Source organism: Salvia splendens, chromosome 13 (genome assembly GCF_004379255.2).
Source record: "Salvia splendens isolate huo1 chromosome 13, SspV2, whole genome shotgun sequence".
NCBI classification, from domain to species: domain Eukaryota; kingdom Viridiplantae; phylum Streptophyta; class Magnoliopsida; order Lamiales; family Lamiaceae; genus Salvia; species Salvia splendens.
Genome location: NC_056044.1, coordinates 27,036,868 through 27,108,213, shown reverse-complemented (window position 1 = coordinate 27,108,213; position 71,346 = coordinate 27,036,868). Strand labels below are relative to the sequence as shown.

Sequence of the window (71,346 nt, the reverse complement as noted above, 5' to 3'; positions counted from 1 at the left end):
ATAGTATGATTATTCATCTAGGATTAAGTTGTAAATTCAATCTCATGAAACAATATAATACATGTTTAATCACAAGATATAATCTTAAAATACATATTTAATCAAGAGATATAATTTTGCAAACCGAATAGCCCCTTCAAATATTAGTTTGCTCCAGCTCTAGAAATCATTCATTATCAGGGTGACAAAAATCTTGTAAGAGTACTTGTCCTATTTGGAACATCTCAAAATGTGTGTACTTCAAAGAGGAACTCTTGTTGAGATTTTGGGGGATGTTTACTTTGAGTTATAGGTAGGTTGATCTGTTGATGAAACATAAGATTGAGTATTTCGAGGATAAGATTGTCAAACAAGCGGAAAATTAGTCAATCTATCAAAGTAAAATGGTTGATTAATGGGGATTATTTTTATCTGTCCACCGTAACAAACACCCCTTAGTCGATCGGTTTTGTCCAATTTTGAGCATATCTTAAGAGAGAGAGAGATCAAGGTTTGTTTAAATTCTATCATGTACTGTACTTTTTATTGTTTATATATTTATGTATTTTGGGGATGTTTTAATTTACAGTTCCAATTGGAAGATGCAATAGAGAAGGAAGACTTCCAGGAAGCTGCTAAGTTGAAAATAGCTATAGTAGAAGCAACATCAAAGGATAACATTACTGAAATAATGTCGCAGCTGAAGGTAAAGATAATGGTTGATGTGATTTCTCATTTCTCATACTAGTAATATTTCAAATAATAATTTTATCTGTTTTCCTTTAGAGTGCAATCGATGAAGAACGCTACCATGATGCTTCAAGATTATGCCGAAACACAGGAAGTGGGCTGGTAATTTGTTACTTGTTAGCAATCATGTTCATCAGTTTTGATCATTAGAAGTTGTTTTCTTGTTTAAATTATGACAATGCCATAATTCTTATGGTTTTCGACAGGTTGGTTGGTGGGTTGGATATTCAAAAGACTTGGATGATCCTTTTGGAAGAATAGTTCGGATAACTCCAGGGATGGGAAGATTTGTCGGCAAAACTTATAGTCCGAGGTAGTAATCACTGAATTAAAATGAGAAAATTGTTTATTGGTTCATAAACTTCATCGTGGCTCTTGCTCAAAGTCTCTACATCTGGTTATTATTGCAGACAGTTGGTCACATCGTCTCCTGGAACTCCACTGTTTGAAATATTCGTGGTTAAAGATGATGACGGAGGATATAGCATGCAGGTAGTGTGAATTTTATAGAGTTCTGCATTGTTGGCTTATTCGTAAAACCACTCATTTTCTTTTTCTTGTTTAAAATCTCATCTTAATTAATCCTGTAGAATTTTAAATCTAGAGATTGAAGACATGAATGTCCTTCTCATATGCAGGTTGCATTTCTAAAACAAACTAAAGGAAATTCGGCAAATTCCAATTCTTTGTCCGACAAATCTGCCAAGGGGCCGTCAGCAGGTGAAGCCGAGAATACAGCCGTGGTTGATGTCAAGCTGGAAGAGAGCGAAGCAGAAAAAGGCGAAGGGAAGAGCATTGATTTGGAAGGGGCTGCTGAAGAGGGAATAAAGGGTGTCATCAATTTTCTCAAGGAAAAAATACCCGAACTGAAGGTTAAAGTAATGAGGGTCGATGTTACTGAGGACATAACTGAGGATACTCTGAAGCAGTTTATTGAAGAAGACAGTGAGAGCAGAACCGGCAAGGATGTAGAAGAGGATGCTACCGAAATAGATAGTAATCAGCTGGATCGGGTTGCTGCCCAAGGAGATAGAGACACAATGGATGATGAAAACTTAGACACAAAGCTTTACATTGGTGGGGTTTTACACAACAATGAACATAGTCCTAGCAAGGATGAGTGCATTCGTGTCCCTGCTGATATTAAAGATATGGAGAGGGATTCCTTTATGCTGCATATTCCTAAGATATATCACGATAATGAACCGGAAGAAAACGCTGCATCTAAAGTTAAGGTGGGTGCAATAGCTGCCCAAAGTGTTTCCGATCTTATGCCTTCTGAAATTGCCAAGGCTTTCTGGAGTTCAGAAAAGGTCTCCCCTAAGGTATTAGCATTAGGAAATTTAGCAATCTTTCCTAAATTACACAGTAACATGGAGTAACTTTCTAGAAATATTTACTCATGACTACCAACAGATTTCCAAAGATGTACGTGAAATAGTAAAGCTTGCCGTCGGCCAGGCCCAGAAACGGAATAAACTGTCCGAGTACACAGATTTTAGTCGGATTACTGTTCCCAGTGGTGATTTAGATCCATTTGAGGGTGAGTCTACCTAGGTTCTGCCCCCAATCTTTTGTATGTCGATTTGGTTACATGCCATTAATTGTTGTTCGTACAGGTTTATACGTTGGTGCTTTTGGACCTTATGGCACCGAGGTGGTGCAGTTAAGGCGCAAATATGGTAACTGGAATACGAGTGATCACAAGCAATCTTCTGATGTCGAGTTCTTTGAGTATGTCGAGGCAGTCAAGCTGACAGGGGATCTGAACGTTCCTGCTGGCCAGGTATGTGGTCTAGGCTCGTTCAACTTTACATTCTTTACACGTTGAACTCCTAACTGAGTAATCTTGTCAATCCACTCGTGCAGGTAACATTTCGTGCTAAAATAGGGAAGGTTAATCGCAATGCCAACCGAGGAATGTACCCACATGAACTAGGAGTGGTAAAGACTCTCTTCCCCTCTCTCTCTCTCTTTGAAACCCAATCCTAAGTTAACTAGACTGATCATGTGGGTTTCTTCCAGCTTGCAAGTTACAGAGGCCAAGGAAGGATCGCAGAATTTGGATTCAGGAATCCCAAGTGGGTCGAAGGCGAGCTTCTTCAGCTGAACGGCAAGGTAAGATCCACCCCCACCAAGCTCTCACCAAACAAAAATCTGATCTTGTTAAATTTTGGTTTTTGCAACGCAGGGTTTGGTGCCATATGTGAAAGGTGCAGATCTCGGCTTCCTCTACGTTGTCCCGGAGCAAAGTTTCCTCGTGCTGTTCAATCGCCTGAAGTTGCCGGAGTGAGGGAGTGAGTGTTTTTTATAGTATTTGTGTTATTATGACAACAATTTTGACACTATATGAGTATACATGTTTGAAATAAAACTAAATACATCTTGTACTTTTTTATATTTGGAGGATCTGTTGAGAAAACGTGGGCTATGTTTGCATGCATGCCAGCCACTAAAAACATCATAGTGAAAGGATGACATGTTTGGCAACTTTTCCATGCACATAAAGTAGTAGTAGTAGTAGTAATAAAATACACACTGCTTTTGCATCGATGAAAATGGCAAAGACTTGTTGAAGGTTGACGTCAGTGAACTGACAGATTCAGAATATAATTTTGACGATATAAATTTTTTAAAAGTCTAAAGTATAATGTTTTCATCTACCAAAATTATTTATACACAAGAGGGTGGTGGAAAAATTAGGCCCTCCTAACGATGTGCGGGCAACTGATGCAGCTGAGATTCTAGTTAAATTTAAAGTGGACTAAGCTGTTTAGGGACTGAGATTCAATGACCAGTAATAAAGATGGGATTTTTTTAGGAAAAGGGCAAGGATTTGCATGACATCCAAATAGAGATTATTTGAAAGAAAGAAAATTACTACTCCACTATATGTATATATATATATATAGGGATGTATTCATTTCCTTTTTGCATCTTTTATTTTTTGTTCTTTTTAACGATAACCCTATATATTGCTTACTACAGAGTGTAAGATAAACTACTACTTTCCACGTGTTTTTTAATAAGTTTTCCACTTTTTTGCTTTTCGGAAAAGGGTTATCGTTATACACATTTGTCCATTATTAGTAAATTTATTACTACTAAGGAAACAATTATTGTTTTTCCTTTTTGCTGATGTAACGTGAATATTTTTTAAAATATTACTAACTAAATAATGTTAATAGTACTCCCATACTTCTGTACTCTCTCGTCTCTAGCTGAGAATTATTAGGAAATAAAACGAAACAATAGACTACATAATATGTCCATATTTATTTTGACGATCAAATAATGTTAAAGAGTTAATAAAAAAATTAGTGAGAATATAATAGTACATGACCAAAAAAATTGTGTTTTAAGCAAAACAAAACCCCTATATATTAGTAATATATACATATATATAGCTGGGCTAGAAAAAGGAGTATATTTGTCTGATCAAAATAACATAAAATCCCATGCTAACACATTAAAATAATGCTATCAATTTAAGTAATATTGCATCATTTTTCTCTATTGGAAATATATAGATGATACTATTAAAATAAAACAAAAATGTGTGAGAGTAAAATATAGTGGCAATCAGTGTCATATAAAAAACGTTCTTAGTGTGGCTGAAAGTTTGTAAAAGCAGAGTTAAACATGAAGACTGCTTTCTGTGATATCTCAAAAGACAGGATTTCAGCACCACAATATAAAGTTAAAGTTAGGTTTAATTACTTTTTCATTTCTTTTCCAATTGTAATTTTAGAAAATTATAAATGCTCCATTATTACTTAATCAAGAAGACATACATTATTCATTACTATTACACACCTGTCACGATTATATGGTGGTTAGATTCCTCTTCTGTTTTATTTTACTACTACTAAGAGCATCTCCGGGGCGGACAGCGTCTGTGCCAGCGGCGCGACACAGCCCCGTCTGTCGTTGTACTCGCGCCAACGGCACGGCCCTGCTCGATAATAAGAGCACGTTCGTGCCGCTGGGCATGGCGACGTAGCAACGTGCGATTGGTCAACGGCAATGCCGTTGTAATTTCTTTTTTTTTTAAATCGAAAATAATACCAAAAATTAAAAAAAATATATTTTCGGATTCTCAAAAAATATAGCCGTTTATTACCGTTTTTTTGAAAATTTTTTGAACATTTTTTGAATTTTTTTAATCCCAAAATCATCTATAAATACACACATTCATCATCCATTTTCTCATACAACACATTCATCATCCATCTTCCTCTCTTACTCAAACCCTCTCTAAAGATTCAAAAATGGATTTCACCGATATCATGGCTGAAGCGGAGCGCGAATAACAAGAATACTATGAAAAATATCGTGCCGCCTATGAACAATATCATTAGAAGTGGAAAAATTGTCCGAATGCTTGGAGGGGGCAATACTTAAGCGGCCACAAAGGCGGCGGCCCAACGCTTATCCTTGAAGCGGTCGCCGACTACCGCCTATGGATTTGGCATGCATATTTCGGTGTTGTCGGATCCAACAACGACTTGAACGTGATCTATTCTTCACCACTCTTCAATGATGTTTTGAATGGTGTGGCACCGGTGGTTGACTTCATTGTCAACGGAAATCCATACCACATGGGTTACTATCTCGCCGATGGTATCTACCCAAGGTGGCCGACTTTCGTGAAGAGGCTCAGCAATCCGCAAGACACGAGACGGGTTCTTTTTGCGAAACGTCAAGAGTCTGCTTGGAAAGACGTCGAAAGAGATTTTGGGGTCCTTCAAGGCCGATTCAACATTGTGAAGGCCCCGTCTCGGCTGTGGTATTCTAAGAATATTTGCGACATCATGTACACGTGTATTATCTTGCACAATATGATTATAGCTGACGAAGGACCGATGACGACTAACTTTTACGACGAGGATGAAACCGGAAGCTCAATCGCAAGGTCTCCCCCACGCCGAGGTGTGCATACGATGGTGCGAGAGAGGATCGAAATAAGACACACAATGCGCGATATCAAAGCCCACATTGAGCTACAAGAAAACCTAATCAAACACATTTGGGCGAAATTCGGCGTAGTGGGTTTTTAAAATTTTATGAATTTAATTATGTAATTTTTAATTTTTAGGATTTGAATTATGTAATTTTTAATTTTTTTTAGTAATTTGTAATAGTATTCCGGGTATTTTTAATGCATTCTAATATTGTGGAAATATTTTTATTTAAATTGAATATTAGAATGGTGGGACCCTTGAGCATGTTCTTGCGGAATAGTGCGAGTGTTTTATTTTACTACTAAACTAGTAGTAGGATATTTGGAGTTATGCAATAATTTATAAAAAGTTATATTTGGCATGACTATAATCCAAAGTTTGGATCTAAAGACGTTTGACATTTGAGCTCCATCGTTCACCCTATATCTTAGTCTAATTTAAATTTCAATAATCAAATTAGAACAATATCATCAAAATTTGATTTGAAATAAAATTTGGAAATAAATGGACTCAACAACTTGTCAATAATCATACATCGTCTCAAATCAATTTTGATATGATTATCATCGTTTTTTTAAAGAACGACGCCACAAACGTGATAGATGAACGGTCTGATAAGTCGTGGATGGATTGAATGATATCACAAATAAATGTGGAAATATTTTAAAGGAAACCTTAATTGATAGAAAGAAAAAAATATCAAAGTTAATTCATACTATTAGTCAACAAATTTCCATCTATTTATTCTAATTAACTAAGAAAATAAATATAAAACAAAATAAAATAAGGGAGTTTCGAAAAATCTAATTTGTGTCCCTAATTGAGAAGTTATTTCGTCCTATCTTTGGCATCCATCGAATGTACAATTCGCATAATACAAACATAGTGATATTAAATTCTTTAAAAGTGAAATGGGATGTGTGTATGTTTATGCAATCGTTTTCAAAAGAAAAGGAATACAAATTTTCTAAGCTCCTAAATTTTTATATTCCATTTGACTAGTATTCCATTAGACTAGAGCTGACTAAGAAAAAATTAAAAATACTAAATATGGTCAATAATAAATAACCGAAGTTGTTTTTGTTTATCATTAATAAAGAGAGCAGTTGTCTAAGTAGGGAGTATATAATTTCAGAAGAAGATTATTGTTACTAGTTAGGTTGTCTTATTTGGCAATTGGCCCAATTTTTTTTCCAACATAAATTCAAAGAGATTAATAATTGTACCCTTGATATGTACTCCCTCCGTCCCCTCCGTCTGCGAATAGGAGTTCCATTTTTCTATTTGGTCCGTCCGCGAACAAGAGTCTCGGTTAGTAATTACTATAAATGGTAAAGAGACCACTTATTCCACTAACTCATTCCACCCAAATATCATTTAAAACTAATATGTACAAGTAGGACAACTATTCCACTAAGTTTCTTCCACCCACTTTTCATAACATTTCTTAAAACCCGTTCCGGAAAGAAATGAGACTCCTATTCGCACACACAGAGAGGGATTACATAAATTTTTTGTAGATATGTGTTACGTATTGTTTTACAAAGACTCATTTTCCATGTATAAATTCTTCGATAGTTGTAATGAATCCAAATTAGGGATATGGAAATAAATATTGACATTAGAAAGCAAATTTACGACGAATTCATGCAGCCGTCCAATCAAGTAAACAATCCGCGAAATATTTGCTGAGAATAATCCCTACTAAATCTTCACTCCTCTGTAGAACCCCAATAGACCGAATATCTCCAGACGACGCCATTTCAAACATCCAATAAAATAGTAGGACTGAAATCCTCACCCTCCTCTTTCACGCACCCCCTCAAAACACAATCTTTTACCTAACAATTCTTCAAAATCCATTTGTTTTGTTTCCTTCAAATTTCCTTTCCTTCCGATCACACGCCCTTTCACAAAAATTCCATAATCTCAAGATTCCTATTTTAAATGGAGAATCACGATTCGAGCAACAGCAATCGGCGGACTCTTCGCAGAAACAGCAACAGCCACATATCAATGTCGGACACCGAGTCAACAGCGAGTCACACCGACTCATTCCACTCGCCCCTCCGCTCCGACGACCCCGTTTTCCTCCCGGAAAACGACAATCCCGGCAACAAAACCAGCAAATCGCTCGTCCCAACCGAGAGATACTACTCCCCCGTGCCGTCGCCGGGAAAATCCAACTTCACCACGACATCGCCACTCGCCGCCGGGAAGGGTGGGCGCCGGCCATGGCCGCATTCGGAGAAACCCACCTCGGGAAACGGCGATAGGGGTGGGCGGAGGGAGAATTCGGCGGCGGAGAATCGGGAATTTGGGGGGAGGGGGAGTTCGCCGGTGATTTTGGGGCTGAATCGGCTGGTGAAGGAGGAGGCGCCGCGCGGGGTTAAGAAGGTGGGAGCGGTCGGCGGCGGCGGTGGTGGTACGGTGGAGGAAGGGTTTGTCGATGAGGTAGGTGGAGATAGGCGGTCGAGGGCTGCGGTGGAGAATATACTGCGGCGGTCGGAGAGGAGCAAGGAGCTGACGAAGGCGGCGTTGGTGGTGAGAGTGTTTGAGGCTCTTGCTTGTGTGATTTCCTTCAGTGTTATGGCTGCTGACAAAACGAAAGGCTGGAGTGGCGATTCGTTTGATCGATATAGAGAGTATAGGTAAGTCTTGTCATGATTACTTGTGATTAATAGTCATATAGAGAGTATAGGCAGGTCGTTTGGTTGTCATGATTACTTGTGATTAATAGTCATATGACTCATATCAAATCTTGGCTAACGAATTGAATGTTATAATTACGCTGTCCTTGATAAGACACAAGTTTCTTTAGGTTTTGGGGAGATTTAATGCCTTTCTTGTTTGGGTAAAAATTGTTTTGATCATGCTGATTTATTCAATTCTACTATTTTCTAATCTCAATTGTTGACAATGTTATTTTCTTGTTTTGCTCTTGCACAAGTCCATTTAATGCCATAGTATCTATTTAATGATTTGGCTTGTAATGCTCAATTTGATTGCATTTTGTGTTGGTATTATTCGATAAGGAGTACTAATGCAAAACTGTACTTTCATGTGCAGATATTGTCTTGTTGTAAATATCATCGGCTTCGTATATTCTGCTTTTCAAGTGTGCGATCTGGCATACCTTTTGGGCACGAAGAAGCACGTCATCTCTCACCATCTACGTTACTACTTTGATTTCTTCATGGATCAGGTTACTTATATTTATTTCAGCTTCAATACTCTTCTTGTTTAGCTTCAATTACATGGCATTGAGCTCATAAATAAGATTCTAAGTCACTTATCTAAAGTGACATTGTGTTAAGAGCCTCCTGCTCCTAACGGTGAATTCCGTTCGAATTCACAACTATAACACCACAATTCCGGCGCCCTCGTTTAAGGGTCAGCGGACAAACGATAGGGCTGGCGCGGAGGAGTCTCCGTCGGCAGCGTTGAGAGTTTAAATCCGTTGATTAATCCGGCGCCCAAGTCTTGGATCGGCGGTGATCTCCGGATATAGAGCTGGGCGCAAGAATGAATCTTGTAGGCAACGATAGATAATTTTGGATGCTTGATACTCCACAAGTGGGCAAACGATAATGATTTTATTAATTGATTGAATGAATAAAAAAGATAACAGTCTATCCTATTTATAATGCTACTGACTTAATGAACAAGAAAACAAAGATATAGAAAAAGATATGCTAAATCCCTATAATATCTAAACTAAATAATAATAATAGAGGCTCGTATCAACTCCCCCACGGTTAAAATCCACCTTGTCCTCAAGGTGGGAACCACAAAGCAAAAAGGAGAGTTGAAAGCAGAAGCTTCGGCGAGGCAACTCCTCCTGGATCAAACACATACCGAACAGATGAACGTCTCCCTTCTTCACTTCCATAAAAAATCAACCAAGGAGACCCAACTGTGTCGGAAAAATTCCTTGCCAAATCGAAAAGCTTGTCCTTGCCTCCCAGAATGCCCAAGCATGGCATGTCATTACTCGGAGGGATCAACCTTGCATCTTTGTCGAGCGATGTTGATCGATGATTCATACTTGGAACATCACCGACATTCAAATCCACATAGACACAAGCAATTACGGGCAAATCGGTGTAAGCACCATCTCCTTTCTTGCCCCAACCATTTCCAAGAACATTGTTGGATGACACTTGAACAACATTGAGTGAGGCGATGACCTTCTTCACTTCATCAGTGGAATCGTCCTCCTCTACATCGTCTAACAATGTGTTGGAATTTTAGTGTATTATATGAAAGTATTACTAAATACTTTATAATATATTAATGATATGATTTGCTGGTATTAAATGTATTAAGGTTATTATGAAACTCAGTATTTCATAATTCTGTTATACATTTAAATGACGTTAATTGTTTGGCAGTTAATAACAGTTTGTCATTAGCGCCAAAACTGCACAAAACAGTTACCCATTTTGGCGGTTAAATTAACTGTCATGGCAGTTAATTCTGTAGTGTTGTGTATAAATATAAACAGAAATTCTAAACTAAAAGATATAGATGAATTTAGTCTTATCCGATCATAGATTTTGTATCCACAAAATACTTGATCTGAAAGTGTTTTTCACACGATTCTAAATTATCCAAGTATTCAATCTCTTTAAAAACCTACATATATTCCTACAAAGATCAAGTAAATTGTACAAGATGACTGGAGGAGAAACTGTGAGAGACATGGCATCCAGAATCACAAGACTCGACAAGTTTGAAGGGGTAGATTTCAGAAGATGGCAGAAAAAGATGCACTTCTTTCTGACATCAATGAAGGTGGTGTATGTTCTGAGTACCCCGATGCCTGTGTCTAATGAAGGAGAAGAAGAAACCCTGGAACATACCAGAAGGAGAAAGAAGTGGGAAACTGATGACTACACATGCTTAGGGCACATCTTGACTGGTATGAATGATTCCCTGTTCGACATCTATCAAAATGCAGAATCTGCCAAGGAACTTTGGGATTCTTTGGAAGCCAAATACATGGCTGAAGATGCTTCAAGCCGGAAATTCCTTGTGAGTGATTTCAATAACTACAAAATGATAGACTCAAGGCCAGTTATGGAACAATACAATGAACTACTCCGGATTCTGGGACAGTTTGAACAACACCACATGAAAATGGATGAATCCATTTCTGTTTCCAGTGTGATTGACAAACTGCCCCCATCTTGGAGGGACTTTAAACACACCCTTAAACATCAAAAGGAAGAACTTTCCTTGGTCCAATTGGGCAGCCATCTCAGAATTGAAGAATCCTTAAGGAATCAAGAGAAAGGAAAACCCAACGATAAGGGTGTGGCTGTTAATCCATCTGTTAACATGATGGATACTGGTAACAAGTCCAAAGGCAAAAGAAAGGGCAACTTTGGTGACAATTACACAAACAAGAAATCCAAATTTACTTGTTGGAAATGTGGAAAGGAGGGTCACTTTAAGAAGGACTGCAGAAGTGGTAAAAAGAACAAGAAGAATGGTGCAAGTTCTAGTAGAACCAAACCTGACAACTCTGGATCACAAGATCCGGATGCACAAAAGGGTATGGTTTTACCTTATCTTAATATTCCTAATTTAAACCAAATTTCTGAAACATCAACTGCAACTTATTTGCAGGATGATGAGAACAATTGGTGGGTTGATTCAGGGGCCACAAGTCATGTTTGCAAGGATAGAAGGTGGTTCACATCATTGCAAACTAATGTGGATGGGTCTGAAGTTAGAATGGGCAACAGGACTTCTGAATCAATTGAAGGAATAGGAAATATTAAGATAGTATTTACTTCTGGAAACTGTTTACTGTTAAGAAATGTATTGTATGTACCTAATGTTAGGAAAAACTTGCTGTCTAGTCCGGTTCTAAATAACCTTGGATATAAACAAGTTATTGAATCTAATAAATATGTATTATCTAAGCATGGTGTATTTGTTGGCTTTGGATATTTATGTGATGGAATGTTTAGGCTGAATCTTAATTTACCATTTAAAGACAAAAATGCCCTTGTCATCACTTCTAGTAATTCTCCAAACTCTAAGCTTTGGCATGAAAGACTAGGACATGTGCACTATAAAAGAATTGTAGAAATGTCCAAAAACAGTCTTATTCCTGCATTTACTGTCAACAATGACAGATGTAAAACATGCATGTTAACCAAAATAACCAGGCTCCATTTAAGGATGTTGTTAGGGAATCTAAACCTTTGCAATTAATCCACAGTGATTTATGTGACTTTCACTCAACCCCATCTATGGGAAATAAAAGGTATGTCATTACTTTCATAGATGATTCAACTAGGTACTGTTATGTATATCTTCTAAACACCAAAGATGAGGCTTTGGACAAATTTAAGATATACAAAACAGAGGTTGAACTCCAAAAGGGTGAGATGATTAAAGTGTTTAGATCAGATAGGGGAGGTGAGTATTATGACCCTGAATACTTTCAATCAGTTGGAATAATACATCAAGTAACAGCCCCATATACCCCACAACAAAATGGAATTTCAGAAAGGAAAAATAGAGTGCTAAAGGAAATGGTAAACTCTATGCTTTCTTATTCTGGTTTAAATGAAGGATTTTGGGGAGAAGCTATGTTAACAGCCTGTTACATTTTAAATAGGGTACCAAACAAGAAAAGTAAGGCAACTCCCTATGAATTATGGTTTGGAAAACCTCCAAACCTGAGTTACTTTAAGGTTTGGGGCTGCAGGGCTGTAGTCAGGTTAAATGATCCTAAAAGAAAAACCTTAGGTGAAAAAGGAATTGACTGCATTTTCATTGGATATGCACAACATTCTAAAGCTTATAGGTTCTTTGTCCTAGAACCAAACAAAGTTGTTCCTGTGAATTCTGTTATGGAATCCAGAGATGCTATATTTGATGAAAATAGATTCACTTCTATTTCAAGACCTAAGGATTTAAACCCAATTCAAGAAAACAGAATGTTGAATGATCAACAAGATTCTGATGAACCTTCTACTCAGCATTGGGTAAGAAGAAGTGTAAGACCAAGGAAACCTGTGGGCATGGATGGAAATTTTCAGCTCCATTTGATTGAAGGATCGAGAGATGAGATTCAATCTCAGTACTTCTATTGTTTCAACATAGAAGAAGATCCTAAGACATTCAATGAAGCTATGAATTCTAGAGATGTGTCATTTTGGAAGGAAGCCATTGATGATGAAATGGATTCCATTCTGCAAAATAACACATGGGAATTGACTGATTTACCCCTTGGTTGTAAACCTCTGGGATGTAAATGGATTTTCAAGAAGAAAATGAAAACTGATGGGTCAATTGATAAATTCAAGGCAAGGCTTGTGATTCAAGGTTTTAGACAAAAGGAGGGCATAGATTATTTTGACACCTATGCACCTGTAGCTAGGATTTCAACCATAAGGCTGCTAGTAGCTATGGCTGCTATTCATAAACTTTTAATCCATCAAATGGATGTAAAGACAGCATTTTTAAATGGAGACTTGAATGAAGAAATCTACATGAAACAGCCTGAAGGATTTATACTTCCTGGTAATGAATACAAAGTGTGCAAATTGGTAAAATCCTTGTATGGATTGAAACAAGCACCTAAGCAATGGCATCAAAAGTTTGATGACACTGTTTTATCAAATGGATTCACACTGAAACAAGCAGATAAATGTGTTTATTCCAGATTTGACAAATCAGGAAATGGGGTCATCATTTGTCTTTATGTTGATGACATGCTCATCTTTGGAACCAGTCAAGATCAGATTGATCAAACCAAAGATTTTCTATCTTCTAAGTTTTCTATGAAAGACTTAGGAGAGGCAGAGGTCATTTTGGGAATAAGGATCAAAAGAAATTCCTCTAAGGAGATTTCTATCTCTCAATCTCACTATATTGAGAAGGTGTTGAAGAAATTCAATCATGGTGACTGTGCACCCGTTAGTACACCTATTGATCCCAATATCAAATTATTGCCAAACAAAGGCAATGCAATTTCGCAATTGGAATACTCAAAGGCCATTGGCTGTCTGATGTATGCAATGATTAGTACAAGGCCTGATATTGCATTTGCAGTGGGAAAATTGAGTAGGTATACTCATAATCCTAGCATTCATCACTGGCAGGCCATAAGGAGGGTGTTTAAGTATTTGAAAGGAACACAGAATTATTGCTTGGCTTACAATGAATTTCCGTCTGTTTTAGAAGGATATTCGGATGCTAGTTGGATTACTAACTTAGAAGATCATTCCTCAACAAGTGGATGTATATTTCTACTTGGAGGAGGAGCAATCTCTTGGGCATCAAAGAAGCAAACATGCATAACAAATTCAACCATGGAGTCTGAATTTGTTGCATTAGCAGCAGCAGGCAAAGAGGCTGAGTGGTTAAGGAATTTAATCTATGAAATTCCTCTGTGGCCAAAACCTATCTCACCTATATCCATGAGGTGTGATAGTGCTGCTACATTGGCTAAGGTATATAGTCAAGTTTACAATGGCAAGTCTAGACATTTAGGTGTTAGACATAGCATGGTTAGGGAATTGATCACGAATGGTGTGATATCAGTAGAATTTGTTGGGACTCAACAAAATCTGGCAGATCATCTAACCAAGGGTTTAGCAAGAGACTTAGTGCACAAGTCTGCTAAAAGGGTGGGTTTAAAGTCCATATAATTCTAATGTTTGGATACCCAATTTCCTTTTAACTAAATGTTAAATGTGAAATTCAATGTGGAAAGCCAAACAGTAGGATTTGACACATGTTTAATCACTCAAGGTATGTGTTTACAACTGTCAGCATAACTGAGGTTGAAGTTTCACTTCTTAATAATCTTTTGACAAGTGTTTTGGCAGAACAAGATGAAAAGATTACCTATATGAACATGGAATCCAAGTTGTTCCAGTAAAGCTTTGGACTTAGCTTTATACATGTTCATTGAAGGATAAGGACACTAGACTTGTTTTAAATAAGTGTCATGTTTAGATTTTAGTTTGAAAATTGTGTGTATGTTAAATCTGATATTCAATGTAATAATAAGAGTTCAATTCTCAGAACACTCTTATATTCGAATATTTGTATATTAACATGCTAAGATGAAAATTCAATCCTTAGGATATTTTCATTTATGCACAATTTTATTTTCTGTTTTGTTTTATGGTAACACTAAAATGGGGGAGGAATGTTGGAATTTTAGTGTATTATATGAAAGTATTACTAAATACTTTATAATATATTAATGATATGATTTGCTGGTATTAAATGTATTAAGGTTATTATGAAACTCAGTATTTCATAATTCTGTTATACATTTAAATGACGTTAACTGTTTGGCAGTTAATAACAGTTTGTCATTAGCGCCAAAACTGCACAAAACAGTTACCCATTTTGGCGGTTAAATTAACTGTCATGGCAGTTAATTCTGTAGTGTTGTGTATAAATATAAACAGAAATTCTAAACTAAAAGATATAGATGAATTTAGTCTTATCCGATCATAGATTTTGTATCCACAAAATACTTGATCTGAAAGTGTTTTTCACACGATTCTAAATTATCCAAGTATTCAATCTCTTTAAAAACCTACATATATTCCTACACAATGCATCTTCCTCCTTCTGTTTACTCATATCGGGGCTGCACGGTGGGTAGATTTCATCAAAAAATGAAACTTGTTGGTCTTCGAGTCTGCCATCTCTACCTTCCATAGATCCCCGATTCTCATTAGGCAAGCCACGATCCATGAGTTTCTTTGCTACTGTCTCTAATATGGAGTTCTGTGAATCACAACGCTCCTCCTCTAATATGGAGTCCTCTGAATCACAAAGCTCTGCATTTAATATGGAGTCCTCTGAATCACAAAGCTCCTCGTCGCCGTCTCGTGTTGGCGAATGAATGTGAGTAACGACCTCTCCATAACATCTGCCCTCATCGACCTCACTCCAAAAGCGATGGGGCAGTGGAGGCTACGGCAAAGGTCGGAATTTTACAAACCCACGAACAATGGGATCCACATTTGTTGGTGGTTCATGTGATGAGTAGTCCAATGTGGGGACACATCTCGATGGAAGCTGAGAAAGGGGCTGCGAAGAGGAGACCCCTAGCTGCCCTCGAGGCCCCCGATTCTGCCAAGGCCGACGCAAACTCGTAGGCGATGTCGATGGCTGGCCACAACCTACCTGAATGTCTGCTAACTCCAACGTTAAGGCCATCGCGGCTGCAAGCGACGAGGGGCGATGTAACTGCAGACGCTCCTGCATGTCTGGTTTAAGGCCTGCGACAAAGAGTGTGAATAACTCCGATTCCGGGACCCCTTGCACCCTGTTGAGGTACCTATTGAAAGTATCATGATATTCCCGCACTGTTCCTGTCTGAGTAAGCTTGGCGAGAAGGCCATAATAATTCTTAAAACTCTGCCCATCAAAACGATGCCGTACATCTTCCAAGAAATCCTGCCACGCGATAAAATAGTTGTTTGTGCAATAATTGAAAACCCACTCCGCTGCCGGCGGATCACACAACATTACGGCGTAGTGCAGGCGCTCAGCGTCGGGCATCATAACGTGGTCGAAGTAGTACTGAACCCTCGACACCCAATTAGTAGCGTCCGATCCATTGAATCGAGGTGGGTGCATCTTAACCCTCTGAGGTTTCTCATAGCCCGCAACGTGGGACTTGTAACGATGCAGTGGGTCCCAACACGTAGCGGGGCGGGCGAAATTGTGATGTCTTTCCCCTTGAAATTCCCAGCCATGGCCTATACGGCTCTTTTCCTCGCGACGCGGCCCTTCTAGGAAACCAAGATTAGGGTTTCTCGGCTGAAACCCTTTCTCCCGCGGTCTCCTTCTTCTATTATCGTCCCATGGTGGTTCATCCCCATCGTTGAACCCTAACGGCACGTCAGAGTCGCGTGTTATCGCAGGAGCTAGATTCTCGAATTTTCGATCTGCCTCCTCCCTCCATACGTCGAATTGATCAAGTTTTTCCAGAACCCGATCCAATTTGCTGCCTACGTGATCATCGTGATGGGTCTCTTCCATTGTGCGACCCTCTATGTCACCGTCGTCCCCTGACGATCGGTAGTTCCCGCTACCATCGCGGTGGCCTCCGAAGGGTGGACGACCTCCGAACCTGTTAACCGGGTACGAATCGTTCCGATTTTGTCCCCAAACTGATTTTCCGTTGTTGTTGTAACGCTTCATGAGTACTAGATGAAAGCACCAGTTGTTAAGAGCCTCCTGCTCTTAACGGTGAATTCCGTCCGAATTCACAACTATAACACCACAATTCTGGCGCCCTCGTTTAAGGGTCGGCGGACAAACGATAGGCTGGCGCGGAGGAGTCTCCGTCGGCAGCGTTGAGAGTTTAAATCCGTTGATTAATCCGGTGCCCAAGTCTTGGGTCGGCGGTGATCTCCGGAGTTAGAGCTGGGCGCAAGAATGAATCTTGTCAGCAACGATAGATAATTTTGGATGCTTGATACTCCACAAGTGGATAAACGATAATGATTTTATTAATTGATTGAATGAATAAAAAAGATAACAGTCTATCCTATTTATAATGCTACTGACTTAATGAACAAGAAAACAAAGATATAGAAAAAGATATGCTAAATCCCTATAATATCTAAACTAAATAATAATAATAGAGGCTCGTATCACATTGTCGATATTGCTCTCTGTTTTACAATTTCAAGCATTATCAAGAACAAGCTTTGCCTGTTATATATGTCAATTAGATTGAATTGTTCATGTTTAATTCGAGTGTAATCATATATGAGTATTCTCACGCAAGATATTTGTGCCTTCTTCAGATTTTGGCCTATCTTATAATGTCAGCATCCTCAGCGGCTGCTACAAGGGTTACAGATTGGATAACAAACTGGGGGAAAGACGAGTTCACGTTGATGGCCAGCGCCTCAATTGCAGTGTCGTTCTTGGCTTTCATCGCCTTCGCCATCAGTTCACTCATATCTGGTAACAACCTCTGCAACAGGGATTCAACTTGATCACTCTATTAGTGAGGAGAATGCTGTACAAAGGCAGTGATAGGTAGTACTTGTGTAGGCATTATTTTTTCTAAGTATGTTTCAATATAATATTTATCTAATAAAATAGATTATTCCGGTAATGATGATGAGCCTCATGAACTCTCTATAACTTTTTTTTATAAGCAAATGAATATAAACTTATTGAAAAACTGCTCTCAATATCTTCTTCTCACTCTGTGTTGGCTGAGAGATAATGTTACGTACCATCAAAATTCTAAAAAAAATAAAAATAGAGGTGGGCTTAAGCCCTCCCTAGATCCATGGTATTAATGATTACACGAGAACGATAACGGGTTTGAGTCAAGTAACGGTTGGTGTCTCCTCTATTGATGAAGTAATTTATGTTGAGATTGCACATCTTGGAAACATTGTTCCGAGCCTTGTCGGTTATCCGCAGACCATTCCACACCAACGCTTATGTTCGACGACAACGAGTTTTTTTTTTATATTTTATGAAATTTTGGATTTTCGTTCAATTTGGATCAGATGCATTGTTAAAATTTTGGGTTCGGTTTTTTGAACAATTTGGTTTAGTTATTAATTTTTCATAAAAAATCAGATTTTTGGACCTATCAACCTTTGCTGCATAATATTGATAGGAAATAGTATAATTGGGCTCTTAGTGAAACTTCATCTTCTATACCTTCTCAAAGAATGTGTTTGGCCCAAATGCACTACCATCTTATCCTCAATGTTGTAACAACGTTCTCGAATTATTATTTGATCTTTTTCAGAAGTTTTATTAGACCATTAAGAATTTCATATCTATGAATAGAATAGAATAAAATAACACTACAAAGAAAGAGTTGAAAGAAACATAAAAACAAGGCATGTGATTGTCCATCATCAGCCATGTTATTGCAGAGTACATAAATGAAGTAGGTGACAAAAAATCAGTTTTGTTGTAGGCCCAACTACACCTCTGTTTCTCTCTCTAGCCTCACATTTTCAGTTATATTTGTTGGCATAATAATGTGCCTATAACCCTAGCGCACCCCCAAAAAATAAGTTGCCCACCAAACTTATAGGAGAACAAATAATCAATTTGATTCTCAAATTTCATTTTCTATGATAGTGATTTGACAATTCCTAATTTTTAGGCCAAAATTTTAAGATGGACCTCATTAGGCTAAGTTTATGAGGAACAATAGGCTCAATAAATTCAATATCCTTCCTATAAGGAGAGAGGGAGAAAGAGGACATGTATATGAAAAAAAGAATTCTCCTTGTGTTAACTAATTTTTCATTTAAAAATGGAATTCTCCTCTGGGAAACAAGCATTAATGTAATAAATAAAATTTATTAACATAAACTATGTTGTAATGTAGTGGATTAAACATTCACAACATCACATGAAAAATGGTTGATTTCAAAGTTTGGAGAAAAAGCTGTGAATTTGGTTTCCTACACAGATCAAGTAGTGATGATGCCTTACCCAACTCAGACATGCTCATTTAATTAAACGCGTGAAAATGTCTAATAAATTAATCCACGCCCTAAACATCTAATTAACTTAATTAGCACAAGGAACAAGATAAGTAGATCCAAATTAAAATCAGATACGTGTGACCGACAGTTGGTCCGTACATTATCGCATTGCATATGGTATGGGGTTAGTAAACTGACACAAAATTCATCTTAAATTGATATAATCATGAAAAAATAAGGTTAATCAAATGTTCATGCATTTAGAATTATTAGGTAAATAGAAGCTTAAATTTATTAAGAACATATCGTCTATTTAGCTGCATTTAATATAAAAATATTTACCATTTATGATAATAATGAATTGAAACTTCTAGTGGATAGAATAAAATAGTAAAATGAAACTCTTAGAGCATCCGCAATAGGGCGGATGATAGGCCGCCCGATGCCTCGGGCGCGCCATCGTCTGCCCACTGTGGCTGCGCGGACAATGCCCAATGCATCGTTCGCGGACGATAGGGCATTGTCCGCCCCATCATTCGCCCATTGTGGGCGACGCGGACGATGCAACGCGTTTTCGATTTTTTTTTTTTTTGAATTTTTGTCTATTTAAACCTCGTTTGTCATTCTATTTTTCATACGAACAGTTCTCTCATCTTTCACATTTCATATGAATATTTCGATAATCTCTCACAAACAAAAATGAACCACGACGACTGGAGGTGGATTTAGCTCCATCACGGCGACCGCGCCCCACGCTCGAGGATTACCGACGGGCTTCAATGAGGTTCTGTCAGTGGCGGATCCAGAACTTTTGATTTGGGGGTGCGATAAATTTTTACATGAAATAATACCGTTACTCAGAAATCATCTTTTACATTATTTTGGGAAAGTATTATTGAAAATATTTCCAATGGTTTGTTTTAACAAAATAAGGAAATTAAATTGGTGTCCAAATAGAATCGAACATGTGATCTAAGTAATGAGAAAGGAGTGCAATACCATTGGACCATCGTGATAGCTTTGACATTGGTTACTCTCAAATAACAATAATTACAGAATTTTGGGGTACCACCGTCCCCCCTTGTCCTTAATTGGCTCCGCCAGTGCATTCATCACTACCATATTAGACGTGCATAGTAGGTAAAAGATGCTTTGGGTGTATAATAGGCAGTGGCTTATCCAGGATTTATGATCTGGAGGTATGAATTGTACAATAAATAATTATACGATATAAATAAAATTACATTAAATATAATTATAATTGTAAATACCAAGAATATTTATTTGAGGTATGAATTGTATTAAAAATAATATTATATAAAATTATAAAAATAATAGCGTATAATATAAAAAACAAAGCAATTAAAAAAAGTAAGAATATTTTTATTTGAAATATGAGTTTTACTACAAATAATATTACATAAATGATAAAATATAGTAATAGGGTATAATATAAAAATCAAAGCAATAAAAAATAGTAGCATAATAAAAAAAAATTAAAACTTATAGTATAATCTAATATCTAGAAAGAAAATAGGAGTACAAATGAATACTACTACTACGTAACTAAAAGAAACAAAAAAAGTAAAGAAAATGTGAGTGCAGAAATAAAAATATATATATAAGCGCAAGTGATCAGTATGAGTTAGGCCATCCACAACGCTGTTCCTATACCGTTCCTAAACCGTTCCTTAAACTACTATTTGCGGGCCCCACTGTACTTTTTTACTCCATTCCTTAATTAAGGAACGGAACCTGCAACCCTCCGTTCCTTAACCGTTCCTTAAATTACTATTCATTCAATTTCATTTTTTATTTTTATTTCCAACTCAATTCAATTAAAACAAACACACTTTAATAAAAAAAACACACTTTATTAAAAAACACACAACATTAAAACAAAGTTACAACTTAAACTTAAAAAAATAAAAAGCACACAATTAAAATCCTAAAAAAATAAAAGTACACAATTTTAATAATTTCATCCGCCAAAGTTTGCTCAAATGTGCTCAATTAGATCCTGTAGGAGTTGGGTGTGTGCGCTAGAGTCGCGTGTCCTTGCACGAATAAATAACCGTTCTTGTATAGACGGATGCGCTCCACTTCGAGGCGGACTACTTGCGGTTGAGCTTCCGGAGGATTCAGGGTCGAACCAATTTCCCGCCTCGGGTCCTTCGTCTTGGACAATCATGTTGTGCAAGATTATGCACGTATACATGATGTCGACCATGTTCTCCATGAACCACGTACGAGACGGGGCTTTGATGATGTTGAAGTACGCTTGGAGAACCCCGAACGCCCTCTCCACATCCTTGCGAGCGGCCTCCTGCTTCTGCGCAAAAAGAGTCTGCTTTGGGTTCGCAGACCCACTGGACGTCTTCACGAAGGTAGGCCACTTCGGGTAGATGCCATCGGAGAGATAGTACCCCATTTTATAAAGCCGGTTGTTGGCGACGAAGTTGATGGCCGGCGCTTTACCATCCAAAACTTCGGTCAAGAGGTCGGACTGGTGGAGCACGTTTACGTCGTTGTTCGACCCGGGAACCCCGAAGTACGCGTGCCAGATCCAAAGGCGGTAGTCGGCAACGGCCTCGAGTATAACGGTTGGGTGGGTGCCTTTGTGGCCGCTCGTGTAGGACCCCTTCCACGCCACCGGGCAATTCTTCCATTGCCAGTGCATGCAATCGACGCTGCCGAGCATCCCGGGGAATCCGTGCACTGTTTCGTGAAGGTCGAGCAGGAACTGACAATCGGTCGTGCTTGGCCTCCGGAGAAATTCGTCGGTGAAGGCTGCCCGGACGCCTTTGCAGAATTTGAGCAAGCACATTCGCCCAGTGCTGTCTCCGATGTGGAGGTATTCGTCGAACATGTAGGCCGTTTGTCCAGTCGCAAGCTGGCGGATTGCTGCAGTACATTTTTGCAGCGTCGTGTGGCTGGGACGGCCGACCGCGTCGAACCCTTCCTGGAAGAACTCTTCCCGGGCTGTCAAAGTATTAGCGATGTGGAGAAATAACGGTTTCCCCATGCGGAAACGGCGACGGAAGTACTTATCTTCCCAAACCGGGTTATCGCAGAAGTAGTCGCGTACTAACCTTGCGGCGGCTTCCTCCCGGTTACGATGGATGTACGTACGGGAGCGTCGTTGGGGCGGCGCGGCTTCTTCCTCCTCCCGTCGTCGATCTTCTTCAAGTGATTGTTCCAATATTTGACGCATTTGTTCAAAAGGATCCAATAGTTTGATTAAATTTGGGAGAAGAAAAACAGAGTTGATTTGAGATGAAAATTGGGGTGGAAATAGAGAGGATTTGAGAGGAATAGATGTGTGTTTGTGAGTAAAATGAGTATGAAATAAGAGTATTTATAGAGTAAATAAATTAAAAATAAATAAATAAATAAATAAATAAATAAATAAATAACGGCAAAAAAAGCTGTAACAATACCGTTGCAAAAAAATTTTTTTTATTAAATTCGAATTAAAAAAAAAACGAATTATTGCGTCACCGTGACGACGCCCACTTGCGGGGCAGCGAGTGGGCGTCACGCGTCGAATGGGAGGCCGCCACGTCGCCTCGGCGCGTGGCGGCACAGACCGTGCCGCGTCTCGTGCCGACGGCACCCGGGACAGCATGGGAACGGAACCGCGATGAAACACAGCGCCGTAACGCGTTTCGCTGCGGTTTCGTTCCGAAGGAACGAAACGCGGAATGCCTGCGGCCCGCGTTGCGGGTGCTCTTAAAAGCAGTACAATCATAACTGAAAAAACATGAAAAAGATAATAAATACACATAAAAGCTTTAATTCGCGACTCCTAGGAATCGAACACGACCCACAATACAGAAATGACTAGCAATTTGCCACTGGACTAAACATACTTGTATTAATCAATATTGAAAACTATGTTAAAATAATGAATTTTGGGGGTACAATTGTACCCCCTTGTTCCCACCTAGATACGCCACTGGGTTCTGTCTAGACAGACCTCAATGCGCAACCAACAAGACCATGCTCAGCTCATGAACGACATGGTTGAAGAAGTTTGGGCCCGTAACCGCCGTCGTTGAGAATGCGTATTTTTTTTAATTCGTATTGTAATGTATTAATTTTAAATGAAATTAAGGCTTTTTTTTCAAATTTTGTAGTTATTTAAATATTCAAATAAAGAAAATGCTTAGGGCAGCTTATAGGGCGCACCACTGCAGGTGGAAGGGTAGGAGGATAAAATGCTGACGTGGCGGTGCATAGGGCGGGCTTTAGGGCGTCTCTTAGGGCGCTCCATTGCTAATGCTCTTATATGTGGATGAAGGGAGTATGAAACCATTCTTATGGCACAGGTGAAAAAAAGGAAATTGAGTCTATTTTTATTGGACAAAAGGAGTATATATTCACGCTGAAAATTAAAAAAATAAGAGCATCCACAACCGTGCTCTTGCCAGCGAGCACGGTTGTAGGCCCGACGCCACTATTCATGCCTGCTCTCTAGCAAGAGCACAACACCCACAGCTGTGCTCTTCCGCAAGGACGAACACAATTCAATTTAAAATTCAATTAAACAAAAACATTTCCATAATATTAAAATTCATTAAAAAACCACAATAAATATTACAAATTACAAATAAAATAAAAAAGGCATAATTAAAATCCTAAAAATTAAAAATTACATAATTAAAATACTAAAAATTAAAAATTACATAATTAAACTCCTAAAAATTAAAAATTACATAATTATTGGCTAATATTACCCGAGGAAGACTACTCATCCGGCAGCACTAACCCCAATTGTTTTTGGAGACCTAATATCATGGTCTCGTTGCTTGAGAGGGCGGGTGGTCATCGCATTGGCCGGACATTGTTATGTTGTAGGGGTATGAGAGAATGAAGATGAAAATGGATATGGGAGAATGAAGATGAGAATGGATATGGGAGAATGAAGATGAGAATTGTGTAGTTTGATGTGAATTTTTGGGTGTGAAAGTGATGGTATTTATAGATGAAAGTGTGTATTTTTGGGGGAAAAAATAAAAAAAATTAAAAAGTGGTAAAAAAACGGTAATAAAGGGATATATTTTTTTGGGAAGTGATTTTTTTATTTTTAATCAATTTTTTTAATTAAAAACCGATTTTTAATTAAAAAAAATTCAAAGAGCCGTTGCCCAATCGCCGCGCGCCACGTGTCCTGCTCGCTGGCACGGCGTTGCTCGATGCATCGAGCAGCGGCGGCGAGACACGTCCATGCCAGCGGCGCGGACGGACGCGGGTTGGACCACCACCGTTGTGGATACTCTAAAAGTGTCCATATTATTTGTCGATTTCAAAATTTATGGAAAAAGTTAACTTTTTAAATGTTTCATGATATTAGATGTTAATGTTCTAAATTAAAAATTGAAATACTGTCTGTTAATTGCATTCTCTCAATTGACTTGGAACTCATTAAATTAAACAAGAGGATATTGAAAACTGAAATACTGTCTGTTAATTGCATTCTCTCAATTGACTTGGAACTCATTAAATTAAACAAATTATTTCATGCTGTCATAATAGCATTAAAGTTTGATGTCAAGATAGTAGCAATAAATATTTTGCCCAACCTAAATACACAAAACAAGAGCCTGGGCACAAAATACTTGGATAAGTTCAAAATTAATGCGATAGTTCTATTTCACTCTGTGGCAGAGAAAGAAATGATTGATGCTAAATGGCCATAATGTGGTCGGCCATAAAAAGTTAATTTAGTCCATTTACATATATAAAAAAAATTAGAATTACCGATATAAACTTATATGTGTGTGAATGGACTTGTGAGTTGATACTTATCTTTGAATTCCATTACGTAAAACACATTAATATCACGAATTACTGTATATGTAGAGCAACAATCAAGAAATTACAGTAGTAATAAGTTGAGCAAAAACTACGAAAGAGCAACACTAACATGTTGAGCAACATATAATGAAGATGATATAAAAGTAAAATCAAGTAGTATTAAACCAAAAATTTAAAAAAAAATCAAATTTTTTGTTATTTAATTAATTTATGGCTGGCCATAATGTGGCCGCATAGCATTATTCGAAAGAAATTCATTACCTGTAATACTACCTCGCGAAGAATTTTATGTACGAAGGAAAAATTATTTCTTTTGCAGTAATAATTCCAAGTTGCATAAAGATAAATTCCCCTCTAATTTGCAGGCGAATTGGTCTCACAATACAAGAAAATTATTTCATGCTCCTAAATATCAATTTATTGATTTTGTGACACGTCCAATTGTTACGTGTGCCAAAATTAGTACTCACTAATCCCTTCTTTGGGTGGCAAAGAGAGTTTATGCAACTTAATTTTGTGTGTAAAATGAGAAGAGTAAAATAAGAGAGATTGAATAAAATAGAAAAAAAATGTGTTTCTATTTTTAATAATGAGTAATCTTGATTGAGACAAATTAAAAAAGAAAATGAGTAATTTTCATTGGGAGGGATTGTAGTATGTATATACCAATATCGTCTTCTGACATTAATATTAATAATAGTGATAAAGTCCTACTATAATTTTTATCTGGGCCTCCGCAAATAAATTGTAGTAATTAATTATGAAATGCTAATAAAGCGAATTATTTTTCATTCCAATTCATGAAATTGTAAACCTTCTAATTCCATATCCCCTTTGGAATCCGCAACGTGTCTCGTTGCGGTCCTTATCTCGTCTCGGAGAGACGAGACGGCAGCAAGACAGCATTGCGGACTCCGTCTCGTCCCCAGCCCGTCCCCATTCCGTCCTGTAACTCGTCGCGGAGAGACACTTGGCGAGCTGTCTCGACACGCGCGTTGGCGACGTGGAGAGCTGCGGTTCGTCCGTAACCGGGAGGAAGCCGCCGCAAGGTTGGTACGCGACTACTTTTGTGACAACCCGGTATGGGGAGAGAGCTACTTCCGTCGCCGTTTCCGCATGCGGAAACGGATATTTATGCACATCGCAAATACATTGGCAGCCCAGGAAGATTTCTTCCAAGAAGGGTTCAACGCCGTTAGCCGTCCCAGTCACACGACGCTGTAGAAATGTACTGCAGCAATCCGTCAGCTTGCTATTGGACAAAAGGCGGATGTGTTCGACGAATACATTCACATTGGGGAAAGCATTGGGAGAATGTGTTTGATAAACTTCTGCAAAGGCGTCCGTGCAGCCTTAACCGACGAATTTCTCTGGAAGCCAAGCACGACAGATTGTCAGTTTCTGCTCCGACTTCACGAAGAAGTGCACGGATTCCCCGGGATGCTTGGCAGCGTCGATTGCATGCATTGGCAATGTAAGAATTGCTTTGTGGCGTGGAGGGGGTCATACACGAGGGGCCACAAAGGCACCCACCCCACCGTTATACTCGAGGCCGTTGCCGACTAACGGTTATGGATTTGGCATGGGTAATTGGGGGTCCCCGGATCGAACAACGACGTCAACGTGCTCAACAAATCCGACCTCTTCACCGAATTTTTAAATGGTAAAGCGTCGGCCATCAACTTCATCGCTAACAACCTGCAGTATAAAATGTGGTACTATCTTGCCGACGACATCTATCCGAAGTGGTCAACCTTCGTGAAAACGTTCAACAGGCCGGTGAACGAAAAATAGACTCTTTTTGCGCAGAAGCAAGAGGCTGCTCGCAATGATGTGGAGAGAGCGTTCGGGGTTCTCCAAGCTCGCTTCAACATTATCAAAGCCCCGGCTCGTACGTGGTTTATGGAGAATATGGTCGACATCATGTATATTTGGGCTAAATTTGGCAACCAGTAGATGCACATGATCGCCATTAGACAACTCTTTCTTCTGTTTCTTTGAGTTTTGAGATTTTGAATTTAGAGAGAGTGAGGGGAAGATTTTAAATTATGTATTTTTTTATCTTGTTAGGATTTTATTAATGTGGTTTTTTATTTTTTAGAATTTTAAGTTGTAATTTTATTTTATTTAATGAAGTATGTTTTTATTAATTGAATTTGTTGGAAATAAAAATAAAAAATGAAATTGAATGAATAGTTAAAGGATGAGATGTTTAAGAGATGGAGGGTTGTAGGTGTTGTCTCTTAGTTAAGAGTTGGGATGAAAAGTACAGTGGTGCCCATGAATAGTGAAGATATGAGAGGTTAACAGACGAATAAAAGACAGCGTTGCGGATAGCCTAAGGCCATCCGTCTCAAGGAAGATGACCCCTTCCTTGGGCGGCACAGGATTTTATGCACATTTATTTTATGTATTAAGTGGAGAAAGTAAATTAAGAGAGAGAATAAAGTAGAGATAAAATGTGTTTCTATTTTTAGTAATGTATCATCTTATTAGGACAAACAAAAAAAAAAAAAGTAAGTCATTTTAACAGCGGAGGGAGTACTGCCTAATTACAAAATCTATAATTTAAAGTTAAATAGTGAAAGAATCCCGTTTATATGAGAAACCGTACGCGGGAAGGTGCATACGGCACAGTACACACAGTGGCACATACTGAGCGGGTTTTTGTTCATGTGGGTCCCAGTAGGCCTTCAATTTGTGCATCTGTTTCTTTAGTGGAATCCATACCCCATACACGTGTCAAGAAATGACCATACTACCCTTCTAGGGGATTTGTATGTCTTACCATACACAATAGTTTATCGTATGATTTGATTATACACTTAGTAATTCGAAATTCAAATGTTATTATTCGATACCACCTTAACTTTCTAAATAGAGAATATGCTCAAACGGATCATATGATTATGACTAGTTTCTAAACGAATAGTACAAGTTATATATGAGTCATATGACTATATGTATTAATTATTTTAATAGCATTCTTGTTTTGACAAGACATTAAGTGGCTATGGACAATGTGCCCATTCATTATTTAAATGTGGCATGATATTAATTAGAATTATTAAATAGGAGTAAGTATTTGATTATGAAAATGTGACATACTTGGTAATTTAAGAAAAATGAGAAGGGCATGAAAGTAAAAAAGTGCAGAGAGTCATAATCATTAGACAGCCGCATGTCTCCTCCGAAGAGGATCTTCCCATGTTATGAATGTTTACTCACTTTCTACTGCACTCTCTCTCTATCTCTCTCCTCATAACTCTAAGCTAATCGGTCGTCACACATCTACAGGAGACACACAGCCAACTGCCATCCCCATCTCTCTCTCTCTCTCTCATCACTCATTTTAGCTTCCATATCAAGCTCTCTGTGTTTTTTCCAGTGAAATCGTTCATACTATATTTTGGGTCGTATTTACTTGTTTATTTCTGGGAACAAGATTAAAGCTTTAAGTGCAGCAGCTTTTTCTATGTTCATGTAGAGGGATTTAATAAAGTAGAAGATCTTTTGCAGAACCGAATGAGTGAGAAAGTTTCGATCACAAATCGAGGGCAATCTTGATTTTCCATTGATGATTCTGCGCGAAACCCATGAAGAATTTCCAATGGCTGAAGCAGATAGCGAGCACACAGACCAAGCTGGAGAGGAGGCTATCGCTGGGGGAGTACAGGAGAGCGATTTCATGGTCGAAATACTTGATTTCCTCAGGAGCAGAGATCAAGGGCGGAGGTGAGGAGGAATGGAGCGCCGACATGTCGCAGCTCTTCATAGGCAACAAATTTGCCTCCGGGAGGCACAGCAGGATTTACAGAGGCGTTTACAAGCGCAGAGATGTCGCGATTAAGCTCATCAGCCAGCCTCAGGAAGATGGGGATTTGGCTGCATTTCTCGAGAAGCAGTTCACTTCTGAAGTTGCTCTCTTGTTCAGGCTGAGACACCCCAACATCATCTCTGTAAGTTGCTTCTTCTTCATCTCTTTTTCTAGGGTTGAATTGGGGATGGTTTTGAAAAATTGTACACTATGCCTTGGATGTTGTACGTTGGGGATTGAATGTTGTACATGCATGTGAAAGTATATGTTCATTGGCATTGTCACTAAGTTTTATGTTTGTTAATCTATGTTCTTCACTTTTTTCTTCTATGATTATTCTATGCTTAAATGGATATATAATGTTCTTCATCTGTAATTTCCCAGTTGCCTAATTAGGACATTCTAAGATATCTAATTTCATTGACCAGTTATTAGTAATTAGTTAGATGCCAGGACAAGAACTCTTCCTATGTAGTTGTCTTGTTCTGGAATCATAGAACCAATGCCAAATAAAAATGGGCTTGTTTAAGGATCATAGCTGCTGCCACCGAGCATCTAGTTCCATCGTCGTCTGCTATCTTGGGAGATACTCTTGTTTGTATTGCATCACTTTAACTAACTCTGCAACAACAAGAAGCCCAAGGGCGAGTTTGTTCATTCAGCATAAAATCATGTTGTTGTTGTTGTTGATTGACGATATATCTATAAGATTGATTGACTTTATAAATGCAGTTTATTGCAGCATGTAAGAAACCACCAGTGTTTTGTATTATCACAGAGTACTATCCAGGCGGTTCCCTCAGAAAATACCTGCACCAGCAAGGGCCTTATTCGCTTCCTCACGACCTTGTGCTAAGGTTGTCGCTCGACATTGCACATGGCATGCAGTATCTTCATGCTCGGGGGATTCTCCATCGAGATCTTAAATCTGAGAATCTTCTGCTTGATGAGGATATGTGTGTCAAGGTAGCGGATTTTGGTATATCATGTCTAGAAACACAATGTGGCAGTGCCAAGGGATTCACAGGCACTTATCGTTGGATGGCTCCGGAAATGATCAAGGAGAAACACCACACGAAGAAGGTCGATGTTTACAGTTTTGGCATTGTAATGTGGGAGCTGCTAACCGCCTTGGTACCATTCGATGACATGACCCCAGAACAAGCCGCGTTTGCAGTGTGCCAAAAGGTACGGATGTAAAGCTTAGTTACTCGACAGTGGGTTGCATCTTAAATTGGTTTGGATACGTACATATGTTATATCATTATCTAAAAACTCACCTTATAGTATACATGCTCATACTATGAGGGCTTGTGTATCGATGTTTTGGACCTGTACTCGTGAGATAACAGAAGATAAGAAGCCTCCTAATTATCGTTTACGCCTTAAAATATGATGAATTTCGGCCTTTTGCTAATGACCATGTAAGATCCAATATACTGTTTGAAGTATGTAGGAATCAGTAGTTAGTTACATTTCTTTATTTCTCAAAAAACCGAAACTATTGTTCGAATGTAGATCTTTCAGTATTTGCATTAGTTATGCACTGGACTACATAATTGATCATCTTGATTTAGCTATAACATTGTGTGTCCTTGGCAGAATGCAAGGCCGCCGCTGCCTTCTACGTGCCCGACAGCATTTAGCCGTCTCATCCGGCTTTGCTGGTCGGGCAATCCAGACAAGCGGCCTCATTTTGATGAGATTGTGAGCACGCTCGAGAGCTACACGGAGTCTCTAGCGCGAGACCCAGAATTCCTTACCTCGCACGAGCCATCGGAGGGATACACCCTTGCAAGATGCATTCCGAAGTGCATCGCCACTCGTCGATACCCGTCACTAGGGACATGAGGACCTGGACGATCAGGTCTGATGCTAAATGCAATGTAGTGGTTTTTCTCATGTTAGGGATGAGTTTGATTTGTAATTTGAGGTGCAATTGATGGCCTCAACATCCATTTAGCTTTTCCCTAATTTTTCTTTCTTCTATGGAATGTTATGGAATTATAAGATAGTTCTCTTTGATAAATCCCCAAAATGGGGGTGTGATAATTCAAGAGAGAGTTCTAAAAAGGTGTAGTATCCTTGTGGTAACTATCTTTATACCTCAATATTTTAACATTGTAACAATTATGTAAAACCAAAAAAGTACTAGTACTATGTAAGCAAATTTATAAGTACGAATGAAGTGGAAATTTTAAAAATACTTCTTTCTTTCAATTCTTTTTTCTCTATAAACTACTTTTTGTCTTTTATCATGTAACAATGGAGAATACAACTAAAAAAATATTAAATCTTTTTTGTAAAAATTAAATATTAACTTATTGAGTGTTTGAAGCTTAAATTAGCCATTTTATAAAGATGAAATATGTACTTATTTTATTTTGTATTCTATAAAAAAATACAATAAAAAATAGAGTATATTGAGAGACGGAATTTTTTTAAACCACGATCAATTGCTGGAAGAATTGATATTGACTATTATTTTTTTAGAGTGATTAATTGTATTAAATCTCTAATTATTCTTTTATTATGATGATAAGTTGGACAAATTATAAACTAACTAACGGTGTTTAAAACGGAATATATTAATTTAAAACACTAATGTAACTTTTTGTATGAAATATGTAAACTTAATACTATTTGAACTAAATCGAAACAAAGGTAAAACATTTTGTACGAAACATGTAATTACCCTTTTCTTTCATTCTTCTCTTTTTGAATAGAAAATATAACTAAAAATAATATGAAAATATGTGCTAAATCAATCCAAAAAAAATCAATTATACCTTTATCTGATATGGCAAATAATTCCTTTCAATTATTTTATTCCAAATCAATTATATCCAGATTGGACAGCAAATCAAGTAAATCCTCCTCTTTCCCAACAAACAATAATATCTCGTGTGTTTAGTGGATGATTACAAGATTAAAAGTTAACATTTGCGATTTGGATATTTAAAGGAAGCAGGGTGTATTGTTTGATAAAGCATAATTATAAGAAAAGAAATTGGTATTTTGATGTCATATAAATAAAATATTACACCCTCCGTCCCGCTTTAGCAGTCCTTATTACTTTTGAGCACTCGTTTTGTAAAAACGATAATAAATAGTTAAAGTGGAGAAATGACAAACTAAGAGAGAATAATGTAGACAAGCATCGTACTTCCTTTAGTTCACTATTAGAAGTTCCATTTTTGACTGGTGCGTGTTTTTAGAAATTGTTTGAGTTTATAAATGAAAGTAGTAGAATATGTTAGAATGTGAGCCATACTATTTTTATATTGATTTTATTTAAAGAAAGGTATTTCGTTTATTTAAAGAAAGTCCACCTCGTTCACTTAAATCATTAGAGCATGCGCAATAAGGACGGATGTCCTGGCGGACATCCCAAAAACACCTTCTGTCACGTCATAAAGACATCTCATAGCACTGCCACATCATAAGGACATCCCACTGCACAATAGCAGACATCCCCTAGGACATCCCGACGGACAAGCACAATAATAAAAATTCACAAATTCACAAATTAACAATTACAGAATTACGACACACATACGGGAAAAGTGCAACCATTTTATTTATAAAAAAACATACATATTTAAATTAAAAAATACATAGTTCACCAAAAAAAACCATCTCAAACCAAAAAACGATTCAAACAAAGTACATGTTATGCCTTGAATCTGTATAGTTTGCCGCTAGCCGAACGAGGGTTTCGCTTTATCTATAGAGTTAAAATAAAATCAGAAAATGGGACGTTCATCGTGTCACCACAATAGTGGACGTCACGACTTACAACTCGGTGGACGTCCGCTCTCACCCACGGACGACCTCTCGTCCGCCCCTGACGTCCGTGTCCGTCGCATTCGTCGCAATAGCGGACGTCCGCTATTGTGGATGCTCTTAACTTAAGACTTTATATTTAGTCTTTATGTGCGGAAAAACCCCCTTTTGAAAGAAGATAACTTACTAATCAATCATTAAGAAATCATTGAATTTGACAAGAATGCATGCATCCTGCGTGTTCATTTTATTCATGGAATTTGATTGATTACGTTCATCAACCCAATTAATTAATTACTGAATAATTGTACAGGAAATTAAAAAAATCAATAAATTAATCAATCGGTCCCATCAATTAATTATCTTAGCTCAAACAATTAATTAAAACCCTATTAGCCCAATGCCTATTTAAAACTTCTTAGCCCAAGTATTTTAAATTTAATTCATAACTCTCCTAAAACAGCCGGCCCAATCATTGAAGAACTAATCTAGCCCACTTAAAATTATTAGGCCACAAACAAGTAAGAATTTCCCGACTAAAAAAATCCCCAAATTTAAAATCAGAGCCCTATCTCTCTGTCTCTCGACTTCTCACCGGAAACCGCGCAGACCGTCTTGCCTGCGCCGCCTCGTAGCCGGTCTTTCCCTTCCATTTGGAGCTATACTCACAAGCACCTGTAGCCATCTTTGTTTACAGAGAAATGGAATTGAAGCCCTCAATACCTTCTTCCAGCCTTATTGATCAACATGTGGTAACTGTGACAAACTCTGTTTTTTTTTATAATTCAATTTATTGAGAGTGTATTTCACTACGATGAAATTGTCTTTCTGAATAATTTTTGGTTGATTCCTCCCTCTCCTCCACCGATTTATTCAGTTTCCAGGAGATGTGGTACTGGACCTCTCCAAAATAACTAGTCAAACAATCAAGCTTGGTGGCGGCCTCCGTCAGGTTTCCTACTTTCTTGTTCTTGTTTTGTTGTATATTTGTTTTTTGTATTTGGAATGTTGTTCTGTTTTGGCATTTTAAGAATACTGACTTGCTTTGTGAGAAAAATAAGTGAAAATTATTTAAAGAAAGTTAATCCGTTGGCAGCTCATAGTTGTGACATTTTCTGTAGGAATGAGTTACTATTGAGTTTATTTTATCAGTTTAGCTATAATTTTGAAAGAATGTGCATCTTCGGTCCTAATGTATGCACTATTTGCCTTCTTTTGTGGTAGTCAATGTGAGAAATATGTGTGCATTTGGATCTTTTAATGTGGTTATTCATATGATGCTCGCTCCAAACATGGCCCAAATAGTTTGTGCTTTGTATACATCTCATCTTGTGACTAGAATCACTAGATCTTCGCTAGTGATCACAGTGCACGGAGCTGCTATTTGCAAAGTGAATGTTTATTGTTAGTTCACCAAAGTTACTCCAATCCTCTTCCACATGTTCAAACTTTGGAGAACACAGATGCTCAAACCATGATTACATTAGCATATAACTTTTTTGTCTCTGTGAACCTTTTTTAGTTGCTTTTTCTTTCAAGATACATGCTAAACATTATAAATGATTACTATTTTGTTGTGGAAATTTGATTATGTATATCTGTTTCTTATGAAAAATCAAGTTATGTTTTCCCTTTGGACAAGATGTTGATACTGTTTGTTGGCAGGATGGTGACTTAATATCTGTCATGAAAGGCGGAGTTTTGAGATTCTCAAAACCTAACAAATATTGGGTTGAAACCTCCCAAAAACGGGTGAGTTAGATAGTACTAGTTGCTATAAATTTGACTTATTAGGAACTGGTTTATGATGAATATTAATACTAGTAAATATCAAACTGTCTTCCATTGTGGGCATATTTCATCTTAACTTCAGTTATAGAACAATTGATGATACTAGTGCAATGACACGTAATATTTTCCTTTATTTCTCATATTTTTTATAAAGTTTGTTGGATCTGTCAAAATTTGTTTCTGGGATCTCCATCAACGAAAAGTATAGTCTGGTTTAGATGTTCTAAAAAAATTCTCTTTTGTTTATCATTTTGGCTAATGTATAATTGTGTGTATAGATAATTTCGTGTTTCTTATTCAATTCATTCTTTTCTACAGTATGTGCCTAGTGCTGGGGATAATGTACTTGGAATAGTAGTTGATGCAAGATCCGATGTAAGTGCTCTTATTTTCCTACTATCAGAATTAATGATAGGTGGTGTTTAGATGCTTTGTATTGAGTTGGGTCTTGATTGTTGTTATTTCAAGTAAAGCTTGCATGTCTATGCCGTTTTTTCTTTGTTGATTTAGATGTTCATAATATAAATTGTGTTTGCTCTCTCATTTTTTTTATGTGATGTAACAGAATTTTTTCGTGGATATAAAAGGTCCAACCTTAGCCTTCCTGCCAGTACTTGCTTTTGAAGGCGGAACTAGGAGAAATATTCCCAAGTTTGAGGTTAATATCTTGACTTTACATAAGCTTGCACACACTACATGCATATGTTATTAAATGGTTCACTCTTTTGTTTCTAATGTGTCATTGTGAGCTATATATGTGCTGTATTGATTGTATTTATAATTATACTTTTGTGGACGACCTTGTCCATTGTTGACTTGTTAGACCTTTGGCTTCATTTGCAGATGGGCACATTGTTGTATGTCCGAGTTGTCAAGGCAGATACCGGCATGAACCCCGAGTTATCCTGCATGGATGGTTAGTCGATTAACTTTTCTTAATTATTTCCTTGTTCCCTCTTTCCTTTTTTGTTAAGAAGTTCCTTCTGCTTTGTAGCCTCTGGAAAAGCAGCAGAGTATGGTCCCCTTAAAGAAGGGTTCATGTTTGAAACGTCAACTGGCTTATCAAGAACGTATGACATGACATTACTCTTCATTTAAAGATTTATATCCACTTTCTATTGATTGCTTAACTATTGTACCAATAGATCTCACTGGTCTTCGTGTTTGGTTGTTTAATAGGTTACTGAGTTCTCCAACGTGCCCTGTTCTTGAGACTCTCGGGAAGAAGATTGCTTTTGAGATCGCTGTTGGTTTGAATGGCAGGGTGTGGGTATGGTTTCAACTTTTAAGCCTCATGTCTATTTATGTCACTCTTTTAGTTTAGTGCCTGATGCCACCATCCACTTATTTCATTTCTTAATTTGTTTAGGTGAATTCTTCTACTCCATCAATTGTTGTACTAGTTTCAAATACAATCATCCAAACGGCGTCTATGAGCCCTACGCAGCAAAAAATCAGGGTGGAAAGCTTGCTCCAGAAAATGCAATGAACAAATACACCTTGAATATTCTATGTTGTTATAGAGTTGATTTATAGTAATCATACTTAATTTACATGAAATAGGATACACGTTCTGAAATTTCTATATTTTGCTATGTGGAAATTTGTTTTGCAACTTTTACAGTAGTATTCTCAAAACAACAAAAAATGTGAAAGAAGAATCTCTATGTTTTGTTGACTGCAGTCAAGGAAGGGACAAGAAAATGACAGAAAATTCGAAGATCAGTGACCTAAGCTCGAATGATGTATATAAATGATTTATTACTATAAGAAAATAATAGTTTGACATTATTAGTGAATAGGTAAAGAAGAAAGAAGAAAGAAGACGGTTTAGTTATAACTTCCTCAAATAACTGAATAGTGAATACTCACTCGTCAACCCCATGCAACCCCTTTTCTCCTTCTTTCCAGTTCAAATTCATGAGTCTCCTTTTCTGATTGAGATCTCGTTAAATCTATTATTTCCTTATGACCACTTCTCCGCCAACTTCCACGCCCCCAAATTCTGGTAATCTAATTCATACACTCGTTACTATTTTTAATGTAGACTTGAACGTTGAACTTCTACTTTGGTACTTAAATTTACCAATTTCCTGTTTTGTTTTGTTTTGTTTTGTAACCGCAGTGGTTTCTTGCTTATTTATGTGAATTCTTTATCTAATTCATATGATTAGATGAAAATCTAGCTGGAAAGTAGTGGTAATCATGATCTGTTCTAATCATGAATTAGTGAATCAGTGTTTATTAAGCGCAAAACGAATTCTGCATTGGCGTGTAGGTTTTGTGTGTATTTGACTCAAGAAGATGCTTGCTTGGGTTATGAAGATGATGCTGAATAGGAATTGTAATGAACTGATACGTGAAAAAGAGTATATCCTCAGACCCTATTTGGAAGTATATGCCTTCTTGTTTTGAGATGTGCCAGTAGATATCTTGCTCATATAGCTGAACCATCCAATTAATTCATGTCGAACCAAATTTTCAAGTCGTTGGGAGGATGTAAGGCTTGCGTAATGAAACTTGATGTTAGAGCTTCTGCACATTATCCTTTATATTCACTATGATTATGTTGAAACACATTCAAGGCCTCTTCGATTGCACTAGTCTGATTTTATAACTACAGATACTAAGGAGGCTGTGCCGGAGAGTTCTCCCACCTCTTCATCTGTGAACTCAGAACGGATTCGGGAACAAAATGCAATGAAGTTTCTGTTACATCCAAAAGTTAGGGGGTCCCCTGTCATGTATATAAGGTCATTTCTTGAAGGGAAGGGTCTCACAAAAGAGGAGATTGATGAAGCGTTTCGACGTGTTCTTGTAATTATAAACTATCTGCAACTCACGTAGAATAATTAGTTCCTGTGTTCTTAGTACTCCAAGTACAGTTAAATCTTAACCATTTAAAATCTTATAGGATACATTGACAGCTGTTTCAAGAACACATCCAGCCATCTCTAGTCAAGGTAATTCTGTTATTAATAATTTTTTCCCTTGAGCTTCATGTCAAATCAATTCTTAGAACTTAACCTATTATTTTCATGAGAGAATTGAAGATCTTTTGTCCCTATGTTGAAATCTTGGATTCGAAAGGCTGTTGCATCAGAAGAAGATGACGAAGACTTAATAAAGAAAAACGACACTAAACCAAGTGTAGCAGAAGCTGATGCAGCTCGAGCAAGCCAGGAGATGCCAACAACAAATAGAGAAGGTAGACTATAATTGGTTACTTAGTGGTGTTTGATGTTACTTGTTTCTTAATTTTAGCTAATAGTATTACTTCTGCTCTGATAGATTTCTTAGCATTGACTCTGTTTTGTTGTTTTGCAGAGAAGATATGCTTTAAGGAGATTATGAGTAGGTTAGATGCTCAAACACAAGAGATGAAATCAATGATCAATTCAATACAGAAGTTGGAAAGTGGTAGGTAGGAGTAGTCATAACTCATAACATCTCCAATTTGTATTTTGTACTTGCATAACATTTTTTTTTATTGTCAATATTAGGAGTGGGTGCAAATGGAAGAATTTGTGTTGATGAGCAGCATAACAGAAGGCTCTCAGGAACCAGTTCGGCCGATCAGCTTTGTATGTCATAATTATTCTTGACATGCTTCTTGGTCTTTCAGCAACCTCATAACAGACATACTGATCCACGTTCAGGTAATTTCATCGATCAAGTGATTGTCGTTTTGTCAACTGAATCGCCATTTTTAATATGTTGATTTTTTTGGAGGTTATTCGTATCTACCTGTGTCTGCGGAACCTCCTCACCCTATGCTACAAAGAGGGGAAATGCCAATGCCGTTGAATATAACGACTAGCTCTCTGGTACACACAATGTTTGTGTTGGTCTCTTGTATATGTTCAGAGCTTTGTCCTAAAATAAGTTTCTGTTTTCTGGGGATCAACGATGCACCACCGGTCCCCAATCAGCCGCTAATGAATCCAAGTGCTGCAGCACCGAGGCCTAAGGTCAGGCACACTTCATTTTTTAACATTATATTCTTAGGTATATCCAACTGTTAAGTATTAGTTGTTGCAATCAGTTTAGGGAGACGAATGCGGTGCCACGAGTGGAATCCGGTGAGAAACATAACTCTGGATGTCCGTCCCAACATGCCTGCAGCTAATGATCAACCACCTCAGAGGCCTTTGGTTCCTCCTGATGATGTATCAGGCTGGGTCTTGGAGTTGACGCATCCTGATAGCCGTATGTAGTAGTACTTTAATGATTTCGATAATGAAGTCAAGTTCTAGATTTTATATAATTCAACCGTAACAGAAATACTACAAAGAGTAGATAGAATCACCAACCTTTGTTCATGCTTTCTTCTTATGTTGTAGAATGAATGTTTGTCAATAACTAGAAATGCTTCCAGTGATAGAAATTCAAGGGTGGATTAATGTGAGCATGTTTATAACTTTAAGGTAAAAAATAACTTATTTTGCACATTTTCCAATTGGATTTTGGAAAATGAAGTTCAAACACAAACATTAGTGAATACCGATATATATATATATATATATATATTGGAAAAAAAATTCTGCTGAGATTCAACCCTCGATTATAAATTGACATACTTATATTAGTACTAACATGTATTTAATTATATAAAAATGTAAGGCGTGTTTGTAGTACTAATAAACAACGGAGGTATGCATAACGAGTATGACTTGTCAAGTTTAGCAAAAAATTAATAAATCTGTGATACATATATTCACGGCAAACATGCCCATGTGTATCATGTGTTAGTGTGTTACTGTTACACTCCCTAAACCAAGAATCATGCTATAAGATATTAAAGAATCATTTGTTCTTCTCAACACGATAATGAGATTTTCAAGTGACAAAACATATTCACGTATCCGAATCATTAAATCCTTATGTCCAAATTTAAAATAATATAGGCGTGTCCATGGTCCATTCAATCAATGATTTAATGGTACACACCAAGTTTGAATTGAACACTTTGTTAATATTTGAGTAACATTGAATTCAACACTTTGAGCATCGATATTTGACCGTTTCTTTTAACTAATAGGGTGTTCGTTTACTGAAAAGAACATTGAAACAACTCTTTTAAAATTCCACTGCAACCCTTGACTTAGTTAGTAGAGTTTAATTGATGCCTAGTACTCAAATCAGACAAATCAAGAATGCAAAATATATATATATATATATATATATATATATATATATATATATATAAGGATGTGATCATATGATAACCCATATTTATGGTGATAACCTAATAACCTATCATTCTATGGACGAAATATATCATTTTATAAAATAGAATATCATTTTATGGATTAAAAGTATCATTCTATGCATGCTGAAAAAAATATCATTTTATAGTGTATATATATCATTTTTAGTAAAAAATATATTTTTGACTCATAAAATGATAGGTTATTAGGTTATCACATAAATATGGTTTTTTTTATATATATATATATATATGGAGATTATCAAAATAAAAATACATTTAAATCCAGAAATGCAGCCCAAATCTTAGCCCTAGGATTAGATGATCTAATGGTCAATAATTAACCAAAAACACGGAAGGTCATAATTAAGTAATTTTAGGTCATATTATAATATTTGAGTTTAATATCATGCTAAGATCATTTTAGGTCATGCTTTGTTAGCATGACCTAAAAATTTACTAACTATGACCTAAAAGTGTCCTACGTATGATATTGTTCTGCGTATGATATTGCTAGTATTATTACTTTACAAGGTTGTACTTAATTTACATGTGTATTGGATTTTTGAAAAACGATTTTACATGTATCTATATTGCAATTCGTTTACTTTTCTGAATTTAAATTTTACTATACGAACAAGATCTTAAGAAAAACGGATGTAAAATGTAAAGTTTTTCTGTATGTGGATGCATTGGCGGACACAAGAAGAAGGGATAAAGGGGCTTAAGCCCTTCCCAAAAGATATTTTTAATCATTTTTTCTATTACTGTTATTTCCAGATTGATTGAAAATCATGTTTAGCCCCTGCCAAAATGTGTCATTAAAGATTAAATTATTGAAAAGTGATTAGTTGGAAGGGGCTGAAATTTGAAATTAGAGAATGAGAAAGTATCAACTCTCAACAATGGCTGCCGATCGAAAAAAAAAAAAACAATGGCTGCCGATCGTTTGATGAAGAAGAAGCAAACCAAAGTTACTTAATTGTAGTATATAATTATTAATTAAGTAAATTCTTAAGCCTTTTTCACGCTATTTCCCTCACGTGTTAGACACGTTTCATCTAGCATTCTAATTTCTTACACTAAGAGTTTTATCAATTTAATTTGATGAAATATTTATTAAAAGATTTAAATTTTGTTTCCTCAATGGAGTGCATTTATATTTAAACGGCTTATTACTTATTAGATGTTTTAACCTCTTATATAACAAGTTATTTATTTTTAATATTAATAAGAGTGTGATCCTCAATTTGTTTCGATTAGAAATTTAGGAAGTACTTTTACAAAAATTGTCTAAACTAAAAGATATTTCATTTTTCATTAGTCCATTGAATTATTATAAATGTTAATCTATTTGTTATATATTACTCCATATCTTTTAAACTAAAAGATTTTTCATTGCGTATATTTAATGAGTTTTTTTCAATGATTCGTAACATACATATCTTAGCGTTTTTAATCAATAGAAAATGTAGTATCCAGCGCGGAACTATCATTTTTAGATAACGTGGAAGTAATTTTTAGTTAGTTATAAGTTCATTTTCTAAAATTAGGATTTTAAGAACATAGAGATCATTTTAAGATCGTTTTAAATCATCCTTACTAAAATAACCAAAAACTGAATAAAAATTACTTTCGCATTGTCTAAAATTATTCAATCTAGCCCCTGCCAATAAATTTTTCTGCGTCCCCCACTGTGTGGATGTTCCAACTCCTAATTGAATAGCTTATTAATTCGTATAGTCTAATTTTTTAATACTATATACTTGAGATAAATTTGATTAATTACAACTATTTTCACGTTCAATAAAGTCTCAAGTTATCAACGGCGTTTAGAAGAGGCAATGTTTTTCCCATTGTGCTCTAATTTTATACAATCAAGTCAACTTGTTGTTCCACCATGATAAAATTATTTCCAAAGATTATTAAAGTCCGAAAATAATTTTCTTTGAATATTAACGTTTTCTTCATTTGTATAGCCCAGCTCCTATTATTATAATATTGTTTGGACTGTTTTTATTACTTCTACTTAGGGCTGCTAATTAATATTTGTAATCATTTAATTAGCACACATACCTTACCTATCTACTCATCTTCTCAATTGGCTATTTATTTATGTAATTAGTGATGCTAACTGGTCGTTTACGCCAATGAGACTCGAGTTGTACAAACTTAAATAGGTAACAAAATTTGACGAAACATTGTTTAACTAATTTTATTCAAGCTTCCAATATCTTTTTTTCGCTATCACACACACACACACACACACTTTCCATTTGAAATGACACAGAGAACCAAAATTCAGAATTTGAATTCTTGAATTAATTGGAGTCATTTATGGAATTTGGTAAACCCAACCTACTTAGGAAATGTGTATTTTGCAGTATGATATTATTATTTGGTAAACAAGGATTCCGTGTACATATAATAATAGCCACATATCTCGATATTCTCCAAAATTTGTTCAATGAGATTTAATAAAACGAACCATTCACGTTACAATTTAATAATCTAATCTCTTCCAATAATTAAGTCTATTAAATTATAACACCGAGTATATATAACTACAATGAGTTGGAACATGGAAGTTACATTAAAATATCAAGTAATCAATAAATTATTCTGACTTGCGCAGTGAAGCAAATTTGGCTTCTAATTTGTGTCACCAAAAAATGGTGTTTATCTTTAGTAGAAGAGTACTACTTCATCCGTTCCTTGTTAATAGAGGTATTTCTTTTTGGCTCGTAGTTTAATAATAGTGTGTTAAATGATTGATGAAAAAAGTAAGAGAAAGTAAAGTAAAAAGGATAATTACTTTTTACTAAAAATAAAAATGACTCAATTAACTTGGAACTTTCCAAAATAAAAAAATGACTCTATTAACATGGAACGGAGGGAGTACTTAGTTAGTTCTCCTCAATTTAGTAATTTATTTTTGGGTATTGATAAATTAACAAAAAATGTATGTACAAAGTTGGGGTACATTTGTCATTTTCTATCATTTGCATGATTAAGGGATTTACCTATTTTAATTATACTTCAATTTTACATTATAACCCCTCATATTAATTAAGGAATGAACTATAATATTTCAACAAAATATAAAAAAATACTTCAATTTTTTTTTCTAATAAAATTATTTTACATATTGTTTTTTCTAGTTTTAACAAGAAATGTGAAAATAAGTTAAAAGATTAAATTACAAAAAACAGTGAAAATATTGATAATTGAATTAATATTAATTAAGTAAAATTAATTTTAAAAATAATATAATAATATATTATATCATAAAATTATTTAAAGATTAATTTTGCCAGTATATTATATTTTCCACTTTCCGTCAATACTTAACGTTGTTTTATTTATAAAACAATTCCAATAAACTTATTTTTTTTGGAAATTAATTTAAATTATCCTTTTTATTAATAAATAAATTAATTTATATAGTTTTCAATTTGAATCTCGTATATACATTGTATTTATTTTATTTTCTTCAACTGTTTTAATATTTGTGATTTGGAACATAATCTGAAGCTTGTAATTTCAAATATCTTAAATATTTTCTTCAATAATTTACGTTTTTTATTTATAAAACAATCTTTATAAACTTTTTTTTTGTATAAATTTATTTATATTATCCTTTATAAGTGTAATATGTATGAAATTAAACTATTATAGTGAAATATTAAAATTATAGGGATTTATCTTATAATTTCAACGTTTCTTTATTTTATCTGCAACACAAGCTATACATTAGAAGATTGTATTATATATACTGAGTTAAACAATCTTCCATCATCTGACCCTTATTATATTAGTAATAATATTTTATAGCAATGCCATACATCCACATAATATCATCCAATAGTAATAATTTCCTAATTATATAAAATTTTCATTTTGAAATCTTCTCAATTCATATTACACTATATAAAATAAAAAAAATATATTACATACCAGCAAAATAATATTTATGTGGCATAATATTAAAGAAATTTAAATGAATATTTTCTTTTGCAAACAAACAGTTTTCTCTCTTTTAAAATATCTACCAATATCTACTATAATACTTGTGAAATTAAAAGGTAGAACTTAGAAAATAAAATATCAGTAGTTTTAAAAAAATACATGTGGCATAATACAAGAGAAATTATAAATAAAAGAGTATTTTGCCCATTTTTTTTGAAAAAAAGCAATAATTATCTATCTTCATATCATTGTGATAGTTTAAATAAAATGAATAAAAAAAACTTATTCCATTAAAATATGAATGGTTATTCTATTTAAATTTTATTTGTGAATCTTTTAATAACGGTGGATATTTTCAAAAATAAAATTGATTACATATTTCAATATAAATGATTAAGGAAAAATTGTAATAGTATATTTGTAAATAAGGTCAAATTAGTCATAGAAGTATGTAATTAATGATGCTACCAATTGAAAATACTTGCATCTTATCGCATTCAAATTTGAAGGGTATTTTGTATGTACAATTTTTGTTAATTTATCTTTATTTTTTATTTTTTATTTTTTATTTTTATTGCTCTTATCAATAAGTGTCTCAACTCATGAATATTTAAAACAGCCACATAGTCACTGACTCACTAGTCATTCGAATTATACTAAATTAATAATATTATGAAATATAATTAATATTGAAAAATTCGAGAATATAAACCCGTGATGCACTGTTACATATTTAAAGTAGCTATAATATCACCATCGTTTTTAGTGAGAAAAAAATAAACAAGTAATTTCAAACTTTGACTTGTCTTGACGACAAGAGTATTATTCTCTCTCGTACTAGATGTCACACCTTCCTTTTTATTTTAACGCATAAAAGATGTCATATTTTCTTTTTTGGAAACCGTTCTTTCTCACATTAATATAAATATATTATTTTCTCTTTCCACTTAACACACAAAACAACATCTCCTATAATCCCGTGCTAATCCTCAAGTGTGACATCTACTATGGGACGAATGGAGTACTATTTCAAATGAAAGGGGTAACAAACGAAACCATTCCATGAATTTTTGCAATTTTTGAAATTTTAATCTCATTTTTTTGGAGGGATTTTCTCAATTTTTATAAAACAACAATAGAAAAGAATTATTGTATTATGTAAATGTGTACTCGAGGGAATAAAAGAACTAACCGAAGATATAATAATCTGCAAAATTGTATATCTTGTCTAGAGTAAATATATTTAAATGAATAATTAATTACTATATATGAAAATGCCCCATGTATGCCACGGTTGTAGTAAGATACCTCAATTTGTCTCATTGCTACATTGTTTCTTACTCATCACCAATTTCCAGCTTTGATCATCGCAAATAATTAAATGAATTTTAGACTGTAATTCATAATTAAAACTCATAGTACTACTTTAATTGTTCTTACCCAAACTCGATACATTCAATCTAAGTGCAAATAACATAATATTGTATATTAAAAAACTTGTAATAGATTATAGAATTGATCAAGGGATATTTTGCATTAAAATCTATGGTCAATAATGTGTAGTACTACATACACAATCTGCATGAATAAATTAAATCATGTCATTTTCATTTTAATTTTATCTTATAAAATAGCGCCTCACAGTTAATGAATTGAACACACAATCTCTCTCACCTTCCTCTCTCCCTCTCTCTCTCTAACAATTAAAATTGATTGTAGAGATTCTTGCCAACTCGGAAATTACAGTGTTGATTGCTACATATACTCAGGTTTCTTCACATAAACGAGTTTAAAAAAAAGAGAGCACCTTTTTCTATTTCCTGCTTCCTTTGCGATTGAGCCTTTGGTAAACCATGGCTCTAAACTTGATGTCTCCAACTGATATCAAGACACTGTCTTTCTTGGATTCCTCCAAATTGAGTTACAACCTCAATCCTCTCAAGTTTCAAGGTATGGCTTAAACCCAAGTTTTAATCTTTTTTGGTTTTGGTCTGTTGGGATTTTGAACTAGTGTTTTTTTTATCTCTTTGTCATGTTGATTATGAGGTTGGTATTTGTTTGGGATAAGAAAAGAATAGTATAGTATAAAGCTGGTTTCTTTCCTTTCCTTTTTTCATTTGTGGAGGTGTTGTATGATTTGTATCAGTTAATTATTTGCAATTCTTGGTTAAATATTCATAGTTAAGCATCCAATTCCAAGGTAATTATTTGATTCATTTTAGTCGATTCCCATTTGTGGAGAATGATTTTTGATGCTGATGTATTCTTGTGCTATTTTTGACTTGTTACATCCGCCGAAGATTCCCTTTTGTTAATTGCTGTGTGTGTCATCTTCACCTGTTGAGATATACTTTACAGGTATATGTTGTTTGTTATTCCGAATTATAGAAGATTCTGTTTGATTTTTTTCTTCTTCAGGTGGATTTGCTTTCAGAAGGAAGGATAGTAGATGCACTGCCTCAAAGAGAGTCCACTGCTCGGCACACTCTCCCCCTCCAGCTTGGCCCGGGAGGGCTGTTTCCGAGCCTGGTCGTATGACTTGGGAGGGCCCGAAGCCCATTTCGGTTATCGGATCCACTGGCTCCATTGGAACTCAGGTGAAGATATATTTGCTATGTTGTGTTTGAGACTGTCTGGAAATTCAATACATTAACCAACGTTGTTCGAGTTGTTATGCTTCTTATATCAGATGATGGCTCTATTTGGTTATATTTGATGGCTATATTGAAACGTGACTTTTAAATTGACCACTCAGTTTGTTATTTACTTGTTAGTATCAGTTGTGAATTGTGGACTTCTTCTTGCTTTAGATAAGGCATGTGATTGGTTGCTTATTAGCTGACTTTACTCTTTGCAGACGCTCGACATAGTTGCTGAAAATCCTGACAAATTTAGAGTTGTTGCACTTGCTGCTGGTTCAAACGTCACCCTCCTTGCTGATCAGGTGATTTAAACGATAGTTCACTCATGAAAAAAATTATAGGCTTAATCACTTAACCTGCTAAAGGAGTGGAATTATTTTGTGAAATTACGATGTTAAAAAAAAGTGGATGTCATTTGGTTATCTAATGAGTCATCACCTCATCTTGCAGGTGAGGGCTTTCAAACCCAAATTAGTATCTGTTAGAGACGAGTCATTGGTTAGTGAGCTCAAAGAGGCTTTGGCTGATGTTAAAGACAAGCCAGAAATCATTCCGGGAGAGCAGGGAATGGTCGAGGTTAGTGCATATATAATGCTCTATAGCTGCTGGTGATAATGGTAGATGTAATTTGTTCCCACCTCTTTGACACCGGCAGTCTATTCCAGGTTGCACGACATCCTGATGCTGTTACTGTTGTCACAGGAATTGTTGGATGTGCAGGCTTGAAGGTACTCTTCGATGCCACTGTCTAGAATTATATCATCCTCTTTTATTATTCTTTTCTAGATTATGTGAAACATGGTTTTACCTTTAGCAGTACTGTTTCTAATTATCTTAATAAAAGTTGCATATCTTTATCTTAAAATTCAATTTCTTCTGTTTATTGGAATAATACTCAGAAATCTGATCTGATCTGCTCTGATTTTTCAGCCGACGGTGGCTGCCATAGAAGCTGGAAAAGACATAGCTTTGGCCAATAAAGAGACACTGATTGCTGGAGGACCTTTCGTCCTTCCTCTTGCAAAAAAGCATAACGTCAAAATTCTTCCTGCAGATTCTGAACACTCTGCTATATTTCAGGTACGTTTAATGGTGGCTGAACTACACGATGTTACTAGAATAATTTAGTAACCAGCAGAATTTGGACGTGGGAATCTTCATATCTCTCACTAAACTACCCTTATAAATATGTCGCCCTCTTAACCAATTATAAGGGCTGATGAGAAATGAAATGTTTTATCTTACAGTGCATCCAAGGCTTGCCAGAAGGTGCTTTGAGGCATATAATTTTGACTGCATCCGGTGGTGCTTTTAGGTATTGTAATTTGTTACACCGAAATATTGTTTAGAAATTATTGCATCCGTGGATTTAGCTAATTTAAGTATATGCATCCAAAGCATAAACTTAAAGTTCTTCCTCATGTAGACTCATCCTTCTTATTACCCATTTATGGTTTAGTACTTTTCATGCTTGATTGTTTTGCAAGTTCTATTGTGCTATAATACTGAGATTGCTGTCGATGATAGGGATTTGCCGGTTGAGAAATTGAAAGAAGTTAAAGTAGCTGATGCTCTAAAGCATCCTAACTGGAATATGGGAAAGAAAATCACAGTAGACTCCGCAACCCTGTTTAACAAGGTAGATTTTCTTTCCGTGTGTAGGTATCTTTTAAGCTTTGATCGAGTCTAGATCTGCTAGCTACAAGACTAATCAAGTGATTTTCATGTTGTCAGGGTCTAGAAGTTATAGAAGCTCACTATTTGTTTGGGGCCGAATATGATGACATTGAGATTGTTATTCATCCTCAATCTATCATACATTCCATGGTCGAAACACAGGTGAATTCGTCTTCCTACTCTCACTGCCCAAGTTCTTTGTTCAGCTGCTTCAACTACTTTTTATCTGCTGCATATTCTAAGTACAGTCGAGCACTCCTCACATCTTCGTCTATCTTTTCAGGATTCATCTGTGCTAGCGCAATTGGGATGGCCCGACATGCGTCTACCTATTCTCTACACCTTGTCGTGGCCAGAAAGAATCTACTGCTCCGAGATCACATGGCCTCGCCTCAACCTGTGCAAGTAACTACAGCGTGCTTATAAGTAACAACTGTTGAAAATTCATATTTTCTTGCTCAAGTACTAACTAACTTCCTATTGTAGTGTTGACCTAACATTCAAGAAGCCCGACAATGTCAAATACCCATCGATGGATCTAGCTTATGCTGCTGGACGAGCAGGAGGCACCATGACCGGAGTTCTTAGTGCAGCCAACGAGAAAGCAGTTGAAATGTTCATCGACGAGAAGTGAGTACTTCAATCCTAATTCAAAACGGCTAGCCTTAGATTGTCTCGTCCTCGATTCAAAACTTCATCTAATGATGATATGTTTGTGTCTGTTTCAGAATTGGTTACCTCGACATATTCAAGGTTGTGGAGCTGACATGCGACAAGCATCGAGCAGAGATGGTGTCATCCCCTTCGTTGGAGGAGATCGTCCACTACGACCTGTGGGCACGTGAGTACGCGGTTGGGGTGCAACGATCGGCCGGATTGAGTCCTGCTCTTGTCTGAGAGGTTGATGAGTATGATCATCAACCAAACTTGTTCAATTTTATTTCCTTTTGTTCTGTTTATCCCTTCTTGGTTTGGGGGGTAATCATTTTTTATCATGAAAAGGAAAGGAATCGTGTGACAAAATGAAACAGTGCCACCATGAAATAGACCAAAAGAAAATCGCATGATTTTGATATTCATCAATTGTAAATTTGATGAGCAATGTTTCACAGTTTCCTTTCTGAATGTCATTATGTGACAGTAAGAAATATAATTTTAAAGATATATGAATATAATTTGTATATTAGGTTTCGATTTTATTGGGTGTAAAAGTGTCTAGTTATATTAGGACATTTTATTGGTTTATATTTTTATAGCTCAATTATTATTTACTTTTTCAATTTAGGAATAAGGAAGATGAATATACTACTTAATTTTGATTAGTTGGGACGAAGGGAGTAGTATTTAGCTCAAGTATCATTGGTTTTAGGCTTTAAGCAACATTTACCTATGTACTTATCTGGAAAAAAAACCATAAATAGATTATGTAAAATGAATTATATACTCGCTTCGTCCCATTTTAGAAGTCTCAGTTTTTCATTTTAGTCTATTCAATTTTAGTGTCTTAGTTAGAATATTCCATAGATGGTAATAGGTCTCACATTCCACTCACATTTTAATACTCAATAAAAATAATATATAAAAATAAAATTTACATTCATTTTTTAACAATTTTCCTTTATATTTCTTAAATCCAGTGCCGAATTCAATTAGAACTCCTAAAATGGGACGAGAGAACATAAATTATTTTGATTGTTATTAAAATAAATTTACAATCTTCATATATATGTAACTAATGAAGAAGCTGATAGGAAACGGGGCTGTGGAAAAAGAGCAATAGATGATTAGATTCTACTTCTCCTTTTTCCCATTTTCGAAGACTTGTCAAAACATTTGTTAAAGAGACATAGCTGGAGGATAATTTTCTTCTAATAAGACCATCCACAATAGGAATAGCCCAGCCATAGCCTAGCCACTGTCACATCATCAGCACTAAAAATCCTACTGCCACATCATCAAAACAAGCAAATAGCCCAGCAATAGCCCAGCCATAGCCTAGCCACATAATATCCACATCTCTATTAACAAATATATACAAAATGAAATAATTAACAATCACACAATATACGAAATTTAATTTACGGACATATATGGGAAAAGTTTAATAATAATATTAAAATTTAAAAAAGTACAATAATTTTAAAAAATACATTAATTTAAAAACAAGTGGTGCGAATGAAAATGACAAGCAAAACGCGTATATATAGTGTTTCGGGAAAAAAAAAATTTTTAAATTTCGCGCTAGGCGATGCGCTGGGCGATCCGGGCACTGCAATAGCGCCGAGCGGACCGCCCAGCGCACCGCCCAGCGCCACGCGACCGCCCAGCGCTGCGCGGTTTCTCTCTCCATTCGCCCGTTGGGCGACTACAATAGACCACCCAGCGAACCGCCCAGCGCCGGCGCTCGGCTGGGCGGTCGGCTGGGCGGCATTGTGGATGGTCTAAAACCTTTTAAGTGTGAATGATTCATTTCAAATATGATATTTAGATCGCATGAAAGCCTGATGTTCTTTCCAGCATGTTCGGGAGTATCAAATTTGATATAATTAAAACTAAAATTGTGAAATTAACACATCTGTATTGTGATTAAGATGCTATATGTCTTATAATACCTACATAACCTATCAGAGAAATCATGGTAATATTGATTAGCACAACCATTAATTTGAACATATAATAGAAAATGATTTTAAAAAATATAGAGAAAAGGTTGCACATACGCAATCACACATCTAGGGGGATGCAGAAAAGAATATCGATAGGGGCTGAAATTTATAAATTTTGTTTCAAAGTATACTTTTTGGTGTTTTAAATCATTTGTAAGGGCTTTTACATAATAATGTACACTAAAATTAGATATATTTCAAAAAATTACAAAAGAAAATAGTGTTAGAAAAGAATTTATTGAGCGCTTAAGTCCTTCCTCTCTACCACATGGGTTCGCCCCTGAAAAACCAGAGAAAATATTTTGAAGTACTAATCCTCTGAAAGTGCGAATCATTTCCACTCCGACTGAAGTATGGCAGTGGCACGCCTCTGGTTGCCACCGGTGGATTGGCCGCCGCCCTGGGAATGAGTCGCTCCGTATTAGAAACGGATCGCCATTGCATTTCTACCTCTGGAGGAGTGGAAATGCTAGATGAATAAAAAGGAAGAGATGAGAGGGAAGAGAGACGATCATTAGAAAAAATTTCTAAAGCCGTATAGTAGAGCGTGTGTGAAGGAGACGGACCACGGGAGGAAGAAGGATCATTATTTATTTTGAAAGTTTTAGTAGATATGGAGAGTGTATTGTGTATCTCTCATTTTATAGGAAAGATTGTACACGCCAAATACAATAGTGTATTGTACCATGCATACATAGACTATCGTCATCGCCTATAATGATTTGCAGCTGTATAGTGTATTGCAAAGTTCGAGATTTTCTTTTTCATTATTTGAAACCACAGCATTAAGCTTGCCGATATTTATTTGGGCACTTTGAAAAATGTGTTTGTTATGAGTATAATTAGGAAGGGATAAATTTCAGTTACCACCTTCATATCTTATTTGTTTTCTTAATTAGCAACATAGTAAACTATACCTAAGATAGGGTGGTATAATTTTATACCATAATTTATCATTAAAAACAACTTCATACATAAAAATTAATATCTCAGTTTTAAGTGAAATTTATACGACATCATATTATCCCTCTATTTACAGAGATAAAGAGTAAACACACCCTAACTGCTCCTCCTACTCTCAGCAACATCACGAAGGTAAGCATCATTGAAGTGATTCACCAAGTGATATGCATGAAAAAGAAAAATAATTGGCAATGCAAAGCATGACCTATACCATGTATACTCCAATTTATAATAACAAAGGCCAGTGGCAGTGGAATGGAAACATAGAGTTGTAAGATTCCATAGTCGATGACGGGCTGCACGAGCATCGTTAGTGCGAAAAAACTATAACCAATGACCCAAAACCCTATGAAGTGCTCATTATACAACTCAATCGTTATAGCTAGCTAGCAGCATAGTTAAAATCACCGAAACGTACACACAAAGGATATCGAACGGATGTCCCGGCTTCACCCGTATGAACTTATTTCCCTTCTTCCACGAGCTGAGTCCGGCTAATGACACAAACAGTGTCACGCTAACTACCGCAATCCTAAAATATAACTTAATTAGATATGTTCTAAAATAACTATAATAATAGAGTTGGCTATATAAAATAAGAATAGAGTTGAGAACTTATTAGTGTGGGGCTCGCTTACGTGGGAAGAAGAAGTGGGTTATGCCCGATGCGAGGAAGCCGGTGATCTAGAAAAACCAGAGAAAATATTTTGAAGTAACAATCCTCCGAAAGTGCGAATCCTTTCCACTCCAACCGAAGTATGGCAGTGGCACGACTCTGGTGGCCACCAGAGGATTGACCACCGCCCCGGGAATGGGTCGTTGTCACATCCATATATTGAAAAAGGACTACCATTTAATATGAAACAAGAAAAACCAATGTCTTAGAATTATGAAATACGATAGGAGTTGATGTATTTCAAACAGTATTCATATAGTCCAGATCTTTTTGACTTTGTCGCTAGTGGTGATTTGTGATCTTTACTTTGTAGCTAGTGGTGATTTCACAAATGTATGTTAAAAATCCCCATTCTTTTATGCATGACATTGAAATTTTGTGTTTCTTTTAAGTTGTGAGATTCAAGTCATGAATAATTATTATATGATCATTTATGTAAGATTAAATCGTGAGATTCAATTTAATATTACCAAAACATTAATATATATTTAATCAGTAGATATAATCTTTCAAATCGAACGGATCCTTAAGATTACAGGTGTACTAAGAAATCATGTTAGTCATTGAGTTCTGATTTATGAATTTTGAAAAAAAAAATATGGTGGGATAATTCGAATTAGGGTATGAAAGTGAGATTATGTTATAATCTTGATTAATTAGATAAATAAGAACAATTCCCAAGGTGATCAAAGTTTTGTGACAATATGGAAACTACCTAATTGAGGCATGGCCTACGTATACTACTCCCTACGTTCCATAAGAGTGGAGTCATTTGCTTTTTTGGTATGATCCATTGTAGTGAAGTTATTTTCTTTTTTAGTAAGAGTCAAAACATTTCTTCTCGCTTACTTTACCCTCTCTTACTGTATTCTCTATTCATCTCTCTACATTTTTCATTTCCTACTTTATTATTTATTTACTTAACTCACATGACACAATTTTTCTTAAATCATGTGCCGAAATGAGGAACGAGTACTTGGGGCATTTCAAGAATTAATTTTGTAGTACTAGGAATGAGAAATGAGAACAGAATGACCACTATTAGACTACTAATAAGCTATTCTATTTAGGGGGGCAAATCGTGCGTGTTTTGTCGTTATCGTGTTGACACGATAACGATACGACACGATAACAACAAACACGAACACGACCCGTTAAGAAAACTCCAAACACGAACACAAATACGACCCGCTACCCTCAGACACGAACACGACACGAACCCATTAACGACACGAACCACTTCGGGTCAACATGACACGATAACAACACATATATGACACGACGCAATAACGACACTATAATAATAATATTATAATATATTAATATTATTTCTAATATTAAATTTTAATTTTAAAATTTTAAAATAAATAAAAATATAATAATATTATAATATATTAATATTATTTTTTAACGTGTAACACGAACTAAGTAATGTGTACGATTTATTTATTCCATCCGTCCCACAATAATTGTCACTTTTTTCTATTGGTACGTCTCACAATAATTGTCACACTTCATTTTTGCTATAAATAGTAAGTAGGTCTCATATTACACTAACTCACTTCACTCACATTTTATTATAAAATCAATATAAAAAAGTGTGTCTCACATTCCACTAACCTTTTCAACCAACTTTTTTTTACATTCCTTAGAACCCGTGCCAAACACCAAGAGTGACAATTATTATGGGACGGGTCACGGGGGGAGTAATTTTTTTCAAAATGAGCTATATTCTTTTCTAATGGTTGCATTAAGTAATAAGCTAGTACACAGCGGCAGATCTAGGTGGGGTCGGATGGGGTCTGCCGACTCCACCGCCGGTTCCGGATAGTTGCCAGGAAACGCCCTGCATCGGCCGCCGAACCCACCATCTCTACACCTTCGCCCCCATTCCTCAACATCAATCTGTCAGCGGCGCCTAATTGCTGTTGCAGAGAGGAACAATGGGTTTAGTTTTCTATTGATTGGGCCTAATAAATTGAGCCTTCTTTTGTTATAAATTAATTAAAGCCCAATTCATTTTACCTAATATTTTGATAGAAGTGCCTAACATTAAATCAAGTCTTATAATAGTTGAAGTTAACGAAAACTTTAATACGGATTCTAAGTTTTAATAGAAGTTCCTAATATTGATGATCTTTTACTTTTTCTATAAGAAGACTACTAGTATTATTTTTCTTTTTTCAACTTTGCTGTACTAATCAATAGTTGGTATATTTCCATGTTTTTTAATATTTAATCATTTTTATAATATGAATACTTATTGAAGCAAACTATCATACACAATATAGTGCTATTTAATTTTTACTAATATTCTCTATAAAAAAAGTAAATATTTAAGTATTATACTATTAGTTGTCTCGTTCGCTTCAACCCCACGAGTATCAATTCCTAAATCTGCCATTGCTAGTACAGTATAACTTTTTTTCAAGTAATGCCACATTTTGCGATTCACGAGTAATGTGAAGTTTGAATTTTTAATTATATTCTCAAAAGGTAAATATAAATGATCTTCAAATGTTGTAAAAGCTGAAATGTGAGAACTATAATGTGAACGGTAAATGATAGCGAACTTTATGATTAATTACGAGTGGAGTAGTAATATTTAAACAGTAGGAGTGCGACTTTTGTATTAAGATAGAACATTCCAACTGCGGATTCAGATTCAAATGGAGTTTTGAATGTAACACGAAGTTTATTTATTGAGATAGTAATGCTTTGGGCTTCCAAACTTCGTCCAATGTAAACCGTTGAGTATTTGACTATGGTGGCAAAACTTGTGAAAGAATTAATTGAATTTTCAATATTACCAAACCTTACATTTACTATGCATTGGGAAATGAATTTTTCAGTTACTAATTATAGCAATCCAACTAATCAAATTTCGCAAAAAATAAAATAAAATACTTTGTGCGGAGTATATATATGTTAAAACTCAAATAAAAAGAAATAAAATACAAAAAATGTTTTAAACCTCATTCAATTATCATAACTAATTACTTTACAATATACTATGATAATTTATTAAGTACTAAATTTTAGTAGATTATTTTAATTGAAGGTGACTAGAGCATCTCCAAGAAGAGAAGGTATATAGAAAAGGTATATCATGTATTTATACCTTTTTAAAAAATGAAATATACCCTTCTAAAAATTAACATATTTCAAAAGAAAAAGGTATATGAAAAGGTAAATTATTTTTTTAAATAAAATAATAGTACAAAATGCATTAAAAAACATAAAGTGTAATACTTTACATCTTCAAAATGAGAAAATGTATAATATTTTCTCAAATAACTCTCCCCTTGAAGAATGATTTTTCATGAAAAAAAATAAATATAGTAGCTATATTAGTTTACCTCTCCATTTACCTCTCCCCTTAGAGATGCACTTACTTATTATCGCATAATTATTCATTTAAATTATACAATATTATAATTCAATCTCATGAATCGAACAAATAATTATTTAATTTTGGGATATAATTTTACAAATTATCAACATAGTTATTACTAATTATCACATATATTCATTTAAATTAAATTATATAATATTATAATTCAATCTTATAAATAAAATAAATAATAATTTAATTTCAAGATATAATCTTGTAAATTATCAGCGTAGTGGCCATCAAAACGGCTGCAGAGTCCTACCTAGTCCATTTACACCGGCGAAAAGCCCTACTAAATCCTGTCTATACGGCAAGTACGACCGCCGCTTCACACCACCGTACACCGGCGGAGGAGGAGGCGGAAACGGTCGGGCCGCCTCGGACTTAGTCCTTCCACCACTCACCGATGCCAATTTGCCTCTGTCTTCTTCATTCTGTTTCTTCCTCCCACTCAAAATCACAAAATCTTCGTTGCTCCCCTCGCTGTGGCTCCTATTCAGCAGCAAATCCTTCACCTTAAACTTCCATCTCTTCGAGTTCGATCCCGCGGAGCTGCTCTTTTTGCACCTCCCCTCTGCCGCCGGCCGCCACACACAATATAAGTCCTCTGAAACTCCGTCAAGCTCGTCCGCGTCTGACGAAGAGCACGACGACGTCGTTTTCATCGTCATCGCCGTTTCCCTTTCCTCAGTAAACAGCTTTTTCAACGGCAGCCGAACCTTTTCCTCTTTTTCTAATCCGTTCTCACGCAAACTCTGCAAATACAGATCTCTGTTGAAAACAGGGTAGACCGGTCGGATTTGGCCGTTGTGGAAGATCTCATCGGCGGAAATTGGAGAAGGCAACTCCGAATCTCTCGTTACAAAAGCGAATTCGAATTCCTCGTCGTCGTCGGAGGCATCTTCAGCGCGATTTTCTCCTTCGCCTTCTACATACTCGACGTAATTAGAATTTGTTCCTCCCTCCGATCGCCGAGTCGGCGGATTTTCCTCTTCGTCGATGTAAAACTCGTCGTCGTAGAGTTTCGTAGAGGCGAACTCTTCGACCACGCGCGCGGCGATTTCGGCAACTTTACTGTTGGAATGGCTGTTGAAGCTGGGAGAGAGCGATATTGGCTGCATCTTCTTCGGAAACAAACACTTGCATTCAAATTTTTGCGACGAATTTGAAGTTTGAGGGAGCGGATGTTTGGTTGAAATGGCGGAAATGTGGAATGAGTTTATATTTCTGAATGGCTGTGATAAAAAAAAGACACAACTTTTTACTTAGAGCATCTCCAATAAGCACGGACGTCAAATAGCCATCAAATAGCCTTCACACTGCCACATTATCAGCACTACAATTCTCCTGCCACATCAGTTTGCCACATCAACTGGACATCAAATAGCCCTCACATAGCCTTCACACTACCTATCCACATCACTAATAACAATTATATAATTTAATTTACACTTGTATCAACATACGGAATTTAATTTACGAGACAAATACGGGAAATTCGAATAATACTATTAAAATTTAGAAAGTACATTAATTTTAAAAAAAAGTACAATAATTTAAAAAAAAGTACAAAAATTAAAAAGTACAATTTAAAAAGTACAATATTTCTATATGGAAACATAAAACATTCAAGGATATCTCTATAAAAGAGAGACAACCTAGAATGATTTTTGTCCCACATCGAATGTGAAACATAAAACATTCAAGGATGTCTCTATAAAAGAGATACAACCTAGAATGATTTTTGTCCCACATCGAATGTGGAACATAAAACATTCAAGGATATCTCTATAAAAGAGAGACAACCTAGAATGATTTTTGTCCCACATCGAATGTGGAACATAAAACATTCAAGGATATCTCTATAAAAGAGAGACAACGTAGAATGATTTTTGTCCCACATTGAATGTGGAACATAAAACATTCAAGGATGTCTCTATAAAAGAGAGACAACCGAGAATGATTTTTGTCCCACATCGAATGTGCAACATAAAACATTCAAGGATATCTCTATAAAAGAAAGACAACCTAGAATGATTTTTTCCCACATCGAATGTGGAACATAAAACATTCAAAGATGTCTCTATAAAAGAGAGACAACCTAGAATGATTTTTGTCCCACATCGAATGTGAAACATAAAACATTCAAGGATGTCTCTATAAAAGAGAGACTACCTAGAGTGGTTTTTGTCCCACATCGAATGTGGAACATTAAACATTCAAGGATGTCTCTATAAAAGAGAGACAACCTAGAATGGTTTCATAATTCGCAAGCCCATTAAATATATATGGGCTATTATGAATTTCTTGTATAAATTTATTTGTAAAAATTGTTTTTAAATATTAAAAACTATTTTCATAAATAAATAGTATTTTTAATTTTTTTTTAAATTTGAATTTTTAAAATTCGAATTAAAAAAAAAATTAAAAATTTGACGCCGGTTTGGCGCCGATCCGGGACGCACAATGGCGCCCGTGAGGATCGGCGTCGGAACCGGCGTCAGCGCGGGAATCGGCATGGCGACGCCGATTTTGACGCCGATTTCGCCCACGCCGGTTCCAATGGTTCGGCGTCAAACCGGCGTGGGCGAAAAATCGGCGTCGCGGTGGTGACGCCGGTTATTGGAGATGCTCTTATACAAAAAAAAGTAGAGAGAGATAATAATGATACAGCGTATAAAAGCCTACGCGCCACGGGAAGGCTGTGATCGTGTGGAACACGGTGTAGCATTTAGCTATGCCTCATTATTATACTCCTATAATTATTCGTTTAGGATTGAATTGTATGCCTCATTATTATACTCCTATAATTATTCGTTTAGAATTGAATTATATAAATATTTTAGTCGGAGTATAATACTAGTATGACTTATTATCATGTAATTATCCATTTATGATTGAATTATGTGATTATTTTAATTTGGAAAAAATGCTACTATGACTCATTATTATATAATTATCTATTTAAGATTAAATTGTGTCATTTTAGTTGGAAAATAGTAATATGACTCACATCATATTATTATCCATTTAAGATTAAATTGTAAGATTATTTTAATTGAAAAAGAGTATTATGACTTATTATCATATGATTATTCATGTAGGATTAAATTGTGGAATTATTTTAATTGAAAAAGGTTATTATGACTCATTATTCTATGATTAAATTGTGAAATTATTTTAATTAAAAATGTTATTATGACTCATTATTATATAATTATCCATATAAAATTATGTTATGTGATTCATTTTATGAACCAACATAATAAGAACATATTTAATTATGAGATACTATAACCTTGCAAAGCGAAGGTCTAAAAAAGATTATTTATCAAGGACTTTGCAATTTTAAATACACAAAATATTAGATTCTCACAATTCTTTTAGTAAAGATGTCAAGTTTTGAATATATAATTAATAAATAGAAGAGGTATTGAAGGAAAATGGATTAAAATATTATTAATAAAAATGAGACAAGTTTTTAAAAAAATAAAAACTTATCAAAATAAAAATATGACAAATTTTGTAGGGTATATCAAAATAGAAAAAGAATACGGAGTAGTATTATTTGGGGACGAAGGGAGTATGTAAACTAAATTAATAAACTACTTAAAAGAAAGCAAGATTAAAAAGTTTTGATACTAATTTGACAATGTGTGTTTCGTTAGACTTGTCATTTCACCAAATAATCGTTAGACTTGTCATTTCACCAAATAATTAAGTAAATGTTGCTTATAAATTTATAATGCCTCTAGAAATTTAGATAGGGGATAGAAAATTCAGGGCAAGTTGACTTCAGACTTCCTCAAAATCATGAAAAGGATAGTCAATTTGGCAGTTTCTCTTCTAGCTTTTTCGAAAATAAAGATTTTACGAAGACTTGGAGCAGAAGCTGCAATTTGGCAATACCTTTGCAATTATATGTATTAATGTATAAATTGCATATATTGATAAAATATGTGATCAATATTGAACCATTTTATATTGTGCATATCTAATGTATGAAACCATTGATTTTTCCTACTCCACATATATTCTTGTTCCGGACGTAATCATCATTGATGTTCACACGGAAAATAATAATCCTTTTATATGTCATTTTATCTAGAAGTGGAAATAATTTTTGTCAATTTTCATCCTTATTTTCTCGATTTATAGGGTTAAATTAAATGTCAGCTTTCACGATAACATCCTTTATATACTGACTTTTCTCTGTACGCAAGTTTTATTTCTGTTATACTAGTAGTGTAATTTATACATCAATAAAAGAAAATTACTACAAACATAGAAAATAAATAGACTAAGTGATTGGTGATAACACGTTATATACACGAGGAACATAGATAGGATGGACAACTAATTTGGATTATTGTGCATGGTGGTTGTGAAAAGGGGATACCAGAATGGCAAAATTTTCGATTTTTCCCATTTTGATGATACATATAGTTATTTATATTTTGTCCCAATATCAAGAGTCACGTATATGGTTTGTCCGAAATTCTACAGTTTAATCAAGTGCCAACTAACATAACAAATCGCATGAGTCGTCGTTTCTCCTTTTCCAACTATTTTGTTTTTTCAATACTATTTAATAATTTATGTGTTTTCAAATGAACTTGAAAGTCGGAAGCATACGTTTTGCCTGCATACGTCGTTTATCTATTTTCAAAACGTTGTTTTCAGGAAATTTTCTAATTAACAAGTTTCCCAATTTTAGTCAACATTCTAGAAAAAAATATTTAGTGCATAAAATAATAAATCTTAATCTGGAGCTTTGTAGGATTAAATAAATATGGATGCACATATAAATTTGTAGGTGGGTAACTTTAAACACCAAATACATAATCTTTTCCCAAATTAGGAAACAATTACCAAGCGATTCTTTTTATGCTCGACTCCTAAATTCTATACTGCTCATTTAATTGACAATCATCCCAGTAACTTGAATACTAATTATCAACAATTAATTCGTGGTAAAAAAAACCATATTTCTTCTTCATCTATGAACAAAATTCAGATGAGTGTATTTATTATTCCTCTACAAGTTTACCAAAACTTATAAGTGTACAAAATCAAAATGCATAGTTTTAGTCCTGAATTGATAGTTTTCATGTTTAAACTCTAGTTATTTATGGTTTAGATAGAGAGTATAGGTGTAGGAATATTTATAAGTAAAAAAATAAAAATTGAATATATGACCGTTTTTAACTAAAATTATTTTTTATTTAAAAATAAAATTTATGGCTGGCCATGTGGCAATCACTCATTGGCCAACTCTATTCCACGCATTTTTTCTTATGCTTTGGACAGCTGCAACGTCGTGCTTAAGGGCTAAGCACATGTTGACGTATTTTGGAGTGACGCTAATTATTAAAACATGGGGTGCTTGTGCCCTAAGACATCGGCATATCAGGAGAAAAGACAGCAGCTTCTTACTGAGATAAGGACATTGTATGAGGCGCCATGCTATGGATGTCCGGCCCGATTTTATGGTTCTTTCTATACTCCAGACTCTGGGCAGATAAGTATAGCTTTGGAGTACATGGATGGTGGACCTTTGGCTGATATCCTTCGTAAACGCAAGACTATACCAGAACCGGTTCTTTCCATCATGGTGCAGAAACTCTTGCTTATATGTGGTTTCTTCGGTTTCAGTTTCACCTTATGATCAGAGTACTCGTTATCCTGATTTTCACAACTTTTCTTTCTGTTTGAAGGGACTGAGTCACTTGCATGGAGTTAGGCACTTGGTTCATAGAAATATTAAACCTGCAAATTTGTTTGTAAATCTAAAAGGGGAGCCAAAGATCACAGATTTTAGTATAAGTGCTGGCTTAGAGGATTCAGTGGCCATGGCTAGTCACAGTAAATTAGCTATTTACAAGTAGAGGGTCTCTGCCTAATTTTAGAGAACTTATCAATCGACATACCTAGCAAGCGTATGGGGACATTCCGGGAGCAGTTCAGTCTAGAAAGGTCGAGCCATATAGGCCGCTACTTCATCGCTACTTCAGAGCTTACCAACATGCACTTGTCCTAAATGTTTTAACTCTGCTGTATCAATAGTTAACAAGTTATAGAGTAATCATTAAACAAGATCATATTTTATTCCTTTTTGTTAGTACTTTATTTATAATGGCAAAAGCCAATAATGTGAGGTTGTTACCTTTCTTTTGCAACAAGTTTGCAAGTCAAAAGTAAAGGTGTATTGTCTCCTTGTTCTGTGCCAACTGGAAAATTGATGCTACACAAACAACAAATTAGTGAAACATAGTACAAAAGCATTTGCAAGGAGACTATTAGAGACTTGAATTTCACTTCTCTCATATAATAAGAGTTTACATAGCCTCTGCTGGAGATTCATCCCACAAACATGGTAAAAACTTTGGTTAAATGAAGCTAATGTATACATAAGCAACATGCACTGAATGTCAATTGTCAGAAGAGAAAATCCAAATAATTTGTAGGGGATTTTGGAATAAACAAATCACTACAAGGTTTCCTTACACCCTAAATTGTATACATAGAACATGACACAGACCCGGCGATCATGCATCTGAAAGGGGCATCTCATATTGTAGTCCCAAACGTTTAGCACTTCCGTCTTCAATCACTGTCTTCAACAGTTCATACTTGTTGTAATGTGATTTCAATATCTCCTTTTGCTGGTTTGCAAGTTTCTATTCCTCTGCTCGTTGCGCCTACATCAACACAACACAACACAACTTGCTATGACCTATGATATATTTTAAAGAAAGCTGAGCTCGTGAAGATATCAAAGTTAATTACCTCGAGCACTGTTAATGCTTCTCCAGCATGTCTTCCCACTGCAGCCTTGAGTTTCTTCGCTACCTCGAACTCAGGCTCCTTAGGGTCCAACCAACGACAAATGATTTTGCGCCCAGGCTTTCTGGGACGATCATCGAACATCTCCAGTCGAGCAGCAGACGCCCTAACAGGCCGTGGCATCCCTAATATCATGAAAGGTAATTTCCCCATCTCCTCAATGATACCCGCGGCCTGTTTTGGGTTTTCCATCTCCACAAGAGCAGATTTTGGCGCGTTCTTGGGTTCGAGATAGACAGGGATGAACTGAACACTCTTCACATACCCAAACTGATTAAAAGCAGTTCTCATCACAGATTCAGTAACTTGGGGTGCCAAGTTATCCACATAAATTGTCCTTTTAACCTTCTCCAAGAATGCATTATACTCTTCCTCACTTGAATTGCCCATCAGTCCCAAGTTTTTATTTTTTCTTTTTTGCCTAAAAAGCACAATTTAAAAACAATTTAAATAAAAAAACAGGGTAGCAGCTGCAGAATTACGCCTTTCCATAGATTCAAATTTGAAATCATAACCTCTCTCCAATCATCTAAATAACACCATAATTAATTATGAAAACGATAACTGAAGACTGAATTTTGATTTCAAGAAGCAAACAGCTCAAGTGTCACGTTGATTCCAACTAACGGCGGTGAAACTTCGAGAACGATAGCCTGGAGCTATAATTGTTGAGCTCAAACTCTACGGAAAATCGAATGCGCATAATTTTGTTTTGCATCTATTCCAATTTGTGACAGAAAAAAGAAAACCTCGATGAATCGAGAGTGGTACCTGGTTGATCAAGCAATGAGCTTCTGATAGAGTGATTTGAAATCAATTTTGAAGTTTAGGGTTTCTCATAGGTTAGTGAGCCAGAAATGAACCGCGATGAAGTTAGAGCATCCACAACCGTGCTCTTGCCAGCGGCACGGTTGTGGGCCCGGGCGGTACTATTCATGCCTGCTCTCTGGCAAGAGCACAACACCCACAACTGTGCTCTTCCGCAAGGACGAGCACAATTAATATAAAATTCAATTACACAACAACATTTTCATAATACTAAAATTCATTAAAAAAAACCACAATAAAAATTACAAATTACAAATAAAATAAAAAGACATAATTAAAATCCTAAAAATTAAAAATTACATAATTAAAATACTAAAAATTAAAAATTACATAATTAAACTCCTAAAAATTAAAAATTACATAATTATTGGCTAATATAACCCGAGGAAGACTACGCATCCGGCGGCACCAACCCCAATTGTTTTTGGAGACCCAATATCATGGACTCGTGCGTTTGAAGTTGCGTGGGGGTCATAGTTGACCTATCGGCCATATTGAGTTGGGCCAAAAGGGCCCACAACGAGTTGTTCGGGGGTGGAGGTGGAACATAGGGTGCGGGTTCGGGAGCAGGGGCAGATGGAGTCGCGGCGCGACGTCGTTCGGCCGCCGCCTTCTTCCTACCTTGCGGTCGGCGTCGGGAACCGCTTGGTCCGGCATCGGGGCTACCCAAGTTAGCTCCGGCGAGTTGGCTAGCCACTTCTTCCGAGCCGGAGTCGGATAGTGCTACCGACCGTGAGCGTTTGGAGGAGCCGCTAGAGGAGGATGTTATGCCTCCCTTATACTTCGGGTGCGTCCGCGTCTCCTGCCAAACGTTAAGATATTTGAACGACTTACCGTTCATGGATTGGTAGGTGCTCAGCGAGGCGGTGATGATGTCGACCTCGCTTTGGCCGCTCCCGGCATTCCGGGACTCCTGGATGAAATAGCCGTTGAACTTGCCAATTTCTTCGTTGGCTCGGCCGATGCAGTTGCGCACCATACTCTCGTTGCGCTCGATCGTTCCCGGCGGCCGGTGTGCATTGTACCGGCTAGAGACGCGCCACCAAAAGTGATCGCCGGATTGGTTCGTTCCAACCACCGCATCTTCGGAGATTTCCAAGTACGCCTTGAACAATCTTTCCATCTCCGCCGGTGAGTACGGTGTGCGGACACCGGCGCGAGATGGAGGATTCGGCATTTGGGAAGGGGCGCGAGGCCTAGGCTCCGGTGTCCACCCGTAGCGCCCATCGGAGGCACCTTGATCGTCGATTGGGTATGGCCGGTAGCCACTCGGAACGCCCGAATCTTGGGTGAGAGGAGGGGCCGAATATTCCGTTTCCGGACTAGGAAACGGTTGCGAACCGAACCATTCGGGGTTCCAACCGTGAGAGCCGCTTGGGTTGTTGTCGTTACCGGACATAGTGGTGTTGTAGGGTGTGAGAGGAAGATGAAAATGGATATGAGAGATTGAAGATGAGAATGGAGATGAGAGAATGATGATGAGAATTGTGTAGTGAAAGTGTGAATTTTTGGGAGTGAAATTGAGGGTATTTATAGATGAAAGTGTGTATTTTTGGGGTAAAAAAAATAAAAAAAAAATTAAAAAGTGGGGAAAAACGGTTATAAACGGATATAATTTTTTGGGGAAGTGAATTTTTTTTTTTTTTTTTTTTATCGGTTTTTTTAATAAAAAACCGATTTTTTAAAAAAAAAATAAAAAATTGTTTGAAACCAACGGCTATGCCGTTGGCGAATGGGAGAGTGACACGTGTGCGTCCGCTGGCACGGACGTGCTCGATACATCGAGCAGTGCCGTGCCAGCGGCGCGGTTGCAGCGGCGGCGGTTCTTCGCCTTGCCGCTGGCACGGACGGCGGTGGCGCCAACCGCCACCGCTGCGGATGCTCTTATGGTTTACCCATTCGAACAAATAAGAATAAATTAATTATTCAACACAAATATTGAATCTTACGATAAATATGGATAAGTCTGCAAATCTACAAATAAATTAAAATACCAATTAATGAACAAATTTTATTAATGTATTTTAAACATAACAACTAATTAAAGCATTGTGTTCAATAATCTCTCTATTTTTTTTGTAAGATTCTAGTGGCATTACTAAGTTCATTTAATAGTAAATTGAAAACAAAAAAGAGAAAAACAAAATTTGTTCATAACTTTATAAGTTTGCTGGCAAACTGATCGAATAGATCGATTCAGTCTGATTTTTAAAATATTGATTTTTTTATCATTTAGAATATTCTACTAATTATTACATTCCGACAGAAAAACATCTTTAAAAAAAATCTATGGAAAATGTTGTATGTTAAATTTTTTGATTAGTATTTATTCAGTGGATTGGAAAAGGGTTGTATAATCAATAAAGCAAAATGAGATGATCGATTAAAATAGTTAGCATTAATAGAGTTAGTAGTAACAAACATATATAATCTCAATAAGATATTATCAATGTTGACTTGTCATAGACAAAATGCCTTAATTTCAATAAGATATTATCAATATTGACTTGTCATAGACCAAAATGTTTTTATTTAACTAACTCATTTTCACGTAGCCTTATTCTCTAGTATAAATGTTATCTCTCTACTTCAATTGTATCTTTACCCTATCTCTTTACACTTTTTTTATCCATCTCTTAAAGGCAACGACGATGGAGGATGATACATTGCCGGTAGGTTTATCTTCATATATTTGTTCTTCTATTATTTTCTCTTTCTCATTTAGCAGCGCCAATAGGAATTACGATTCAAAGCTTTTTGCTCGTTGCCGACGAAAGTTAATGAAATAATTTTCTGGTGGAATTGTGATTATGTTGCATACTAAATGCAAGTCACTTGAACATACTTCTTTGTTTTTATTTAACTCCAATAATGAGATTTCTCGTCACATCTTCAAATAAGTTTTTCCATATAATTCTAGATCTAGAATGCATGCCAAGTTTGGAACATGGTACAACCAAATCATACCATATGCATAAACCTGTGTGCAATCGTCCTCGACATTGTTACACACAATTTTAGTAATCTCTACATGAACTTGTGCGTTAAGTGTCGAGCTCAGCCAACAATAAATGTGGCACGCTTAGTATTAATTACCGAGTTCACACTAGGCTTACCAAACTTGTGCGTGATGTTTGGACGACTTGTTATAAATTTGATCAATTCCGTATCATGCGTAACAAAAATTATACACACATTCTTGGTGTGCATTGCTTGAAATATTAATTGGTGTCTTACACAAAACAACTACTTGTGTCTTGTAGACGAGGGCAATTGATGTTATTATAGGGACATGGTACGATAGTAGAGAAATATGAAGGAAAAGTAATTTCGTGAGATATCAACTATGTGACAATTGAGAAAGGGAATAAAACATAAGCACAATTGAGACGTAGTTGATGATGCCCATTTGGAAAGATTTTAGAGATTGGTTTGATACCAGCTTCTCTTTTCAAGAAAAGAAAGATTTTGCTGAAAAATTTTATAAAGAACTGGCTGAAATTAATCTAGAAATTTCGTTTGTTCCTTGGTTCATAAATACTTATGTAAAAAATTACATCTCTACTATTGAAAGAAATTATACTCTTTCCCAAACAGGAGAAATTATTAAATCTAGTTTTCCTCCTCATAAATCTTTTCAAATAGAAGAAGACAATGAAATTAGATATTTTAAAGCTTTTCATAAATTGATTGATAACGAATCCTTTATTAATACCATGGGTTATATTAACGAGATTATTAAACAAAGAAATTTTACAAATCTTTATCTTATAAGGCTGGGAGAAAATATTAATTGTATAACAGGTAAGATTGAAAAAATAACTTCTGAATTAAAGAGTATTAAAGAACACTTTTATATTGAAAAAGAAATTAAACAGGTTGTTTGTACTCCTAGTATACAACCTCCTCCTATCATAAAAGATTTTAAAATGAAAGCTAAGGATAACATTGAAGAAGTTATAATTAAACAATTCAATAAGTTTAAGATCAATACTCTCAATAAAGGAATGGAGGAAACTGATAGTGATAGCCAAAATATAGAAGAAATTTATAAACTGGAAAAATTTAAATTTGCTGATAGACCAACCCAAAGGATGTATTATTATAATAGACCAACTCCCCAGGATGTCCTTATTGAAGAACAGGAGTATACTATAAATAATTCTTATAATGGGAAAAATATTTATGAATGGAATATTGATGGTTATAACGATAGACACATTCAAAATATTATCCATAGAATGCTCATGTATAGTACTGTAGCAAAAAACCTTGGTAATACTGATAGCCAAATTGCAAAAATGATAACAGCAGGCTTTACAGGTCAGTTAAAAGGTTGGTGGGATAATTACCTCACCACAGAAAATAGAAATGTTATTCTTACATCAATAAAAACTGAAGACAATAATGTTATAGAAAATTCTGTTTATACTCTTGTCATAAATATTATGGAACACTTTACAGGAAGATGGTCTGATAATAGTGAGACTATTAGAACTCTACTTCAAAATTTAAGATGTAAAACTCTTACTAATTTTAGATGGTACAAAGATACTTTTTTAAGTAGGGTTATGGAACTCCCAGAGAGTAATAGTGCTCATTGGAAGTCTAAATTCATAGATGGGTTACCTTATCTCTTTGCTGAAAGAGTAAGAACCCAATTAAGACAAGGAAATATTAATATCAATTATGATAATTTTACTTATGGAAAATTAATAGGATTCTGTATCCAAGAAGGATTATCTCTTTGCAATGAGATAAAACTTGATAGACAAATTAAGAAAAATAATCTTAATGAGAAAAAACAATTAGGGCAATTTTGTAACCAATTTGGTGTTGAAAATATCCCTGTTACAAAAGAAAAAACTAAAAAATATGATAAAAGAAAAGATTATAATGTCCCCACTAGAAAAACTCATAAAAGAAGGGAAAAAAGAGAAAAAAGGGAAACTTATAGAAGGAAGAAAAATATCCCTGTTATATGTGATTTTTGTAAAAAACCAGGTCACTATGCTAGTAATTGTTGGGTAAAAAATAAGAAAAATATAAGAAGAAAAATTAACAATCTTGAGATAGATAAAGATCTCAAAGATTCTATTATAGAAATTTTAGAACAAAAAGAAGAATTTAGTGATCATAATTCCGATGAGGATATGGCTTGTGAAGAAACAGAAAATAGTTCTGTTTCAGATTCCAGTAATGATTCCTGTAATGATTCTTGTAAATGTGATAATCTTTACGAAATCATAGCCCAGTTTCAGGATGAAGCAGAAAGTAGTAGTATAAATGTTATAACTAATAATGATATAACAGAACTTTTAAAAAAAACAATAAAAGATGAGAAATTAAGACTTGAGATCTTTGATCAATTAAAAAATAAAGGTTTAATTGAGAAAGATAACGATGATTATGAACCTTATACTATGACCTATAATAATTCAGAGCCATATACTATGGCCGAAGTTAAAAGGTTAATGAATCAAAAATACTCTAATAAACCAGTGGTAAAAGATTTAAATTCAGAAATAGATAACCTTAAAAAAGAAATTAAAGAATTAAGAGATAACTTAAGGATCCAAGATTTACGCATCTCAACAATTGAAAAAGGAAAAGAAGTTTCTACTTCAAATAGCAACGACAAAGGGTTATTTCTTTCAAAACTTGAATTTATTACTTCTCAGAAATGGTTTATAAAAATCATTCTTCTTATTGATAATAATTATAAGAAAGAATTAATTGCTCTTGTTGATAGTGGTGCAGATCTTAATTGTATTCAGGAAGGTTTAATACCTACTAGGTACTTTGAAAAAACCTCGCATAATTTATTCTCTGCTAATAATCAAAAAATGGAAATTAGTTATAAACTTCCTAAAGCTTTTATATGTAAAAATAAAGTTTGTATTCCTAATAGCTTTCTTTTAGTTAAGAATATTTCAAACCAAATTATATTAGGAACTCCTTTCCTTAGGAGAATCTTACCTATCAGAGTTGATAACAAAGGCATAATAGGAAATTTCGGTGATATATCTTTAGAGTTTCCTTTCGTCACAGAACCTATTACCAGAGTCCTGAATAATATTAGAGAAAATATTATTAATAAACAAAACCAAATTAATTTTATAAAACAAGAAATTAATTCTATTAATATTGAAGCCCAATTGGAAAATCCGAAGCTTAAAGAAAAAATTAAATTAATAGAAAATAATTTTACTGAACAAATTTGTAATGAACATCCTAATGCTTTTTGGGATAGGAAAAAACATATTGTTAACCTTGATTATGAAGATGATTTTGATGATTCTAGAATCCCTACTAAAGCTAGACCAGGTCAAATGAATAAAGAGTATCTGGATCTTTGTAAAAAAGAAGTCAAAAGTCTTGAAGAAAAGGGTCTCATACAACCCTCTAAATCCCCTTGGTCCTGCACAGCTTTCTATGTTAATAAGCAAGCTGAGCAAGAAAGAGGAGTTCCAAGGTTAGTTATTAACTATAAACCGCTTAATAAGGCCTTGAAATGGTTTAGATATCCGATGCCCAATAAAAAAGATTTATTAGATAGGCTTTTAAACGCTATTATATTTTCAAAATTTGATCTAAAATCTGGATATTGGCAGATTCAGATTAATAAAAGGGATGTTTATAAAACTGCTTTTAATGTTCCTTTTGGACAATTCGAGTGGAAGGTGATGCCTTTTGGTTTAAAAAACGCACCTTCAGAATTCCAAAAAATCATGAATGATATATTCAATCCTTACAGTGATTTTATCATTGTTTATATCGATGATATCTTAGTCTTTTCAAAAGACATCCAAACTCATTTTGAGCATCTCAGAATTTTTAAAAATCTTATCTCAAATAATGGCCTGGTTATATCCAAATCTAAGATGAAATTGTTTCAGATTTGTGTTAGATTTTTAGGTCATAATATTGAGAAAGGAAAGATAATTCCTATTAATAGAAGCATCGAGTTTGCGTCTAAATTTCCTGATGAAATAAGGGATAAGACTCAATTACAAAGATTCCTAGGGAGTATTAATTATATTTCTCCTTATTATAAAAATCTTGCTCAAGATACAGCTATTCTTTATGAAAGACTCAAGAAGGATCCTAAGCCCTGGAATAATAGTCATACAGAAGCTATTAAAAAGATAAAAGAAAAGGTTAAAAATATCCCTTGCCTCTTAATTGCTAATCCTGATTGGGAAAAAATTATAGAAACTGATGCCTCAAATATAGGATATGGAGGTATCCTTAAACAAATTGATCCAAAAAATAAACAAGAATATCTTGTTAGATTTTACTCAGGAAAATGGAATAGTAGTCAAAAGAACTATGCTACGGTTGTTAAAGAAATCCTGGCTATCCTTAAATGCGTTTTAAAGTTTCAAGACGATTTATTTAATAAGAGTTTTGTAATAAAAACAGATTGCCAGGCAGCAAAATTTTTGTTTGATAAAGATTTTAAGCATGATGTTTCTAAGCAGATGTTTGCTAGGTGGCAAGCTCAACTTGCTCCTTTTGATTTTGAAATTATTTATAAAAAAGGATCGGACAATAATTTACCCGATTTCCTAACCAGAGAATTTATTACTAATGGTTAATCCTTACAGGAATCACTATAAACAGGAGATTAGGAATCTCCAAAATATGATTTTTAATTATAAGATTAGAATGGAAGAGCTTGACAGAGAAAGGTATTATATTAGAAGATGGAGACCTTGGGATTCCCTTAGACCTATCTTGGAAGAAGCTCTTAATCTTAAAAGACTGATAAGAAATTGTGAAGATAAAATTAATATGATTATTCTCATTGGTTTAACCTAAAAACGTTTCATTTTGTAGTTATGCTCCCCAGAGGAAGAGGCCATAGGAGCCAATTCCCTTCCTTTTATAAAGGAAGAGGAGGAAGAATCCCCATCATTCAGCATGGTAATAAGAAACTCTTCAAAGAGAATATCACAGGTATCGACCAACTGGAAGATAATCCAGAATTATTTCAGAAAGTTCAGGAATATCTGAACTCGAAAAAGGATAATGAGGGAACCTCATCATCTTGGGCTAATAAAGTTCAAGGTTCAACATCTTATGCTGAGG

The 71,346-nt window shown here is 35.5% G+C and overlaps 7 protein-coding genes and 2 long non-coding RNA genes across 9 annotated transcripts in view; 6 read left to right on the top strand and 3 right to left on the bottom strand.

Annotated features, from left to right (window-relative positions):
* LOC121762098 (protein EXECUTER 2, chloroplastic-like) overlaps positions 1-3,151 on the top strand; it is a 3,854-nt gene extending 703 nt beyond the window's left edge. The window contains exons 2-11 of the mRNA XM_042157866.1: positions 569-685; positions 766-831; positions 936-1,042; positions 1,140-1,221; positions 1,368-2,054; positions 2,146-2,272; positions 2,349-2,515; positions 2,599-2,673; positions 2,755-2,847; positions 2,921-3,151. Coding sequence (XP_042013800.1) covers positions 569-685; positions 766-831; positions 936-1,042; positions 1,140-1,221; positions 1,368-2,054; positions 2,146-2,272; positions 2,349-2,515; positions 2,599-2,673; positions 2,755-2,847; positions 2,921-3,022 — 1,623 coding nt within the window. The 3' untranslated portion in view covers positions 3,023-3,151. The remainder of the gene's footprint in view (positions 1-568; positions 686-765; positions 832-935; positions 1,043-1,139; positions 1,222-1,367; positions 2,055-2,145; positions 2,273-2,348; positions 2,516-2,598; positions 2,674-2,754; positions 2,848-2,920) is intronic.
* Positions 3,152-7,288: 4,137 nt separating this feature from the next.
* On the top strand, positions 7,289-17,889 carry LOC121761146 (CASP-like protein 4A3). Its single transcript, XM_042156747.1, has 3 exons — positions 7,289-8,344; positions 8,763-8,898; positions 17,504-17,889. The coding sequence occupies exons 1-3, from the start codon at positions 7,641-7,643 to the stop codon at positions 17,696-17,698; spliced, it is 1,035 nt and encodes a 344-aa protein (XP_042012681.1). The 5' UTR covers positions 7,289-7,640; the 3' UTR covers positions 17,699-17,889.
* A 10,318-nt stretch (positions 17,890-28,207) lies between these two features.
* LOC121762505 (serine/threonine/tyrosine-protein kinase HT1-like) lies at positions 28,208-30,878 on the top strand. The gene is made up of 3 exons (XM_042158396.1): positions 28,208-28,947; positions 29,538-29,993; positions 30,408-30,878. Exons 1-3 carry the CDS (start codon positions 28,585-28,587, stop codon positions 30,654-30,656), a joined length of 1,068 nt encoding a protein of 355 aa, XP_042014330.1. The 5' UTR covers positions 28,208-28,584; the 3' UTR covers positions 30,657-30,878.
* Positions 30,879-33,128: 2,250 nt separating this feature from the next.
* On the top strand, positions 33,129-36,003 carry LOC121760019 (putative exosome complex component rrp40). The gene is made up of 9 exons (XM_042155618.1): positions 33,129-33,343; positions 33,469-33,543; positions 34,257-34,343; positions 34,701-34,757; positions 34,948-35,040; positions 35,226-35,298; positions 35,377-35,452; positions 35,562-35,652; positions 35,752-36,003. Exons 1-9 carry the CDS (start codon positions 33,293-33,295, stop codon positions 35,869-35,871), a joined length of 723 nt encoding a protein of 240 aa, XP_042011552.1. The 5' UTR covers positions 33,129-33,292; the 3' UTR covers positions 35,872-36,003.
* A 598-nt stretch (positions 36,004-36,601) lies between these two features.
* Positions 36,602-37,806, top strand: LOC121760020. The gene is made up of 4 exons (XR_006041811.1): positions 36,602-37,199; positions 37,297-37,345; positions 37,473-37,590; positions 37,710-37,806. It is a non-coding gene; the product is annotated as an uncharacterized LOC121760020 (long non-coding RNA).
* A 7,405-nt stretch (positions 37,807-45,211) lies between these two features.
* Positions 45,212-49,078, top strand: LOC121762143 (1-deoxy-D-xylulose 5-phosphate reductoisomerase, chloroplastic-like). Its single transcript, XM_042157942.1, has 12 exons — positions 45,212-45,510; positions 45,979-46,157; positions 46,418-46,504; positions 46,653-46,778; positions 46,868-46,930; positions 47,133-47,282; positions 47,450-47,517; positions 47,730-47,841; positions 47,937-48,041; positions 48,163-48,284; positions 48,366-48,509; positions 48,608-49,078. Exons 1-12 carry the CDS (start codon positions 45,414-45,416, stop codon positions 48,774-48,776), a joined length of 1,422 nt encoding a protein of 473 aa, XP_042013876.1. The 5' UTR covers positions 45,212-45,413; the 3' UTR covers positions 48,777-49,078.
* Positions 49,079-55,817: 6,739 nt separating this feature from the next.
* On the bottom strand, positions 55,818-56,699 carry LOC121760804. The gene has a single exon (XM_042156418.1). The coding sequence runs from the start codon at positions 56,697-56,699 to the stop codon at positions 55,818-55,820; it is 882 nt and encodes a 293-aa protein (XP_042012352.1).
* Positions 56,700-60,758: 4,059 nt separating this feature from the next.
* Positions 60,759-62,248, bottom strand: LOC121762980. The gene is made up of 3 exons (XR_006042323.1): positions 61,745-62,248; positions 61,509-61,629; positions 60,759-61,347 (listed from the first exon to the last, which is right to left on the bottom strand). It is a non-coding gene; the product is annotated as an uncharacterized LOC121762980 (long non-coding RNA).
* Positions 62,249-62,258: 10 nt separating this feature from the next.
* LOC121760802 lies at positions 62,259-62,814 on the bottom strand. The gene is made up of 2 exons (XM_042156417.1): positions 62,368-62,814; positions 62,259-62,279 (listed from the first exon to the last, which is right to left on the bottom strand). Exons 1-2 carry the CDS (start codon positions 62,812-62,814, stop codon positions 62,259-62,261), a joined length of 468 nt encoding a protein of 155 aa, XP_042012351.1.
* Positions 62,815-71,346: the final 8,532 nt, after the last annotated feature.

Coding starts and splice junctions, on each gene's coding strand:
- LOC121761146 (XM_042156747.1), top strand. CDS start 7,641: ATGGAGAATCACGATTCGAGCAACAGCAATCGGCGGACTCTTCGCAGA. Junction 8,345..8,762: donor GATCGATATAGAGAGTATAG/GTAAGTCTTGTC, acceptor TTTCATGTGCAG/ATATTGTCTTGTTGTAAATA. Junction 8,899..17,503: donor TTGATTTCTTCATGGATCAG/GTTACTTATATT, acceptor TGCCTTCTTCAG/ATTTTGGCCTATCTTATAAT.
- LOC121762505 (XM_042158396.1), top strand. CDS start 28,585: ATGAAGAATTTCCAATGGCTGAAGCAGATAGCGAGCACACAGACCAAG. Junction 28,948..29,537: donor GACACCCCAACATCATCTCT/GTAAGTTGCTTC, acceptor TTATAAATGCAG/TTTATTGCAGCATGTAAGAA. Junction 29,994..30,407: donor CGTTTGCAGTGTGCCAAAAG/GTACGGATGTAA, acceptor TGTCCTTGGCAG/AATGCAAGGCCGCCGCTGCC.
- LOC121760019 (XM_042155618.1), top strand. CDS start 33,293: ATGGAATTGAAGCCCTCAATACCTTCTTCCAGCCTTATTGATCAACAT. Junction 33,344..33,468: donor GCCTTATTGATCAACATGTG/GTAACTGTGACA, acceptor CGATTTATTCAG/TTTCCAGGAGATGTGGTACT. Junction 34,758..34,947: donor TAGTTGATGCAAGATCCGAT/GTAAGTGCTCTT, acceptor GTGATGTAACAG/AATTTTTTCGTGGATATAAA.
- LOC121762143 (XM_042157942.1), top strand. CDS start 45,414: ATGGCTCTAAACTTGATGTCTCCAACTGATATCAAGACACTGTCTTTC. Junction 48,042..48,162: donor ATTCCATGGTCGAAACACAG/GTGAATTCGTCT, acceptor CTATCTTTTCAG/GATTCATCTGTGCTAGCGCA. Junction 48,285..48,365: donor CCTCGCCTCAACCTGTGCAA/GTAACTACAGCG, acceptor TTCCTATTGTAG/TGTTGACCTAACATTCAAGA.
- LOC121760804 (XM_042156418.1), bottom strand. CDS start 56,699: ATGCAGCCAATATCGCTCTCTCCCAGCTTCAACAGCCATTCCAACAGT.
- LOC121760802 (XM_042156417.1), bottom strand. CDS start 62,814: ATGGGCAATTCAAGTGAGGAAGAGTATAATGCATTCTTGGAGAAGGTT. Junction 62,280..62,367: donor AAGCATTAACAGTGCTCGAG/GTAATTAACTTT, acceptor GTGTTGATGTAG/GCGCAACGAGCAGAGGAATA.